General features: G+C 41.9%; 2 protein-coding genes and 1 long non-coding RNA gene across 5 annotated transcripts in view; 1 reads left to right on the top strand and 2 right to left on the bottom strand.

Annotated features, from left to right (window-relative positions):
• LOC120051233 (1-acyl-sn-glycerol-3-phosphate acyltransferase gamma-like) overlaps nucleotides 1-7,213 on the top strand; it is a 15,184-nt gene extending 7,971 nt beyond the window's left edge. For 2 of the 3 annotated variants that reach the window (XM_038997982.1, XM_038997981.1), the window contains exons 2-10: nucleotides 965-1,022; nucleotides 1,496-1,723; nucleotides 2,867-3,036; nucleotides 3,159-3,320; nucleotides 3,861-4,014; nucleotides 4,101-4,203; nucleotides 4,367-4,442; nucleotides 4,561-4,759; nucleotides 6,178-7,213. In XM_038997982.1, coding sequence (XP_038853910.1) covers nucleotides 1,546-1,723; nucleotides 2,867-3,036; nucleotides 3,159-3,320; nucleotides 3,861-4,014; nucleotides 4,101-4,203; nucleotides 4,367-4,442; nucleotides 4,561-4,759; nucleotides 6,178-6,269 — 1,134 coding nt within the window. In that variant the 5' untranslated portion in view covers nucleotides 965-1,022; nucleotides 1,496-1,545 and the 3' untranslated portion in view covers nucleotides 6,270-7,213. Of the gene's footprint in view, nucleotides 1-831; nucleotides 857-964; nucleotides 1,023-1,495; nucleotides 1,724-2,866; nucleotides 3,037-3,158; nucleotides 3,321-3,860; nucleotides 4,015-4,100; nucleotides 4,204-4,366; nucleotides 4,443-4,560; nucleotides 4,760-6,177 lie in introns of those variants that run through there. The other variant, XM_038997983.1, reaches the window with a different exon arrangement.
• Nucleotides 7,214-12,172: 4,959 nt separating this feature from the next.
• Nucleotides 12,173-13,296, bottom strand: LOC120050448. The gene is made up of 3 exons (XR_005477199.1): nucleotides 13,187-13,296; nucleotides 12,604-12,748; nucleotides 12,173-12,470 (listed from the first exon to the last, which is right to left on the bottom strand). It is a non-coding gene; the product is annotated as an uncharacterized LOC120050448 (long non-coding RNA).
• Nucleotides 13,297-33,373: 20,077 nt separating this feature from the next.
• On the bottom strand, nucleotides 33,374-68,141 carry LOC120050718 (parathyroid hormone 2 receptor-like). The gene is made up of 13 exons (XM_038997282.1): nucleotides 68,127-68,141; nucleotides 67,771-67,870; nucleotides 60,932-61,042; nucleotides 59,797-59,918; nucleotides 59,476-59,573; nucleotides 51,255-51,423; nucleotides 43,479-43,632; nucleotides 43,136-43,196; nucleotides 42,410-42,476; nucleotides 39,853-39,947; nucleotides 37,641-37,779; nucleotides 34,777-34,818; nucleotides 33,374-33,751 (listed from the first exon to the last, which is right to left on the bottom strand). The coding sequence occupies exons 1-13, from the start codon at nucleotides 68,139-68,141 to the stop codon at nucleotides 33,374-33,376; spliced, it is 1,551 nt and encodes a 516-aa protein (XP_038853210.1).
• Between the last annotated feature and the right edge of the window lie 3,948 nt (nucleotides 68,142-72,089).

Below are 72,089 nucleotides of genomic sequence, written 5' to 3'. Positions count from 1 at the left end.
AAAGAGCCTAGCAACAAATGCAGCTACTTATCAGGCTGCCTTGGAGAGTTTTGATAGCATTTGGTGACTTTTCCCACTCAATTCTGGGAGTATCTATCTGCAACAGAAGTCACAGCAAGAGCGCACAAACAGTTAACACTTTGTGACAACTGCTGATGTAAAAAGGGCTATATAAAATATATTTGATTGATAGATTGACAGGCACAGAAGCAAGGGGAGATCGGCGGATCGCAGCTGTGCTGCAGCAAGGCAAGTTTGTGCTGTGACGTTGGGGGAAAGAAGTTGGCAAAACACTGAATTGGGCTGTGTGTGTGTGTGAAAAAGAGAGCGAGAAAGGGAGTGAGTAAGCGAGTTGCTGGCCTTGTTCCAACGAGGTGAAAGGGCGTGCGTGCGTGTGTGGGTATGCGGACATGTACATATCAGTGAGAGGGAGGTTATGTGCACTGCCATTTGGGTGAAAGGGAGTTTATTTTTGTGGGCAAGCTGTGTTTTTAGCCTGATTAGTTTCCTATTTTATATTGGGAAATATAAATGGAAATGTATCACAGAAACTAACTGGATGTCTGCTGAACTCCTCAGAATTAACCTGCTCTTTCTTTTTTGTCACAGTTCTCTGAATAATTCAGTTGTATGTTGGTTGAAGTTTTCTTTGCTTGTTGCGGCCATTTGGTGAAAGTTAGATTCTGTTTTGGGAAAGAGTTAAGAATGTTCAGATCTTCCCGTCTTTAAACTGGGGCGGCAGGTAGCCTAGTGGTTAGAGTGTTGGGCTTTCGGTTACTGGACCGCATCCCCGAGCTGACAAGTAAAAAATCTGTCGTTCTGCCCCTGAACAAGGCAGTTAACCCACTGTTCCCTGGTAGGCCGTCATTGTAAATAAGAATTTGTTCTTAACTGACTTGACTAGTTAAATAAATAAAAAACTGATTGCGAATAGTTTGTAATGGGGTTCTTCTCTGTCCCACAGGTCTGTGGTATTGGCTGACGGGCCGTGCAAACGGGGCTTGTGAAGGGATTCCACCGTGGTAAGTTGCACTGGAATTTCAGAAAATTATCACTCTTCAACTATTAACCCAGCCTCATCGAAGTGGTCCGGAGTTTTCCCTGACCGTGTGACCTAACTAGGAAAACTTTGGGTCCTCGTCATAGCCAATAAGGCTCAGACTTATTCCTGGTCAGATCAGTTAGCCAGGGGAAACTCCTTGCCCTACTCATATTCATAAACATCCTCTTTTAAAGGGTAGGAAGGATTCGTTTTTACTCACCGAAGTAACAACAGTGTTGTCAAATACTTATTCACTTAGTTACTGTAGTCACGATCAAAGTATTTTTTTATATATATATATTTTTTACATATCTATTAACTTATTTTGGATATCTTCAGAACTACCCACAATGCACTATTTCTCAACATCATATGGAGAATCGGTGCTACCTTTTGGCATTTTCCACAGAATTAAATGGAAATGCATTGTTTCTTCATGGTGTTCTCCCCCAGGTCGGCCGTAGTGTGTTGGTAGCCCTGCTAGCCCTCAGACAGCCCTGGCCATGGGGCTGATAGCGTACATCAAGAGCCTGTTCATCCTCCAGCTGCTCGTTGGCTTTGTGTTTGTGGTCAGCGGCCTCATCATCAACTTCATCCAGCTCTGCACCTGCGTCCTATGGCCTATCGACAGGCAGCTCTACAGAAAGATCAACACCCGCCTCTCCTACTCCCTCTGGAGCCGTGAGTCACACTCATAATCCTGAGTCGTGTGTGTATTTGTTTGTGTGTCTGGGGGGGGGGGGGGGGGGCTGGGGCAAAGAGCAGCACATTCTGTCTGTTGTCCTAAAAGAAACCAGTCTTAAACGCAGTGCAAACTCCACCCACATGGTGTACTGGTTTTGGTGTTTCCCTCTATCCCTCTAGTTGCTGTGTTGTGTGCATTCCTCTCTCATGCGGTCTGTGTGTGGGGCGGCCGGTGAACAATGGCCACAATGGATTTTGGTCATTGTAGTTATTTACCACGTTTTCTGCACGGAACTAGGTTGAATATTTGTCTATTGAAAACTTAAACTCCCTACACCATCTCACAGTTCTTGATTTGATGTATTTCGTGCTTGATAGGATTTCTCTTTAGAGAAACGCGCTTTGATCTCACAAAAAAACAAAATGGAATTTGAGTAATTGAACCAACTTCGGTCAGTTTATTGTTTTAATAATCAGAAAACAAAAATAATTTGATTAGTCTTGATGGTGTACTTAATAATCATGAGCAGACAGATAGTACTTAATGATGCGCAGATAGTACTCTGTGGCTGGACCGCGGCATGCTTGGAGTGTGTGTGTGTGTGTGTGGTGGTTGCACTGTTGTTGTTGACTGAGTTTACACTCTGATTCTTACAGGAATTGAGACTGGTGTAATGTAGTTCATTGCAACGGTTCGTTGCGACTGGTTACATGCTGACCAGACCGCTCCCATCGCGTGCGCGAGCGTTGCAAAATAAATGTCCATGTTATTGTCATTACACCCACACTGCCCGCGCACGTCTGCGTAGCCAGGCGCTAAAATAGAACTCTATTTGTGACACTTGACGTGCTGCAAGTCCCGCCTCTCCCATCTCCTCACTGGTTTTTAGGAGCATATACCCACGTGGGTGATTGAAAGACTTACTGAGGTTCACAATCCAGTCCAGTTGGTGGTGGTAATGCACCTTAAAGTTGGTCACCAAATTAATATAGTTGGTTTTGATATTTCAACCTGCGTTTCCTGATTGCGTCTGGTGTGAGGGGGACAAAATGGACACCAGTTTGCGACTGGGCGGTTCATTGTGACGGAGTTTACACTGGTTCGTTGTTAACTCTCTGCTGGTCCTCTCTTTCCTGTAGAGCTGGTGATGCTGCTGGAGTGGTGGTCGGGTACAGAATGCACCATATTCACAGACCAGGCCACGGTGGACAAATTTGGCAAGGAGCACGTCATCATCATCCTCAACCACAACTATGAGATCGACTTCCTCTGCGGCTGGACCATGTGTGAACGCTACGGCGTGCTTGGAGTGAGTACGTGTGTGTGTGTGTGTGATAGAGGAAATGAGTTTAGCTGCCTATATCTACTGTTTATGAAAATATCATGTTTGGTAGGTTGGTTGAACGAAGTCGTTTCGCCTTGTCTTCTCAGGCTTCAAAGGTCTTGGCCAAGTACGAACTGCTGAAGGTGCCTCTGATTGGCTGGACCTGGTACTTCCTGGAGATTGTCTTCTGTAAGAGGAAGTGGGAGGAGGACAGAGACACCGTGTTCAAAGGCCTGACCCAGCTAAAGGATTACCCTGAGTTTATGTGGGTGAGTAGGACGACAAACCGACAACACAATGACGCTTGCCCCTCTCCCTTTGACCATCAGCCTGTCTCTGTATGGAGTTGTACCCTGGGGCGTGTTCATTAAGCATCAAACAGATGAAAAATGCCCATTTCTGTTTACCGTTGAATAATGTTTTCCACTGAGTGCCCAAATAAACACGTCCCAGATTCGTTGGCGGGTACGTGCACACAATTTAAGCCAGTAATCTCACAAACTCTCGGGGGAAAATGCAAGGAAAGAGAGCGTCTGAGGGGAGGAATCAAAGAAATACAACTGAGATTCTGTGTGTATGTTGTTTGTGCATGTGTACGTGTTACTGTGGACAGTGTTGCCAGAATGGCACATCAGGGTGTGTCTGAGGTAGTTCACCTCTGTTGGCGTTCCTACCTTCTGTTGTTTCCAGTGGGACACGTAGGGATTACAAGGTCATGAGCTTAGTGTGTTAAGTGTTTACCGCTCCAAAGACGTCAACTCCAAAGACCGCAACAGTGTGCGTGTGTGTCGACTTGTCTCTCTCTCCAGTTCCTATTGTACTGTGAAGGCACCCGTTTCACACCGAAGAAGCATGAGATCAGTATGGAGGTAGCAGAGAGTAAAGGTCTACCAAAACTCAAATACCATCTACTGCCCAGAACCAAAGGCTTCACCACAACACTGAGCTGTCTCAAAGGCACAGGTGGGACACAAGCACACACAAGCACGTGCGCACACACACACACATTTGCTGCATCACACTCATGGTCGCACTCTTTCCTTTCTCAGTATCTGCTGTGTACGACGTGACACTAAATTTCAGAGACAAGAAGGTCCCAACACTGCTGGGAATCGTCAGTGGAAAGAAGTACATGGCGGATATGAATATCACGTAGGTGGCGCCTATCCCTCTCCCACAAACAAAGCCTGTGCACTGGTCCTAAATGTGACCTATGGGTCCTTTGACCTGCTGACTTACTGTATCACCAGTACAGTGACTTGCTGCCCTTTAGTAGCGTTGTACTGAATTGACAGTTCCCCTCCTTCCTGTATAGGCGGTACCCAGTGGAAGAAATCCCAGAGGACGAGAAGGAGTGTGCAACCTGGCTTCACAAGCTCTACCAGCAGAAGGTGCCGGAAACTCAGCTTTCCCTCCCATTTCTTTACCCTTTCTAGCCATAAGTCAATGACTCTCTCTACTAATTAAATATTGACTACATTCTCTCTTTCTTCCCTTCTCTTTCTGTAGGATGCACTGCAGGAGCACTACGAGAAGGAGGGCAGTTTCCCCGGTCCCGCTATCAAGCCCCCCCGACGGCTGTGGACGCTGCTCAACTTCCTCTTCTGGGCCACCCTGCTTCTCACCCCCCTCCTCAACTTCGCCTGTGGGGTGTTTGTCAGCGGCTCTCCCCTCCTCATCGTCGTCTTCTTGATCTTCTGCATCATCGGTGCGGATGCCACCCATTTAGCCTGCGCTAAGCCTCCTGCTTTTTCCAAGTTCTTATGTTGTTAGGACCTGCCTATACTATATAATCTAATTTTGACTCGTTAATGGCTGGTTTCCCCGAACACAGAATAAGCCTAGTCCTAGACTAAAAAGCTATTTCAATAGAGATACTCCATTAAGCATGCATTAAATTATTCTGCTCTAAATGTATAGTTTTAGTTTTATAAAGCATTGCTCTACCTACTACCTTTTTCCACAGTTGATAGCACAAGATTTGGTCGCACCAATTTCTTCGCAACTGAGCGCCGGTTAATGACTTGACCTGTGGTTTTGCATTCCATACAGAACAAGGCTGATAATGACTAGCCATATTTTAAATTATGTAAGCGCCCCTGCGGAAATCAAGTGAGCATAAAAAAAATCCAATCAAAGTCTATCTCCCTGCTTAAGATAGTTATCTGTTGTTTTTGCTTGGGCTGCTCAATCCACCGCATCCTCTGATGTCTGCCTTCTGCATTTGGGGTGGAAGGTGGCAGAGCTACAGCTGTGTTTGTCAGACCGGGAGACATCCTGAAAATCAGTCTTCTCACGAAAACTTTTGTAGTGTCAGAACGGTTTGAGGTACAAACTAATATGAGCCCTCTATGGAAAGATAACTCTCACAAACACATACAGGATTCCCACAAGCCTCGTCTGAAGGTAGACAGACCGATATGAGTTTTTTTGCCAAACAAAGGGGTTAAATACAGGTAAAAATAATCATTTATAATTTGTCTCTTCGATATAGGACAGACACTTCAAAACATATCTCCTTTTGATGTATTTTTGGACTGTCTGTTGTGCCATTTATGAATATGTTATTCAATACGTTAATTAGGGCTAATAGCAGTAAGACCAAATTCAATTTTTCATCAAAAAATAAGTATATTTTTTTTATACTTACGGGGGTCCTAAAATTCTAACTCAAATTGCTAACCCAGCCCTGGGCCCTTTGACCTAAGGGAGTTTTAACTTGACTATCATATTCACATTGATTGTTTGTTGAGGGGGAAAAATCGATCCTTTGCGCAATCTCTAAAAAGGTGCTATTGTTAGTGATTTTGAACAGTGTAACTCTACAGTTGTAGGGCCCTATAAAATCAGTTTTATCTTTTCGTAAAATCTGTTTTCCAGATTCTATCTTTGCAGTCAACATTTTAATTGGGGAAGTTTTTTGGGAAATACTTTAGAAATGTTCATTCAAACAGCGTATGATGACTGAATGTGAGTGTTTTGGTCGCAGTGTTGAGCCCTGTATAGTATGTATATGTGATTACCTACTCCTGTATCTGCACTTTGTTAATCTGTATTACACCTCAGTTTTTTTGTCTTTCTTTCTACTATTATTGACAAATCTCTCTCGGTCTCCTTTCTCCACAGCCTCCATAGCAGTGCGCCGCCTGATCAGTGTATCTGAGGTGAACAAAACCGGCTCTACTTACGGCAAAATGGAGGGCAAAAAGGAAAACTAGAACTCTTTATGGCAGTCACGTTACGGTCCCTCTACTGTCAGCGCTCGGTGTCTGAGCGGTTGTTGTGGTCCCAGCACAGACAGACCCTGTGCAGCCACCCTCCTTCAAAAATAAGTTAAAACTCAGCCGGGGGGGGGGGTATATAACTGAATATACTTTTTAGACGTAAGTTCAAATATTAATTATGATGATTGTGACACAGAACACAATTTTTTATGGAATTGTTGCATTTGACTCCCTGTGAATGCATCCTTCCAGTGAGAGGGGGGTGACAGACAGCAGGACTGAATGGTAGATACCAGAGGGTGTATCTCTCTAGCACCAAACTCTCCCTGCACCCCAGCTCGAGGCCCCCTGTCGGTCTCCTCCGCATAGCCTTGTGGTTCACCTCAGCCACATGCTCCAGAACTTTCCTGTTTCAGCGGTACCACTTCCTCCAACATGCACCCCACTTCCTGCCACAGCAGTCCACGCTAAAGGAGTGCTCTCCACCTATCAAAGATTCACATTTTCTGCTTCAGTATCTCTGACTGGGCCAGCCCAACACCAGTCCTACGTCCCTCTGTAGTTTCAGCAAGGGGCTTTACTGTCTGGAGAAGACAGATTCCCAGCATGCTTTAGCTCCCCACCCTTACCCCCATGAAGGTTGGGTGTGGAGGTGAAGGAATCTTAACACCTCTGAGCACATCCTGTTATTTGTTTGTCCGTCTCCTCATGAAACTTGTGCTGAATCCTGACACAAATGAGATTGAGCGTGCTGCTGCTCCTCCCGTCCTTCCCAGAAAAGCACAGACATGATGGCCAACCTCGCACCAATAAAATGCAGTATTTAATGTTCATTTAAAGCCAGGTTTGGCCCTGAGCTGATTTCTGAATTGCTTGTAGATCCCATAAATACTGATTGTTATAAACAATAAAACAATTATCATTTGGTTTCCATTGAATATACAAAAGTGATTGAATGAATAGGATTACATTTATTTCCCTACATTACTCTGGAGTGAGTTGCTCAGATGGTTTTGAAGAGCATTTTTTGGGCAGTGGTGGATCAACATCTAACACAAAGTAATTGTAAAATAGTTAGCCCTACCATCCCACCACACCCCGGTCCCCCGTCCATTAAATCCCATTAGTTTATGCAATATAAAATCCGTAACCACAGTTTGAATGCCTTTAGGCCCATCATAAGGTGACAAAGCTAGTATATCAGTCGTCCAGTGACCAAGAGCTGAGGACAACACCATCACTAACACTGGCTGTCCCTACCATCCAACTCGGCTGCCAGCAGAATAGATTCATGCTTTTACAAAGAGCAGGTGAAGTGCCCCACAGGCCATTTGCAGAGTGGATTGTCCCATATCCATGATTGGATTTTACAGCATTTAAGAAAAATAAGCATAACACTTTATACATGGCCAGTTATTGGCATTTTAAAATGCTATGCCCCTCCACCCCCTAAAATGATCCCAATAACATATTATTAAAAAGTAGGCCTACATGGCCCATATTATCAGACAGGTGTGTTATTTTAGCAATAAGATTGATCACCTACAGTGTATAAAACTGATGAGGCATAGTGGCTATATATAGATGGCTAAAGCTTTGGGTTAACCATCTGCATTAATACCCCACTGGTCTAATAATTAGATCAGACTAGATTATCTTTTTGCTAGTTAGCCAGGTATGTACTGATGAGCCCAGTATGGGGCAGTTGGACAGTGGAGAAAGCAAAGCTGTTAGCAGCACACAGGTGCTGCTGATACTACTGATTAATCTGCTGTTGCTGTGTGGCTCCTACTGCTGTTGCTGCTTCTTCTGCTGCTGTTGCTGTGTGGCTTCTACTGCAGTTGCTGATGCTGCTCCTACTGCTGCTTCTTCTGCTGCTGTTCCTGCTGTTGCTTGGATCATCAGAACCAGCATATCCAACCGATGGAGCTGCTGGTCCATGATCAGCCACAGCAGACAGGACAGAAGCCCAGGGTGGAGTTGGGCTCTGGCTTGGGCAGGGGCATGGGAAGCCACATGGGTACGCTGGGTGGTGGGCAATGGTATTTTCCTCTGGGTTCATTGATCATGCCAGAGTGGTGGAAAGGGGCTCCGTCTGTTACGTGGATGACCAGGTAGGATTGGGGCACCAGGTGACAGAGGTTTGGCGCCAGGTAGGACTTGCTAGGCATGGGCGGCAGATGGGTTCCATGCCGACGCTGCATCCGAAAGCCTCTCACCACTTCTTCCAATTCTGACCACCTGGGGCAATGTCTAAACAGTATGTTTTGATTGGCTCAAACTACTAGAGCATGGTGTTAACAACACTAAAACTGTTGCCTACCTCTAGTTTTCACATGTTTGACAAGGGTCTCTAACTAAATCATATGATTAAAAGGCAAATTAACCACGGACATGTGTGTTTGTGAATTGTGAGTTTTCTACTCCATTAATGTTGGACGTATCTCTATTGGAGGAGACCATTTCCCTTTCCAACAAATCCTTAGCAGCACAGGCTTCATTCTAGAAATTAGAGGGATGCACCTTACACCCATATTAACAAATATTACAGTTTACTGTAGTATACTGTACAAAACTATACTACACAATAGTATCCCTCGATCATGTGTAGAACTTACTATAGAATGTTGTAGTATACTGCAGAATACTACAGGAAATACAGTATTACCCCCCCCCAAAAAAGTAAATACTACAGTAATGTCCACAAAAATACCAGTCCACAAAAACATGACTTTTTTTAAACTATAAACAAATACTACAGAATTGTATTTGCATATACCCTGCCCATTCACCTCCCCATAACACAATTTGTGCCACCCATAATGAGAGAAACCTACATCTCAAGTATAGACTATATTGTGTTCCCTACGGGTTATAGAAAAGAGCAGAGCTTCTAAACTATCCGTTCAGACCTACCTAGCTAGCTACCGCTTATGGAAAATTTGCTCTTTTAGTATTTATTCCACTAGGTTTCCTGAAGTAGAAAGCCTATATGTCTATCACAAAGATAATAAAATAAAAACACAGTTACATCTACAAAAAAACTACAGTAAATACTACAGTATACTAGTCTGCAACAACACTACAGTAAATACTACAGTATACTACCATCTGCAAAAACTCTACATTCATTACTATAGTATATACACCACAGTATGTGTACTATAGTTATATGTAAATACCACAGTAAATACTACACTATTCGCTGTAGTGTTTTTGCTGACTTACATACAAGGATGATTTCTGTATTTTGAAAGTTACATATGTTGAAAACTTGATTACTGACAAGCAAAACATATTGGCACTATGTCAACAATGGACTAATGAAACAAATACCAGAATATAGTTTTTAGGTGGAGTTTTCTTTTAGATTGCTAGGTGGGGCAACCACATATCACAGTCATAGTAAGTACATTTCTCCTCAATAAAGTAGCTATCAGCAAAGTCAGAGATAGTAAGGGGCAGAAAGTCAAGTGCGAGTGTTAGTTCATGAAAGTGAACTGTAGTATTCTTTCACGTGGGCAGCACTTAATTACCACACGCCTCTTCAATTGTTTCTCGAGGTTCTCAATCTGTCTGAAAAACAATGAACATTAAATAAAATTAAACACATTTCTGGTTAATTTGATCCCAGATATGATCAAACAGAGGTCCCAATGGGCACACACTGGTTGACTCAACGTTGTTTCAACATCATTTTGTCAATGTATTGTGATGTGGAATCAATGTGGAAAATGCATGCATGTAGGACCATAGCAACAGTCCATAGCATTTTATAAAAATAACCAGAAATGTCATCCTGCTAGCTCCTCTGAAAGGAACACCCATGTTCTGGAAAAGTCCCAAGCGGTGTAACCATAGCAACAGTACATATTTGGCCATACCACTTGTTACAGGAATAACCAGTCAAGTCCACTCCCCAGACAGGTGCATGTCTAATGGTGTCTAATGACCCAGAGCACATATAGAGTGCACTAGTCTTGCAGACTATCCTGAAATGTACAATGGCCACACATGTTCTGGAAAATTCTCAATAAATTTTTGCACGTTTGTAAGCTAGCTAGTTAAACAGAAAGAAATAGGCTACTTTAATTCACCACTTGACAAGCTGGCAAGCTAACTCAAGTTTTTTATTTTTTATTATGGGATATGCCAAATAGTGCTACAGACCGAGCATGACATTGGCAATTAGCTAATTGTTTCTTTTATTTCAGTATTTCACTGTGGAGTCAATTGGAGTGGACTAGCCTACATCCCTTGAGCAAGACCTTTAACTCCACAACATGTTCTGCATCCAGGGGTGATGCAGTTTGAACCTGTGCTCATCACAACTGTATGTGCGAGATCTGCTGTTTGGGGGGATTTAAAACGGACCAGAAGACACATTTTTGTTGTTCATTGTAATTAATGGACAAAGTATATTGTGTTGTATTGTAAAGAAGTCAGACAGAGTTGATTGTGGGCCATCATTCAAACTATGTTTGCATATAATGATAATAAATTCAAAAAACGATGCTGGTATTCTTTTGTCCATTATTTCATTGTTATATTCTTAGCTCAAAATATGACTATTTAATACTAGTAGCCATAATTCATAATTGGCACCATGCAGGGTTCTATATGGAATTATTTTGGTTCAGTGAAGAATAACCTCTTGGATTCTGATCAAAGAACCCTATAAAACAGTTCTATATAACACTTTTAGGGGTTCCATATTTGAAGCAAGCGATATAAACCTTTTTGGTTCTGTAAGGAACTTTATTTTCTAAGAGTGTAGGGCTACTCACACTCAAAATGAAAAACATTAAGTGGCCAGTGTTCAATGACTATGTACATAGGGCAGCAGTCTCTAAGGTGCAGAGTAGAGTACGGGGTGGTAGCCAGCTAGTAACAGTGACTACGTTCAGGGGCAGGGTACAGGGCGGGCTAGTGGTGACTATTTAACAGCCTGATGGCCTGGAGAAATAAGCTGTTTTTCAGTCTCTCGGCCCCAGCTTTGATGCACATGTATTGTCTCTGCCTTCTAGATGGTAGCAGGGTGAACAGGCCGTGTCTCAGGTGGCTGAGGCCCTTGATGATTTTCTTGGCCATCCTGTGACACAGGGTACTGTAGATGTCCTTGATGGCGGTCATCTCTAGGAGACAGAATGTGTTTCCTTCCTGAGCGGTATGACAGCTGCGTGGTCCCATGGTGTTTATACTTCTGTACTATTGTTTGTGCAGATGAACGTGGTACCTTCAGGTGTTTAGAAATTGCTCCCAAGGATGAACCAGACTTGTGGAGGTCTACAATTTATTTTCTGAGGTCTTGGCTGATTTCTTTTGATTTTCCCATGGTGTCAAGCAAAGAGGCACTGAGTTTGAAGGTAGGGCTTGAAATTCACAGCCTGGGATCGAACCCAGGTCTGGAGTGACGCCTCAAGCACTGCGTTGCAGTGGCTTAGACCGCTGTGCCACTCGGGAAGCCTACCAGGGCTGGCATAGTTAAATGTGGTCTGTTGTGATGGCGGTTGGACAAACTGCCAAATTCTCTAAAACGACGTTGAAGGCGGCTTATGGTAGAGAAATGAACATTACATTCTCTGGCAACAGCTCTCGTGGACATTCCTACAGTCAGCATGCCAATTGCACACTCCCTCAAAACTTGAGACATCTGTGACATTCTGTTGTGTGACATATCTGCACATTTTAAAGTGGCCTTTTATTGTCCCTAGAACACGGTGCACCATGCTGTTTAATTAGCTTCTTGATAAGCCACATCTGTCAGGTGAATGGTTTATCTTGGCAAAGGAGGGATGTAAACACATTTGCGAACAACATTTGAGAGAAAAATATTTCTGTGCACATGGAACATTTCTAGGATCTTTTATTTCAGCTCATGTAACATGAGACCAACACTTTACATGTTGCATTTAAATTGTTGTTCGGTGTACTTGTTGAATTACTCAATGAAATTGGAAACCAACAACAACTTAAAAACATAAATACTTCTGATACAACAGTTTGTGTGATGATGCGTTACTTTCATTCACAGTTGTAAACAGTTACAGTAAACAGTTAAAGTTAAGGATGGTTTAACTTGAACACAGGTTAACACAGACACAGTAGAAACGATCTACAGTAGTATACAGCAACATACTGCAGACCTGGATACAGCAACATAGACCTAGGCCTCTTCCTCTTCTAGTCTTTCACCTGACGAGCAAATGTACATTTCAGAGATATTGTTCTTTAGTGAATTGAGCATGTTTGAGAGACAAACCTAGCTAACAATATTATTGAAACACCACAGTTAAATTAAATGTAGAAGGACAGACCCAGGTCTTACCTTTTAGGGCTTCAATTTGTGCATCAGCACATTGCAACAAATATTCTTCTGTAAACTTAATGGAGTTCACACCCAAGGCCATGGGTGGCCAGGTTGAAGTTGGTGGCCAGGTAGATTTTTTTTAAGACGTTGGAGTTGATCAGCTCTTTGATAAGAATAAAACATTGTGTTGCGTTTAAAATGTAACTCATTAAAGCATAAACATGCACGGGTATAATAGTGGGGCTATTATTTGATTAAAATACAAATACATTTCCTATCGCTTTCATGGACATCTTTGTGATTGTGTCGACTTTTGTAGATGTATAATGTATAATCATCAATACATGACATTAGCTGTACTTGAGGCAACTCAAAGTGGCAGGAAACCTGTATATACTCAACAGGATTTTGTGTGAAATTTGTTTACCTGTTTACTCACACAGTATCCCAGTGAAACTTCAGTCCTGCACAGTGCCAAGTGTGTGTGTGCGCAAGCACTTGTTGTAAATGTGTGATGGTTGGCACCTTAGAAAGTTGAGTGGAACTACCACATGATGTGAATGACATTTCAGTTGTTTTTCTTCTTCTTAAAAAGACTTACTTAAATTCAACGAGTTTGCATAAGCCTCTTGGGAGGACGCTGTGTCCACCACATGAATGTTCTTCAAATCAACAATGCTGGCTGCCAGCCTCCCAACACTTGTGGACAGTTCTTGCGCCTCTCCTAGAAAAAAGAAAGACAAACAGAAGAAAAAAGAGAGACATAGAAAGATATTTTAATAATTTAGTTGGTCTTATTTGGTGATTGAATCTATGATAACAATGTACAGTATGAAATTAAAATAATCATAAATACACAAAAAATGATTCCTTTTTAGCTGGTTCTAATTCCCAAGCCCAGTATTTGTATACAATTGCTGCAGTGAACTGAGATGGTGTAAGCGGAACTGTACTGTACCCGTGATAGTGCGGCGCACAATTGGTCCAGCGTCGTTAGGGTTTGGCCGGGGTAGGCCGTCATTGTAAATAACAATTTGTTCTTAACTGACTTGCCAAGCAAAATAAAATAAAAATGCAGAGATGGATTATTGTGAGCAAAAATGAATCACTTGTACAGGATGTGAGATGACTGACGTTTTGATGTCAAGCTGTCTTCCTCAGAGTGACCTGACCATTGCACTTAGATCCTATTTATAGCCTAGTGGCCCATTGAGAGACAACAATGTAAACAAATATAATGATAATATGTTTCAAAGGTAAATGGCAAATTATAGCACAAAATAATAAGATAGGCTAAACAGGGTGTCTCGTTTATCATTAAGCCATGTCAAAATATATATGCAGTATGTGATATTTGGGTGTGAATCAGGAGAAACAGAGACCCAAAAAATATATGCAACAATGCTATAGAAACGAGGACAGTGAAAAATCATTGTTTAGCGTCTTTGGATCCACAGTGTCTAAGCAGTACTGCCAGAATGACTCTCTTTGTTTTAGTTTAAGTACGATGTGACCGCTTGGTGAAATGTGGATATTTTCTATGGCTACATAGAGCAGGGAGGAAGTGTATGGGGCATTTTGTCCTGGTTTCTATTAGTGCCACAGATCCCTACGGGGGTGGCAGCATCATGCTGTGGGATGTTTTTCAGCAGCAGGGACTAGGAGACTAGTCAGGATCGAGGGAAAGATGAACGGAGCAAAGTACAGAGAGATCCTTGATGAAAACCTGCTCCAGAGAGCTCAGAACCTCAGACTGGGCAAAGGTTCAACTTCCAACAGGACAAAGACCCTAATCACACAGCCAAGACAATGCAGGAATGGCTTTGGGACAGGTCTCTGAATGTCCTTGAGTGGCCCAGCCAGAGCCCAGACTTGAACCCAATCGAACATCTCTGGAGACCTGAAAATAGCTGTGCAGCAATGCTCGCCATCCAACCTCACAAAGCTTGAGAGGATATGCAAAGAAGAATGGGAGAAACTCCCCCAAATACAGGTGTGCCAAGCTTGCAGCATCATACCCAAGAAGACTTGAGGCAGTAATCGCTGCCAAAGGTCCTTCAACAAAGTACTGAGTAAAAGGTCTAAATACTTATGTAAATGTGATATTTCCGTTTTTTATTTTGAATAGATTTGCAAAAATATATATAAACGTGTTTTTGCTTTGTCATTACGGGTGTGTAGACTGGTGAGGAAAAAAAGCAATTTAATCAATTTTAGAATTAGGCTGTGACATACAAAATGTGGAAAAGTCGAAGGGTCTAAATACTTTCCGAATGCACTGTAAATGTCAATCGGTGTAATTTGGAAATAGTCTTGCCATTTCAGTGTTTTAGAGGGTTAGCCAGTATAATATGAAAATAGTCTTGCCATTTATTTTTTTTGTGTTTTTTAATGCAATGTGCTTACCTTTTTGATGTGCTAACGTTGGCTAGCTGTGAAGGTCACTACGGTGGAAAATAGTTGTTCTTTCTCAATGGCACGTTTGCTATTTGAATTTGATTGGCTGATGGGAAATAATGGGTGGAGTTGCTTAAACACCAGCCTGTGAGGAAGCAGCTCCTCCCAGGCTTCCTAGAAGGCACCTAAATCACTTGTGCTGGGTTGTAGCTCCCCAGCTAGCAATGAGGAATCGGCCCAGAGGTGGCTCTCTTCCGGGGGGGCGGAACTGATTGAATCGCCCCGGAATCTGGTGTCAGACTCGGCCCGGAATCAAAATGAATGACCGCCCAGAATCGGCCCAAGTACATCGGGCGATTTCTGTCTATCGGAATTCAGCTGACTTTGCCATCATCTTACCAGAAGCGGCCTGATGCAAATTTAAATACATTTATACAAAATTACACGATTTAGTCATTTTAAACATTACTATTATACAATTTATACATACAAATCCACAAAAAAACATTTTGTGTTGGAGGAAACACCATACACCTGGTGACCGTGCATGCGCCTGGCCCGCCACGGGAGTCACTACAGAGCGACTGGAGAAGGATATCCCGGCCGGCCAAACCCTGCCCCAACTCGGACAACGCTAGGCCAATTGTGCGTCGTCTCATGGGTCTCCCGGTCGCGATCAAGCACGGGTCTCAAACTAGCATCTGTCGCAAAGCAGTTTGCACTGCGATGCCCAAACCGGCTGCGCGCGTGCGCCATCGTGCGCTATCGTGCATAAATTTATTTTGCCCCAGCCACACCAAACGCGATCACGACACGCAGGTTAAAATATCAAAACAAACTCTGAACCAATTACATTAATTTGGGGACAGGTCGAAAAGCATTAAACATGTATGGTAATTTAGCTAGTTAGCTTGCACTTGCTAGCTAACGTTAATTTGTCCTATTTAGCTAGCTTGCTGTTGCTAGCTAATTTGTCCTGGGATATAAACATTGAGTTGTTATTTTACCTGAAATGCACAAGGAGCTCTACTCCCACAATTAATCCACACATAAAATGGCCAACCGAATCGTTTCTAGTCATCTCTCCTCCTTCCAGGCTTTTTCATCGTTTAAATTATATGGTGATCGCATCTAAACTTTCATTGTATTACCACAACTACCGGCAAAACAGTTCGTCTTTCTATCACCCACGTGGGTATAACCAATGAGGAGATGGCACGTGGGTACCTGCTTCTATAAACCAATGAGGAGATGGGAGAGGCAGGACTTGGAGCGATCTGCGTCAGAGATAGGAACGACATCTATTTTAGCCCTTGGTGTCGCAGACGCTCGTTGGCGCGTGCAAGCAGTGTGGGTGCAATAATTGAATAACATGGATTTCTAAATTTATTTTGCGACGCTCGCGCACGTGACATGTCCGGTCTGGTCAGCATGTGAGACCGCTGCGCCACTCGGGAGGCTCCATCCATAAAGTTTTTAATGCTTATCAATTGCCTTGCACAAAGTATCAAAATACTAAAATACTACACAGGACTCTTAAAGAATTTAATTTAATGTTAATTGTATTTTTTGATCACAGAAACAATGAGAAAATATGGAAAAATAAATAATGAAATGTTAATTATATAAAGCAGCCCTTGTAATCGTCTGTCAGAGAGTAGCCCCAATCTGCCTGAGAACTTCACCACCCCGAATACTTCGCCCTCATTCACTTCCATTTCTCCTCCTGTCTTCAGCTCACTCTTCTTACACCTTCTACCATTCTTCTTTAACAAACCTTTTTTCCAACATTTTTAACCGACTCAAGCTCACCATCTTCCTCCCTCTCTCTCTCTTAGACCCCCTCTGCCTCTCTTTTTCCCTCCCTTCCTCCTCCATATTCCAAGTATACGTATCCTTATGATAATACTGCACTTCTCCTGACATATATCTTGTTCTTGCTTTCTCAAGGGATGCCATTTAAACGGCTGTCACAATCTCCATACAATCAGCACGAACCCCTCGGGATGTAATGCATTCCATTTATAATGCAGCTGCTTCGTCTTGATGTTATTCTTTATCAAAAGCTACCGCGACACTTTTCAATTTAAAACAAGCCTTTTCCGTTTTCCTTCTCCGATGTGCTCCTTCAATGTCCCCCCGCCTTCTCTTCTTGCTGGATGTGGCCCACCGTCATTTCTCTCTTGCTAGAAGGCAATTAAAGAGGAATTACACTCAAAATTCTAAATGTAAAAATCTACATCAATTTTTTGTTGTTTTTCTGTGAATAATTGTAATATTGAGAGTAAAAACACTTTTTAAAATCCTATACTCGGAAAAAGAAAACAAAGAAAACTGAATTCGGGAAAAAAACGAAATAATATTTTATGGGGTCTGTCATGATAAATACTGTTTATTATCTATTATTTTACCAGGTATATTGACAGAAAATAAATATCTTGTACCCCAAGGACACGGGGAAGAGTTGCAGGGTAGAGGAGAATGCCTACTTGAAAGCTATAAAAAATAATGAGTAGCTCACGACATGCACAGCGAATATCATCCGGTCAGTGGACTCAGTTAGGTGGACCTGACATTGTATGTTTGTTTTTTTTTACCAACCTTCACATTGTTTCAAACATTACTGCATAATAACTCCTGCTGTCCACAAAGTGTTGATGTTTCTTTGTGTGGAATATTTTTGTCCTCTTTAAATTAGGGCCTTCCCCAACAGGACAACCATTTGGAGTATTTATGCTTCTTGCTTCAATTATGTTACCCGCTGAAGGAATTCTTCCCATTGGACGGAGGAGGCAACCTTTCTTTTGTCTGAAGCTAACTCCAGCTCACCAGTTGCTTCCCTCCCAACCAAAATAAAAATTTAAGGTAATGTCATGCACTAACCTGACACTAGCAAGATGCTAATGTTTTAGATGAAGGGAACCACAGGTTGGGGATATAATTACTGGTTTCATATGGTAGCAATCGCTAACAATGCAGTCAAGGTAGTTTAGAACCACAAAGTGATGATGACAAAGTGGTGATGATGCACTGCTAGATTTTGGTTTGGCCCATATGTCACCCTCAGACCTTGTATGATGTAGAAATGTATATAAAACTTCACAGACACTGGTACACAAAACACCAAAAGACAACGCCAAGGTAAGCACATTCATTGGATTTTAGATAGTGAGAGAATGGGATAAATAACCCTGTATGTCCGAGAGTAATGGCTTGTTTGAATGTTGTAGATCTGTATAGTGTATATCTGTATAGTGGAAATGTGTTGGTCTTATCTCACATATGTATAATGGTAGTTTTAGTGGTTGTCAATTTGTGTCTACCAGTGTTGATTTTAGCATGTACATTTTGGTGGGGCAAACTCAACATTTTTTTTTTGATGCATGCAAGCAATGCCACCACACAACACATACAGTTGAAGTCGGAAGTTTATATACACTTAGGTCAAAACACTGTCATGACCCATATATTTACACCTGTTGTGAAATATATTGCATTATTTTATGGCTGGTCAAAACCCACATTCATTCAAAATAATTTTTTCTCTGCCAAGAAGTTTCCTTTCGTTTGAAAGTCTGTTTCTTAAATCCTTTGTTGTTGTTTTAATTCATTCTTAAAAGTAATGTTTTTTCATCATATTTTAAATAACTGGTAGAAAATACACTTTATGACACTGTCAAGAAGCATTATGACCATCATAATCATGTAAGCCAGATAGGCCTATCACGTATGCTAATGTTTTAGATGAAGGGAACCACAGTCATCAGCCAAAAAAAGGGTGTCTTGTCCTGCTCCTAAAATCTGCTCCTGCATTCATCCCAGTCATCAGAAACAGAGCATTGGGGTAGGTGCATGTCTGACATCAATGTGTGCGCAAATACAATTATAATTGAATATGGTAAATGAAAAAAATATATAACAAACATACTGTTGACACGTAGGCTATGGTGTAATGGAATGTTTTGCCTCGTGTGGTAGGTTTTGTGGGTTTTGACACTTGTATAGGTGTCATAACCAGCCATAAAATAAACACAATATACAGTTGAAGTCGGAAGTTTACATACACTTAGGTTGGAGTCATTAATACTCGTTTTTCAACCACTCCACAAATTTCTTGTTAACAAACTACAGTTTTGGCAAGTTGGTTAGGACATTACTTTGTGCATGACACAAGTAATTTGTCCAACAATTGTTTACAGACAGATTATTTCACTTATAATTCACTGTATCACAATTCCAGTGGGTCAGAAGTTTACATACACTAAGTTGACTGTGCCTTCAAACAGCTTGGAAAAGTCCAGAAAATTATGTCATGGCTTTAGAAGCTTCTGATAGGCTAATTGACATCATTTGAGTCAATTGGTGGTGTACCTGTGGATGTATTTCAAGGCCTACCTTCAAACTCAGTGCCTCTTTGCTTGACATCATGGGAAACTCAAAAGAAATCAGCCAAGACCTCAGAAAAAAAATTGTAGACCTCCACAAGTCTGGTTCATCCTTGGGAGCAATTTCCAAACGCCTGAAGGTACCACGTTCATCTGTACAAACAATACTATGCAACTATAAACACCATGGGACCACGCAGCCGTCATACCGCTCAGGAAGGAGACGCGTTCTGTCTCCTGGAGATGAACGTACGATGGTGCGAAAAGTGCAAATCAATCCCAGAACAACAGCAAAGGACCTTGTGAAGATGCTGGAGGAAACAGGTACAAAAGTATCTATATCCACAGTAAAACGAGTCCTATATCGACATAACCTGAAAGGCCGCTTAGCAAGGAAGAAGCCACTGCTTCAAAACCGCCATAAAAAAGCCAGACTACTGTTTGCAACTGCAGATGGGGACACAGATTGTACTTTTTGGAGAAATGTCCTCTGGTCTGATGAAACAAAAATAGAACTGTTTGGCCATAATGACCATCATTATGTTTGGAGGAAAACGGGGGACGCTTGCAAGCTGAAGAACACCATCCCAACCCTGAAGCACGGGGGTGGCAGCATCATGTTGTGGGAGTGCTTTGCTGCAGTTCACCAAATAGATGGCATCATGAAGTAGGAAAATTATGTGGCTATATTGAAACAACATCTCAAGACATCAGTCAGGAAGTTAAAGCTTGGTCGCAAATGGGTCTTCCAAATGGACAATGAAACCCAAGCATACTTCCAACGTTGTAGCAAAATGGCTTAAGGACAACAAAGTCAAGGTATTGGAGTGGCCATCACAAAGCCCTGACCTCAATCCTATAGAAAATTTGTGGGCAGAACTGAAAAAGCGTGTGCGAGCAAGGAGGCCTGCAAACCTGACTCAGTTACACCAGCTCTGTCAGGAGGAATGGGCCAAAACTTATTGTGGGAAGCTTGTGGAAGGCTACCCGAAATGTTTGACCCAAGTTAAACAATTTAAAGGCACTGCTACCAAATACTAATTGAGTGTATGTAAACTTCTGATCCACTGGGAATGTGATGAAAGAAATAAAACTGAAATAAATCATTCTCTCTTCTATTATTCTGACATTTCACATTCTTAAAATAAAGTGGTGATCCTAACTGACCTAAGACAGGGAATATTTACTAGGATTAAATGTCAGGAATTGTGAAAACTGAGTTTAAATGTATTTGGTTAAGGTGTATGTAAACTTCCGACTTCAACTGTACATTAATTGCACTATAACGGTGACAAACAGTGCCAACAAACTGTGCAGGCCTAAATAAAGCTGTGCCAACAGCAGAGCTTTCTTTTCAACACCATGGAGTGAATCCTTAACACCGCTACATCTGGCTATCAGCGGAACCTTGTCTGGCAGAGAAACAATTCATTCAGCCTCGTTTACTGCATTTAAAAAAAGCATAGCTGTTATGGCTGACTTGCTTAAACAAATGTGGTTACTGACTCCTTGTGGATTTGTGTAAGTCAATAAGAATTGCATTCTCTTTCAATAATAACGAATGCCAAAATGAGTTTTGACTTTTGAACCATACACAAACATTATTACATTTATGTTCAGTAAATTCTTAATGTTTATTCTTATATCATTAACACTTAGCTCTAAGTATAACCAAGTGCAAGCAAACGAGCTACGATGAGGAAGGCCTATTCGTTCAGCACTTTCAAAATGGATACCGACAGAAATACAGATAGATGTCAGTTCAGATAGATTCAGCAAGATGTTGAGGCCTTAACTTTACTCTTCTTTAAGTCACCACAGAGAGAGAGAGAGAGAGAGAGAGAGAGAGAGAGAGAGAGAGAGAGAGAGAGAGAGAGAGAGAGAGAGAGAGAGAGAGAGAGAGAGAGAGAGAGAGAGAGAGAGAGAGAGAGAGAGAGAGAGAGAGAGAGAGAGAGAGAGAGAGAGAGAGAGAGAGAGAGAGAGAGAGAGAGAGAGAGAGAGAGAGAGAGAGAGAGAGTGAGAGACTCGGTTAGTCTACCATTGAAGTATTTTATTAGGCCTATGTGGGCTTAAAAGGAAGGAAAATACAATCATGAGGATATACTTTTATATACAAGATACCGACGCACAGACAGCGCATTGCGCAAACAAAACAACCATCCTTGCAATATGAACTGGAATTACATGGGTCTATTACTGAACTTTTTGATGAAAACAAATATTTGAATGGGAAGACTGTCACTGACAAACATGGTTACAGACCAACAACATTATATAGTATCTCCTCCTCGTCAAGAAAAGCACATGAGCTAATTATAATAAACAAAGTAAGCAAAACAATGAAATCATTCCAACGTTGCCTAAAATGATGAATAAGATACTGATGAGCTATACCTATAAAAGCAATATGTCTACAACCATTGAGATGTACAAACTATGACATAAGGGAACGATGAGCAGATAAGAGGCAATCCGTAATTTCGATTAAGATATTAATGAGCGAGCTAAGATGGACGTAGTCAATATAACGCTTTGTTAAGAACTTTTGATATGTACAGCGACATAATTCAGAACATGGGCTGTTCTTACACCAAGTCAGAACCGTAGGATAAATAAAGGGCCTCCCGGGTGGCGCAGTGGTCTAGGGCACTGCATCGCAGTGCTAGCTGCGCCACCAGAGTCTCTGGGTTCGCGCCCAGGCTGGGCTGGGTTCGCGCCCAGGCTCTGTCGCAGCCGGCCGCAACCGGGAGGTCTGTGGGGCGACGCACAATTGGCATAGCGTCGTCCGGGTTAGGGAGGGTTTGGCCGGTAGGGATATCCTTGTCTCAGTATGTAAAAATGTAATAAAATGTATGCACTCTACTGTAAGTCGCTCTGGATAAGAGCGTCTGCTAAATGACTTAAAAAAAAAAAAAAAAAAGGGGGCATATAAGCAGACAAAGAAAGCTCTTATAATATTCAATGATGACAGTTCTCTAAAACAGGCTATAGGTTACAGTACATGTGCACCACCAAATCAGAACAGTAGGCTATGTTCTGAGGGGGAAATATAAATTATTAGGGTGAGGCACATGGGCTACTACACAACATACACTTAGTATTACTTCCTTAGCTACAGTATACATATCTTCCTGGCATATTACATCATTTATGCAGTATTATACAAGACATTTTTGGACTCACCGTTGTTGTGCTGTGCTCACTTGAACAGGAAGGTGGCGCGGCGGTCCTTCCCCCTTTTGCCCTCAGACCATCCTCAATTCATCGGAGCATGGACTCTACAAGGTGTTGAAGCGTTCCACAGGAATGCTGGCCCATGTTGAATCCAATGCTTCCCACAGTTGTGTCAAGTTGGCTGCATGTTCTTTGGGTGGTGGACAATTATTGATACACACGGGAAACTGTTGAGAGTGAACAACCCAGTAGCGTTGCAGTTCTTGACACAAACCGGTGTGCCTGGCATCTACTACGATACCCAGTTCAAAGGCAAAAATCCTTCTTTAACCTGCCTCCTCCCCTTCATCTACACTGATTGAAGTGGATTTCAAAAGTGACATCAATAAGTGAGCATAGCTTTCACCTGGATTCACCTGGTCAGTTTATGTCAAGAAAAGAACAGGTGTTCTTAATGATTTGTACACTCAGTGTACACATATTTTCAAAGGCTTGTATCTATCTATAATACCTGGAGTAGGAGCACACATTTCATAGTTTGGTTCCAGATCTGTTTGTGCTGGATAGCCAACTCGTATGGTCTTTATCATGCAGCACAAACAGATCTGGGACCAGGCTATCTGCAGACAGTTTTAACTGAGGCTGAGTCTGAGGCTCAGTGGTGGAGGGAGGTGGTGTAGATGACCTGGAAGCTCTTGCACTCATCTGTCCCGTCCTCCATAATGACCTCCAGAAAGCCCACAGCCCTAAGGGCTTTTAATGTGATGCTTAGCCCTTCAGCTATCTTATACTTGCCAAAGGATGGCATTGTTGGATAAACCCAGAAATTCTGAAGAATAGATCCAAGTTCCCTTGATTGAACCAGTACAGCCAGTACTTTCTACCATTGATAACATCTCATCACTGTTCTTCAGGATTAGTCACCCTGAATCAGTGCAGCCAGAGACTGTACATTACATTTTTTATGAGTACTAGATATATTTCAGCCTCTAATGCTTAATTCATTCATGTATATCATACTAAATTGTGAAGAACAAAATTGTGAAGAAAAAATGTGTGATTCTTATCCTTGATAGCGAAAGTCAGGAAAATCTTTATTAATAATATTTCTCACTCTGAGATGAGAGGGATTAATGAAAATTATAAACTGGGTGGTTCAAGCACTGAATGCTGATTGGCTGACGCCGTGGTATATCAGACCGCATACCACTTTGCGTCGTGCATAAATTGACCATATACCACACCTCGGGCCTAATTGCTTAAATGAACCATGTCTGCATCCCAAATTAAAGTGCACTACTTTTGACCAGGACCCATTGGGCTCTAGTTAAAAGTAGTGCACTATATATGGAATAGGGTGCCATTTGGGATGGAGTTTGTTTCACTAAATGTCATGTTAACTCAAAGAGTATTAGATCAATGGCCAACAGCAAATCTTCTCACTATCTCTGTGTTGCCCACATGCTTGCACAGCACAACACGGGAGTTCAAACAACACTCACACATTTCACAATAAAACACTACAGAGGCTAATAATGATAACTACAGATAAGGGGTGTATGCTACTGAAGATTATTGCTCATTATTTCTGTGTGTGTGTGTGTGTGTTGTCACTTATCAGAGATGGAGACATTGCTATCTTCAATTGAGCGCAGTTTCTCCAGAATAGTGTTTTCCTCAATGTTCCCTCGATGCGTTATTGCACTATTTGTTCCCGACAACAATGCCCCTCAGATGATTGGGATCAGTGTATAGATGTTGGGCCACTGTGTGCCCCATCGGTCTCCACCTCCATTACTCACATTCCTGTCGTTATATCCCCCCCAAAAAGGTACAGCCGTCTTTTCACACTCCCTTTGTGTCATTGTTTCACTTTGTATCTGCATTGTTATAAATGGAAAATAACACCACCTATTCCTCTCATTATTGCACACAGTGTGATCAGAGGGGTAGGTTCCAGGATGATCTTATCATTAAAATGTCTGGCAGTTTCATGGGATTCTATGGCTGTGTTCCAAGTTGCACCCTATTCCCTATAGCTTTAGCACATCATAAGACAAAATATTGTGTAACATGTATTTTAATACCTGCTGTTTGTGGATGGTCTAATAGACCATGCAGTGCTAGATTGGAACAGCTGAGATCAACACAGGTTATTCCTAAATTGCATGTGTGTGTGTGTGTGTGTGTGTGTGTGTGTGTGTGTGTGTGTGTGTGTGTGTGTGTGTGTGTGTGTGTGTGTGTGTGTGTGTGTGTGTGTGTGTGTGTGTGTGTGTGTGTGTTGGAGTTTTAACAGAATCACAATTTGTGCTTTGTTGCAAGTAATGTGGCTCGATGAGGCCTAAGTATGGAAGTAAGTGCAGTTACTAGTTTGCTACTGAATCTAATGTGCCACAGCACAGGAATTCTGTACTCACCATTTACAGGACATTCATCGACACCCCTTCTGGGTGTTCTTCGTTTGGACGGACAGAGAAAAGCGATAACCATAACAATTAACTTGTACTGATTAATTATCTTGATGCAATGTTCAAGTTCATAACAATTTGCCCCATTTTTTTAAATCAGCTTTTCTATAGCAGATAGATTGTAGCTTCCATCATTGTAATTGTCTGCATCATTTCCAATCCCCCATATATATATATATATATAGTACAAGTCAAAAGTTTGGACACACCTACTCATTCAAGGGTTTTTCTTTATTTTTTACTATTTTCTACATTGTAGAATAATAGTGAAGACATCAAAACTATGAAATAACACATGGAATAATGTAGTAACCAAAAAAGTGTTAAACAAATCAAAATGTATTTTATATTTGAGATTCTTCAAAGTAGCCACCCTTTGCCTTAATAACAGCTTTGCACACTCTTAGCATTCTCTCAACCAGCTTCACCTGGAATGATTTTCCAACAGTGTTGAAGGAGTTCCCACATATGCTGAGCACTTGTTGGCTGCTTTTCCTCCACTCTGCGGTCCAACTCATCCCAAACCATCTCAATTGGTTTGAGGTTGGGTGATTGTGGGGGTCATCTGATACAGCACTCCATCACTCTCCTTCTTGTTCAAATAGCCCTTACACAGCCTGGAGGTGTGTTGGGTCATTGACTTGTTGAAAAACAAATTATGCTCCTTCTAATCGCAAACCAGATGGGATGGTGTATCGCTGCAGAATGCTGTGGTAGCCATGCTGGTTAAGTGTGCCTTGAATTCTAAACAAATCACTAAGAGTGTCACCAGCAAAGCACCCCCACACCATCACACCTCCTCCTCCATGCTTCACGGTTTTAACCATGCATGCGGAGATCATCCGTTCACCTACTCCGCATCTCACAAAGACACGGCGGTTGGAACCAAAAATCTCAAATTTGGACTCATCAGACCAAAGGACAGATTTCCACCGGTCTTATGTCCATTGTTCGTGTTTCTTGGCCCAAGCAAGTCTCTTATTATTGGTGTCCTTTAGTAATGGTTTCTTTGCAGTAATTCGACCATGAAGGCCTTATTCATGCAGTCTCCTCTGAACAGTTGATGTTGAGATGTCTGTTACTTAATTTGGGCTGCAATCTGAGGTGCAGTTAACTCTAATTAACTTTTCCAGCAGAGGTAACTCTGGGTCTTCCTTTCCTGTGGCGGTCATCATGAGAGCCAGTTTCATCATAGAGCTTGATGGTTTTTGCGACTGCACTTGAAGAAAGTTCTTAAAATGTTCCAGATTGACTGACCTTCATGTCTTAAAGTAATGATGAATTGTCATTTCTCTTTGCTTATTTAAGCTGTTTTTGCCATAATATGGACTTGGTCTTTACCAAATAGGGCTATCTTCTGTATACTACCCCTACCTTGTCACAACATAACCGATTGGCTCAAACGCATTAAGAAGGAAAGAAATTCCACAAACAAACTTTTAGCAAGGCACACCTGTTAATTGAAATGCATTACAGGTGACTACCTCGTGAAGGTGGTTGTGAGAATTCCAAGAGTGTGCAAAGCTGTCATCAAGACAAAGGGTGGCTACATTGAAGAATCTCAAATATAACATATATTTTAATTTGTTTGACACTTCTTTGGTTATACATGATTTCATGTGTTATTTCATAGTTTTGATGTCTTCACTATTATTCTACAATGTAGAAAATAGTAAAAATAAAGAAAAACCCTTGAATGAGTAGGTGTGTCCGCACTTATGACTGGTACTATCTGTAAATAAGGTATTTCTGTATTTACATTGTATTTAATACATTTTAGAACAAGGCTGTAACGTAAAACATTTTAGAAAAAGTCAAGGGGTCTGAATACTTTCCGAATGCACTGTATATATGTATATTATTAATATTTAAAATATATTATCTTATATATTTTCCTTTATTGTTTTCCCTAAACCTACCACCCCTCCCCTAATTGGAGTAAACTAATGGACAACAACACTTCTACTTCCAGCTTACTATATATATTTTACGGACACAATGTATTTTACAATAGTTTGCCTCTCCCGTCTATCTCTGAAGACCATCCAGTTTGATTTCTATTTGCCATATATTTTTAACTGTGCTGTTTCACAAAAGTTCTGAGCCTGTATACATTTTACGGACACATTATATTTTACATGAGTTATCTTGTTGTTTTTAGTCCCACCCTTCACCTCCACTCAACCCCTCCAATCTTTCTTTTAACACTATCCATTTTTCAGTTATATTTGCCATATATTTTTCAACTGTGCTGTGATGGTTTCACAAATGTTCTGAATCTTTCTATTCTCATAGTTTCTACAGATTGTAACATTTTTGCTAGAAGTATTATTATATTATTGATTGACAATGACTTTTAAAATCACCTAGCAGTGCTATTTGCAGAGTTAGCTCCATTTCTTGTTACCATACAGGTACTTCAATGATTTCGTAATTGTGTGGAGTACTATTATCAGGAAGGTATAGGATGAAGAGCCCCGCCCACTGTGCAAACACTCGTTGAATCAACGTTGTTTCCACGCCATTTCAATTAAATAAACGTTGGAATAATATAGACATTGAACTGATTTCTGTGCCCAGTGGTCTGAGTGTTTCTCAGTTATGAGCTAATCATGCAGAGGCACACACAGTGTAACTACTCCAATAACACTGTGCATATAGTGGAATCATACAATACCCTAATGATGAAATGGAAACAGATAATTTCGGTATAATTTAATAAATGCCGACAGATCATTTGTTTGTTCAACATCGTGGGATCTTTTTGTGTCTGTAAAATTAATTATGAGAGAAATGGTGGGGGAAACGCCTTTATGCACAAATATTGATATAAGAACCATCATATTGAAGTTAACTTGGATTCACGCGATGAAGTGGTGTGTGGTCCTCCCACTGACTCAGGAAACCATGCAGGTTATTAGGCTAGAGATTAAATAAATTACAGGGTGCCTGAAGAACTTTGCAGGGTGGTGAAAGTGCCCGGTGAACAGGTTGATACTGCTTTCCAATAAATATAGAGGTTCTTATTCTGGTACATGATGATCGATGTTTGACTGCTGTTTGACAAATAAAAATATCCTCCCTGTCTCATCCATAATAATCTCATCATGTAGACTAGCCTACCCACACAGTTTACCCGCACTGTATCTGAGAGCTGTTGGCTAAACTGCACTGCCAACACCAGAGTAGGGACACTTGCTAATAATAACAACAGTTTTGTGACAAAACTGACAGTAGAGTTGAAAATGTGATGGAAACACATTGAACTTTAAAAAAAGTGAGTTTGGTGGAAACACACCACTGGTGGGAAAATGTGCATATTTTCTTCATGCGGAATTTATAACAGTCGCATGGAAATCTGATGGATACCTAGCTACTGGTGTGAAAACGTGGCTGCCATTTTCTTTCTCTCTGGCTGCTCATTATCCCAGTGTGAGATAAAGACATACATTTTGCTAATGGTAAACATGAATTTAGCTAATGGCTAATTTCTCCATTATTTTGCAAAAGTTAGTCGATTTTCCACAGTAGGCTACAGCCATTTATTCTGCATTGTTCTTAGTCAGCGATTTAATTTCTTAGACGTCTTGTCATACTGTGTGCTACTCCTGTTTAAGGTTAATACTTTGTGAAAGAAGTGAGAGGACGGTTATTTATCAGAATTACTGCGTAGAGTTTCAAGTCAATATACCAATTGCTTTCACAGCCCAAGAGTTCAACTAATAGCACGTGTCCGAAATTCAATAAAAAGACTTGAGGAGAAAATAGGAAATCATTTAACAGGCCGCCAAGCCAGTTTTAGTTTTAAGATCCCAAAGAATGACATTGATCCATGGTTCTACATGTTCAATCAACAAGTTTATGCAGCAGCTCTTTTTCCCATGTTCAAATAAAATCACAGATTGGTCTTGTGTACTGTATACAAACCTACAACGACAACCAGATACTCTCTCACAGCTATGCTTTCACTTTTCAGGAAGTGTGTGAGACACTGTATAAACATCACTAGCAAGTTTGATTGAATTCCAGCTATATCCCGAATTAACTCAAGAATATATCGTTATCATACCAGTCTTCCATTAATCATTATTACCTCATATCAGTGTCATTCCGACGTCGTTGGCCTCGTAAATCTGATAAATGATGATTCAGTGATACACAAATTGGCTTAATTATTTATTTGCTAACTAACTAAACAATAACACAGAAATACAGAAATACATATAGCCTACCTGGTTAAATAAAGGTGAAATATATATATTTTTTTAAACATAAACACACACAGTATAGGTTGATGTTCATGGGAATGTGAATACTTTGCATATGAACGACCGCTCATTCGAAAATAATTGCAATGTATATATTTACGCTTGTATGTCTTTGTCGTCTCTCTCTGTTGAAATCGACCGGTCTGTCTATGGGGAGTCGTCCGATGCAAGTCTCTGGTTGTCCACCAGAGGTCACAATGTCCTTAGTAGTAGTAGCCTTCTTTGTCTCTGAGTGTCCGTTAGAATGGATCCTTCAGATGTACCACAATGGTGATCATAGGGAAATGTTCTTCTTTCGTCTTCAGTCGAGTTTCCTAGACTATTTTACATAAACAGCTGCAGACTGTGGATGTCCAGTCTTCACCTTCACTCATCGAGAGTGTGAGGGTCTTACCATTTTCTGGTCTCAATGGTTGATTATTCAGGGTACAGCTAGGACCACACACCGGCAGCAACCCGACATGTTTTGGTCTCTAGAGATTTTCTTCTTCTCTCGTGTTGAGAGTTTCTAACCATTTCGTAACATTCAGCTCACTCAGCTCCTTTTATGCACTCTGGGAAAAGGGGCGTTCCATCATGTGGACACGAACTCTGACCTCATTCGGTCGTGGACACTAACTGCCACAAGTTTTGCAAGAAAGCAATACTCATTTAGAAGGCTAAAATCCTATTGCTATCTTTTCACAACTAGTTTCATATTTAATCATATACGTTTTACAACATTTAGATGCAAATCTGATATCTATATTGTGAAAGCTCTTAAAGATATAGTTATCTTGCCATACCATCCTTAATGACATCACAAAATGCTAAATGATATGACATGATTATTGTTTCGATCCCCACCAACCATTTCCCACATTCTTTATGTTAGAAATATTGTTTCAATGTCCAATCTTTTGATGTTAAAGTACTGCAATGTCTCTCTCTGTTGTAACACTCAGACATTCCATTCTCAATACTGCAAAGGCAAGAGAGAGAAAGTTTACGACCGGTCATTAAAGTCATAAAACCGTCCCACTCCCCCCCTTCCTCTCTGGTAGGAGGGGGGGCTCTCTTTGATCCTCACCCAGGAGGGGAAGTCATGACATCGTCATAACCTGTTATAATATGGTAATAACAATGTCTTGGCACATATATTTAGACTTGTTGTGACATACAGTTGAAGTCAAAAGTTTACATGCACCTTAGCCAAATACATTTAAACTCAGTTTTTCACAATTCCTGAAATGTAATCCTAGTAAAAATTCCCTGTCTTAGGTCAGTTAGGATCACCACTATATTTTAAGAATGTGAAATGTCAGAATAATAGTAGAGAGAATGATTTATTTCAGCTTTTATTTATTTCATCACATTCCCAGTGGGTCAGACGTTTACATACACTCAAGTAGTATTTGGTAGCATTGCCTTTAAATTGTTTAACTTGGGTCAAACGTGTCGGGTAGCCTTCCACAAGCTTCCCACAATAAGCTGGGCGAATTGTGGCCCATTCCTCCTGACAGAGCTGGTGTAACTGAGTCAGGTTTGTAGGCCTCCTTGCTCGCACACGCTTTTTCAGTTCTGCCCACAAATGTTCTATAGGAAAATGATGTGGATATATTGAAGCAACATCTCAAGACATCAGTTAGGAAGTTAAAGCTTGGTCGCAAATGGGTCTTCCAAATGGACAATGACCCCAAGCATACTTCCAAAGTTGTGGCAAAATGGCTTAAGGACAACAAAGTCAAGGTATTGGAGTGGCCATCAGGGCTTTGTGATGGCCACTCCAATACCTTTGGAGAATAGATTTTTCTGTAGCTGAGCGAGATGTCCAGGTTAAAGTAAAATGTCAGACGTACTACCACTAGCTGTGCCGGGTGAAATTCCACATGCTTATTTGATGAGTTTCCTCTGAGAAGCAACCAGGTATATACTGCATATACTTTAGTTGTCAGTTGTCACCCAGGTGTTCCATTTAAAACCAAATTGTTATTTGCAGGGATTGTGCATGTTCTGTCAAATCTCACACTTCTTTGTTGAATCCACTCTGTATTCTGATTCAGAGTCATTAACTATTACTCATACAAGAAACCAAAGCGACTGGCTGGAATTGGCTGAGCAGTAATGAATGCATTTTCTCGATAAAGGTCATTAATTGATCCATATAGTATGCGTCCAAAATGGCACCCTATTCCCAATATAGTGTACTACGTTTGACCAGAGTTCTATTGGGGCCCTGGTCAAAGTAGTGCACTATGAAGGGAATAGGGTGCCATGTGGGTCTCAGATGTAGTGTACTGAAGAAATGACAGGGCAGAAGTACAACCAATGGGGTTCTATTAATACAGACATAGAACATGGATATGGTCGGTACTACACACATATGGGTTTGAAGTAGGGTCTTTAACCTGGTAAGGGGATAAATCTATAATAGCCTAGCTTACATCATAGCCTGATCTTAAGTTGATCATATGCTATATTATCACTGAATGTGATTGATTTGGTTAATGTGCATTATGCAATCAAGTGTTTTATTTATTATGTATAATTCATTTTTGGCTCTGCTATCCTGTAAACTGTAACTAGGCCACTCAGGAACATTCAATGTTCTCATGGTAAGTAATTACAGTGTATATTTGGCCATGTGTTTTAGGTTATTGTCCTGCTGAAAGGTGGATTGGTCTCCCAGTGTCTGTTGGAAAGCAGACTGAACCAGGTTTTCCTCTAGGACTTTGCCTGTGCTTAGCTCTATTCCTTTTCTTTTTATCCAAGAAAATTCCCTAGCCCTTGCCAATGATAAGCATGCCCATAACATGACGCAGCCACCACCATGCTTGAAAATATGAAGAGTGGTACTCAGTAATGTGTTATGTTGGATTTGCCCCAAACATAATGCTTTGTGTTCAGGACAAAAAGTAAATTTCTTTGCAGTATTACTTGCCTTATTATAAATATGATGCATGTTTTGGAATATTTGTATTCTGCACAGGCTTCCTTCTTTTAGCTCATCATTTAGGTTACTATTGTGGAGTAACTACAATGTTGATGATACATCCTCAGTTCTCTTATCACAGCCATTTAACTCTAACTGGTTTAAAATCACCATTGGCTTCATGGTGAAATGCCGGAGCTGTTTCCTTCCTCTCCGTCAATTGAGTTAGGAAGGACGCCTGTGTCTTTGTAGTGACTGGGTGTATTGATACACCATCCAAAGTGTAATTAATAACATCAGCATGCTCAAAGGGATATTCAGTGTCTGCTTTTTTTCTTCTACCCATCTACCAATAGGTGCCCTTCTTTGCAAGGCATTGGAAAACCTACCTGGTCTTTGTTGTTGAATCTGTGCTTGAAATTCACTGCTCAACTGAGGGACCATACAGATAATTGTTTTTGTGGGGTACAGAAATGGGGTAGTCATCCAACTTATTATTTTACTCCTGAAGTTATTTAGGCTTGCCATGACAAAGGGGTTGAATACTTATTGACTCAAGAAATTTCAGCTTTATTTTTTATTATTTTGTAAAAATGTCTAAAAACATAATTCCACTGACATTATGGGGTATTGTGTGTAGATCAGTGACAATCTAAAGTTAATCAATTTTAAATTCAGGTTGTAATACAACAAAATGTGGAAAAAGTCAAGGGGTGTGAATACTTTCTGAAGGAACTATAACTGTCTTCAGCATTACGAATGACTCAGACACAAACTAGTCTGTAGCTGCAGCACTTCCAGTCCATATTTAGCCACAGACCTTTCTGATTGTCTAGCCACCACTCGAAGTGACAAATAACAGTCCGTGAAAATAATAACCAATGACCATATAGAAAAAAAACAGCAAATCTTAAGCTATATCTGGCGTAAGACAAAGATATGGTGATATACAGTAGCCGCAAAACATCAAAGATATCTTCCGGAGTCGTAAGGCTGCCAACTCCGAACCACATATTGCCTTGGCGATGTGGATTTGAGTCTTGAGTTCAGTCTCAGCCACTTTCTGTTTGTGGCCCTCATTCTTGTGTATCTCCTGCTCTACCTTCCCGCTGTCCTGTCATTCAAAAAAAAAAAAACACAATTGTTGTCAGCTGTACATTCCCACTTTCCCCCTACTCTCTCTCTCTACAGTGTCTCCTCCAAGTCCTCTCCTATGCTGGTGGTATTTACCACAGGTAAGGACTCTCGGAGGGAGATGTCGTCCACCTGCTTGGCTCTCTCGTCTGGCTCCTCTGGGATGGATGGGGGCAGGCTATCCACCTCAGAGTTGCTGAACACGTAGCCGGGCAAGGTGGTGTGGGTGCCGACGCTGTGCCTGGCTTGGCTGCTGCGGTACACGTGGCTGGAGAATAGGGAGGAGGTGCCCGAGATCACGGCCGGCGGCTGCGGCTGACTGGTAGAGGTCTGGTTGAGACCGTACCGGTAGTTGGCACATGCCGCCGGTCCCTTCCCGTCAAACACCAGGTTCCAGCGGGTCCAGGTCTTCTTGATCTCTGCCTGGACCTGAAGAGAACAAGTGGATTGTGTGGGTCAGGTTATAGTACAGTATAGGTTGTGGTATTGTGTGGGTCATGGTATGTATGGTAGCCTATAGTACGGGTCATGGCAGAAAGTGGAGAGTTCTGACAACTTTTAGAACGGGCGCAATGTTAGAGCCTTTATCCTGAAACCTTTAATGATGTAACAATACAAGAACGCCTCCGACCATTCTCAATGAAATTACTTGCTGCAAACAAGAAAAACAGAGTAGTGAATTCAAATGTCGTTTTTACCGACTGGCATTCACAATGAAATTAGTTGACAACACAAAACTATGGAGACTTGAATACATATTATTGCCAATGCCAAAGTTTCTATTGTTTTGTGGTGCCAACAAATTTCATATTCGCTTTCACTGGACTTTTTCAGAGGTTTTAAAAGCTATCAGAAATAAAACAGCCCAAACCAGAAGCGTCAATTATCACTTAGCAACGAACATGGACAAGAGTAGGGGTGCTCTCAGAACATTCAGATCGAAATGACCAAACTCCCTAAATATTGTATATGGCTTCAGAGAGGACTAATAAATTAGGAAATTATAGACTTGGTTGTTCACCAGTTTGGGGGAAATGTAGTACTTTATTTTACAGTAGCTACTGTTTTTACAATGGTATTTACCTGGTATTGACCAGCAAGTTATGAGGTAGTAACAATGGGTATTTTCTGGTAGCCTATTTTCTTACAGTACTTCAAACCCTGAAGGTGGGGATCACTGATGGGTACAATGCGTACGCACAGCATGCACTTGTGCACAGTATGAGTGTTCTATTGTTCTAATAAATGACATCACTAAGTTCCATTAGTTCTAATAACATATCTCTCGCTCTCTCATCATGGTCAGTTCATAGAACTTCCTTCTATACTTATAAATGGGCAAGTGACTTAGGTTGAATTGGAGAGTCCAGCACGATAGATTCTCGAACGCGGAGAAGACCTTAAAGTGGAGAAGACCTTAAACCTTCTGGCCGGGTCTGGTCAATAGTACTCACCTCTCCATTGCAGTAGCAGTAGATAATGGACACAAAGAAACCCTGCGAAAAGGTGAAAGCGAGTTAGGTCAGAGGCATGTGTTGAAAGGTCCAATTCCGTCTGACAGTATAAATGATGTGACCTTCTCTACGAATGAGAGGTGTCCATGACCTTTGGAGAATAATATCGACATGATGTGCTCAGGAAAGAGAGCTCTTAGAGAAAAACAAATACAAGATGGATGGGGTTTGTTTTTGCTGTATCTACTTTTCATCTTCTTTTTATTATACACAATTCCTTTAAAAAAAAACATTCCATGTTTCCCTGGATCTCTACAAATCAGACCTCAAAAGTAGTGTAATGTTAAGATTGACACACATCCTAATTTATTCATAGCTAGATTGTCATGAGGTGTGGTTTGATCTTGACATTAGACTACATTAGAGGTCTGAAAACATCTGAAATAATTGAAAGTGTAATGTCCCTTTTAGCAATGATGCTCAAATGTTCACATTTAAAATCGTATCAATATTGCTTTCTAGTGCTGAGCGATTAACCAAAATGTATGTTATTTTTCGTTTTTTTACACAACTAATTGACCGACGTTATTTCAATTATTTGAATTCTATTTCGTTTTTTTCTGTGAGCTCATTTCGCATTTCCTCACTGTAGTTTCTCGAATAGAGATAAATCAGAACAAGCCCATACGGTGTAATGTAGTAGGTACAGTTGAAGTCGGAAGTTTAGCCAAACACATTTAAACTCAGTTTTTCACAATTCCTGACACTTAATCCAAGTAAAAATTCCCTGTTTTAGGTCAGTTAGGATCACCACTTTATTTTAAGAATGTGAAATGTCAGAATAATAGTAGACAGAATGATTTATTTCAGCTTTTATTTCTTTCATCACATTCCCAGTGGGTCAGAAGTTTACATACACTCAATTAGTATTTGGTAGCATTGCCTTTAAATTATTTAACTTGGGTCAAACATTTCGGGTAGCCTTCCACAAGCTTCCCACAATACGTTGGGTGAATTTTGGCCTATTCCTACTGACAGAGCTGGTGTAACTGAGTCAGGTGGGTAGGCCTCCTTGCTCGCACACGCTTTTTCAGTTCTGCCCACACATTTTCTATAGGATTGAGATCAGGGCTTTGTGAAGGCCACTCCAATACCTTGACTTTGTTGTCCTTAAGCCATTTTGCCACAACTTTGGAAGTATGCTTGGGGTCATTGTCCATTTGGAAGACCCATTTGCGACCAAGCTTGAACTTCCTGACTGATGTCTTGAGATGTGATGCCATCTATTTTGGGAAGTGCACCAGTCCCTCCTGCAGCAAAGCCCCCCCACAACATGATGCTGCCACCCCCGTGCATCACGGTTGGGAAGGTGTTCTACGGCTTGCAAGCCTCCCCCTTTTTCCTCCAAACATAACGATGGTCAATATGGCCAAACAGTTCTATTTTTGTTTCATCAGACCAGAGGACATTTCTCCAAAAAGTATGAACTTTGTCCGCATGTGCAGTTGCGAACCGTAGTCTGGCTTTTTTATGGCATTTTTTGGAGCCGTGGCTTCTTCCTTGCTGAGCGCCCTTTCAGGTTATGTCGATATAGGACTCGTTTTACTGTGGATATAGATACTTTTGTACCTGTTTCTTCCAGCATCTTCACAAGCTCCTTTGCTGTTGTTCTGGGATTGATTTGCACTTTTCGCACCATAGTACGGTCATCTCTAGGAGACAGATCCTTCCTGAGCGGTATGACGACTGCGTGATCTCATGGTGTTTATATTTGCGTACTATTGTTTGTACAGATGAATGTGGTACCTTCAGGCATTTGGAAATTGCTCCCAAGGATGAACCAGACTTGTGGCGCTCTACAATTATTTTTCTGAGGTCTTGGCTGATTTCTTTTGATTTCCCCATGATGTCAAGCAGAGGCACTGAGTTTGAAGGTAAGCCTTGAAATACATCCACAGGTACACCTCCAATTGACTCAAATGATGTCAATTAGCCTATCAGAAGCTTCTAAAGCCTTAACGTCATTTTATGGAATTACTTGTGTCATACACAAAGTAGATGTCCTAACCGACTTGCCAAAACTATAGTTTGTTAACAATAAATTTGTGGAGTGGTTGAAAAACAAGTTTTAATGACTCCAGCCTAAGTGTATGTAAACTTCCGACTTCAACTGTAGTAGTAGTTTACAACAGGCCAATATTCAACATTGTTTAGTGCAGTAAACGTGCTAATTAACTACAATTACCATAATCCAATGGATGCCTACTTGTCCGGAGACAAGAGAGAAGAACGCATGATCAAGAGGGATGGAGCAGTTGCATTGCGAGGTATCTTTAACTGAAAATACATGATCTAAGTGATTGATAGTTGGTATTCAGCATTCATAAAAGTATGCTGTATTGACTTTGAATAAATACTAAAATAGTGATTTTGTCAGACAGCATAGGCAGCAGCTCTATAGAGATGAGATGATGACTTGGAATTAAATAACAAAGTATTCAAATAAAACAACTGTAATATTCCCAACAACAAATATTTTATTAAAGTAAAGTCATGTGAATAAATGATGGTTAATAAGTGATAAGAAGTAATGGGCAGTCACTACCATTATGGGGATTTTATTCATATTCTGTGTTAATGCATAGTGCATTTCATGTAAAACATACATGTAAAAAAAAAAATACATTGAAAAACCGTGATTCTTTTTTTTATATTTAAACCGAAAATGAGCCGACCTCAAAAAGCACTAATCGCTCAGCACTATTGCTTTCTACAGTTCAAAAGCTATTAGCAATGTGCAATATACGACAGATCAGTTACATGCAATACAAAATAGGATCCCCAATTGGGGTGAAAGCGAGCACCTGGAAAGAGTTGAAAAAGAGCTCGCAGTACATTCGGACCTCCCATCCGACCCCTTTGAACGAGTGTGGCATGCCCACAAACACTATGTAGTGGACCCCGAACACCAGCACCAGCACTAGAGTGGACTTAGCCAGTTTCCTGTGAAAGAGTCAGTAGAAAACTGTATAATCCTCTATTGAAGGAATCCTTTGTGCAGCCTCATACAACAATCAATGTACATATAACAAACCACCAATGAAACATATCTTAAAAAACAGACCTGCAACACGGTTAGAGATTATTGCAATACAATACATTAGGCCAGGGTTGGCTAAATCAATCTCTGGAGGGCAGAGTTTCTGCTGATTGTTGTTATTTCCTTTTGATGTGTGTCCAATTAAGACCTATACAACTGGCTGAGGGGAGTTCCTACCTAATCAATGCCCTTAATTGATCAATCAAGTACAAGGGAGGAGAGAAAACTCGCAGACACTCTGACCTCCAGGAATTGAGTTTGACACCCCTGCAGTAGGCTATATGAGAAAAGTCTGGTAAAGTGCATGGGATATGTGTCTAGAAAAGTGCATGTGATATGTGTCTGGTAAAATATGTGATATGTGTCTGGAAAAGGGCATGTGATATGTGTCTGGAAAAGTGCATGTGATATGTGTCTAGAAAAGTGCATGTGATATGTGTCTGGTAAAATATGTGATATGTGTCTGGAAAAGTGCATTTGACATGTGTCTGTAAAAGTGCATGTGGTGGTGATGGAGTTTGAGAGGGACAGGATGGAAAATACCACATGCAGCTGGCATCGAGCTAAAATAATAGAATTTCTTGGCAGCCATCTTTATCTGACAGTCCCTTGCAGTGCTTGACTTGGACTGAAATATATGCTGGTACTCATTTTGGGTGCCGGTACTGTTTACATTTAGCTACATGTTCCGCAATAAGTTTGAGGTAATATAAGAGGAACAGGAGCTCAAGCAGTAGAACATTCGAGGTGCCGGTACTCCGCTCCGGTGAGCTCCGGCCCAAGTCAAGCACTGCTCCCTTGTGCATTTGTGCACTTTCCAAAAACAATCCCCTCAACAGATTTGTGATACAAATGTCAATAGCCAAGGAAGATTACACATTACAATTTGCAACGTTAGTATCAATATCGAGCCAACGTTTGCATCTAAATTGTTTGAAGACGCTCAGTAGTTTTTTTTATGGAATAAATCACGGCTAGAGAAAGAGAGTTAGAGGGAGCAAGAGGAAAAACAAAGTCTGCATCCCAAATGGCACCATATTCCCTATATTGTGCACTACTTTTGACCAGAGCCTTATCAGTGTTAATCCTATCTACACCTGTGAGAATGGAGCGGCTCAAGACACAACGTGGATCTGAAGTATTGTCCGTTGTTGTGTCTATTTACTAATGACTGACAGGAGTGTTACCGCCTCAGCCTTCAGCCTTGGCACAGAGCTGCCAACCAACACATTACCCCAGACATAAGTGGGAATTAAACAAAGACTCAGGCAGCCCTATAGGGATGGCTTCACAGCATGTCAAAATGTGTCTTGCACTTAGATATGAGAAGAGCATGTACAAACACTGCAGCTGGGACAATGAGCTGGCAACCTCTGCAATGAACAGAGTAGTCAGGAAGTCCAGCACCATCATCAAGGACCCACTCACCCCAGCCATGCATGGACTGTTCACTCCCGAAACGGTTACTGACCCAACGGTCTTAACCGCTAGGATACCTGATGCCCACAACTGGGTTTAATATGCTCAAGATTAGATTAGACCGGTGGAGGCTGCTGAGGGGAGGACGGCTCATAATGGCTGGAATGGATTCAATGGAATGGCGTCAAAAACCTGGTTTCCATGTGATTGAAAAGATGCATTACTGTATCTCATGGCTACGATGCAATACATTTAATAAATAACATTTCGACAGCTACGCTGCCTTCATCAGAGTTTCAAACACAGATTAACCTGCTCTAAATTCATAACCTGTATCCTAAGCCTGAGTAAATGACGTGAAAGGTTTGCAAACACATGGATCATGAATATAAAAGAAAAATGATTAAACTCATCAAAGGCACATTTAGAATAAGCTATTTCTATAAACTGCAAATTTAATGAAAAATGGTATTTACACTATCTAATGTTTTTCCCCACAAAATCACATAAATAAGATTGACTAAAGCAACATGGCATTAAAGAAACACCAACCCTACCTGCATTGCTTCCGAGTGTCATATCTCCCAGCATTCGTCGCTCTGATTTTTGTGGCCAGCACTCGCACAATATTCACAAACAAAATAAAGTTGAGCTGAAAAACAAAAAAAAGCAAGCATGATTCACTGCTCATTATAGTAGGCCTACCATTCTGTAGGTGACACGGTCCGATTGTCTCATTGTAGTAGGCCTACCGTTCTGTAGGTGACATGGTCAGATTGTGTCACTGCATCAATGTTCTTAAGGTCCAAATACTGTAAATCCAAATGTATTGTCATGGACCAGAACTGACACATGTGTAACGGATGTGAAATGGCTAGCTAGTTAGCGGGTACGCGCTACTAGCGTTTCAATCAGTTACGTCACTTGCTCTGAAATCTACAAGTAGTGTTGCCCCTTGCTCTGCAAGGGCCGCGGCCTTTGTGGAGCGATGGGTAACGATGCTTCGAGGGCGACTGTTGTTGATGTGTGCAGAAGGTCCCTGGTTCGCGCCCGTGTCGGGGCGAGGGGACGTACTAAAGTTATACTGTTACATTGGTGCCGTGACCCGGATCACTGGTTGCTGCGGAAAAGGAGGAGGTTGAAAGGGGGGTGAGTGTAACGGATGTGAAATAGTTAGCGGGTACGCGCTAGTAGCGTTTCAATCAGTTACGTCACTAGCTCTGAAACCTATTAGTAGTGTTGCCCCTTGCTCTGCAAGGGCCGTGGCTTTTGTGGAGCGATGGGTAACGACGCTTCGTGGGTGTCAGTTGTTGATGTGTGCAGAGGGTCCCTGGTTCGCGCCTGTGTCGGGGCGAGGGGACGGTTTAAAGTTATACTGTTACATTGATGCTGTGACCCGGATCACTGGTTGCTGCGGAAAAGGAGGAGGTTGAAAGGGGGGTGAGTGTAACGGATGTGAAATGGCTAGCTAGTTAGCGGGTACGCGCTACTAGCGTTTCAATCAGTTACGTCACTTGCTCTGAAATCTACAAGTAGTGTTGCCCCTTGCTCTGCAAGGGCCGCGGCCTTTGTGGAGCGATGGGTAACGATGCTTCGAGGGCGACTGTTGTTGATGTGTGCAGAAGGTCCCTGGTTCGCGCCCGTGTCGGGGCGAGGGGACGTACTAAAGTTATACTGTTACACATGCAGGAATCAAATAACATGAAATCCAACCAGGATTTCTAGAAAACCAAATCAAATATATTATTCTTATGTAGCACTTCCTCACAGATAAAATATGAAAGAGACAGCGGGAACTGAAGGCTTAGCCTGCAGCTGCACTCTGATTCACTCTGGTCCACACCGTCTGACTGTCTGGATCTACACTAGGGCCCCGAGGAGTAGATGTCAGCCGGGTCAGTCAGTCCTCTGAAACTCCTCCTACTGAACTAAACCCACTAATAATACTATAAGGAGAGGCTCTATCAGCACATCATTTCAAAGGTCTGACCCACTGCTTTGGCATTCTCACTCAGGAGTCTGGATAGAAAAACTAATTGTGCAGTGCCTGTGGCCTAGCTCCCGGCTTAGACACATATTCCTCTCCCCACCGGATACCGGGTTTCAATCCCCACTCTAACCCTTTACTCTGTGAATCCCACCTGCCTGTCTCCCCCTCTGTCATTTTGGTCTCAATAAAAAAACAAGATTCTGGGCATCGATACACAGCATATCAAATGAAAACCCTCACCGTTATCTCTAATCATGACATTTCTACCATGGTATCATTGAACTTGTACCATCAAAGGTTTGGATGAGATTACATTTGAATTGAAAGACAAGGCCTGTAGTCCACTTTGATTTCATTAGGAGAACCTAAGTCCTTGGTCCACCTCATGTGGCAGGTTAAGAGCAATAGTATTGAAGGAGATGCAAATGTATGTATCTCTGCTGAGACTGAGTCAGTGGTGTCAGTTTGAGAGTCTTGGTGGCTGACTAAGAGCAGACAGGGGAAGGTATACACTTGGCTTAGGTACTCAGGTAGGGGACAGGTATACTGTACACTAGGGAGTCACTAGGCCACTAGGGAGCAGGGACAGGTATACACCAGGGAGCAAGGTGTCACTCCACTCTTCCAAGGGGCAGAGAGAAAGCTTCTGGCCCGGAGAAAAGCAGATGAAATCCTCTCTTCGGATTTGAGTTCTTCAAGAGTATTATACATAACAAGAGTTACAGTCTGGGAGCTACAGTAAATAGCTTATGCATGATAAAAAGCCACCAGGACCATCACTTGTCAGCACTTGTATGCCAGCAGTTTTTGGCATCAGGCTTTCAACTTCTCTCTTATTTGTCTTGATTTAATTTCTTTACTTTATCTCCCGAAATAAGGACTTCGCCCAGAGACTCCAGGTGTGAAGTTGTGCAGAGAAAACTAAGCTACAAGCTTGACCAAAGTTGCTAAAACTTGAACATGAATCATGAATAGAGAATAAAACACTTAAAAAATATATATATATCAAGATAAGAGTCAGCAATGCAACCTTCTAGTAATGGGTGCAAACTACCGGATTCTCGCCTCATTGGCTATGATTGATGAATTGGGGAGAGGTTTTTACTGCAATTGAAGTCACTTACACCAATGGCTGTAAGGATGGGAACTTGATAGATCCATTTAATGTTACCCGCACTTAACTCCCAGCATCTGTTAAGAGAGAAAGATAGAGAGAGAGAGCGAGCGAGAGAAAGAGCGAGCGAGAGAAAGAGCGAGCGAGAGAAAGAGCGAGCGAGAGAGCGAGAGAGCGAAAGAGCGAGAGAGAGAGAGAGAGAGAGAGAGAGAGAGAGAGAGAGAGAGATTAGAGTACATTTGTACTGCAGGAGTTCCTTACTGCTCTCAAAACAGTATGTCGTCGTGCAACAAAAGTGTAGTCTCTCTTGCCAGTCTCAGGGCGCTCCGCACACACAATGGCTGTGAGAAGAGGCTAAAAAAAGTGTAATGGTGTCATGTCAAAGGTGTGCAGCTGCAACATTAAGGCAAGTAGGCCGCTGACTGTGAATGAGAACAAGAGTACTGAGGTGGCAGGTAGCCTGGTGGTTAGAATGTTGGGCCAGTAACCGAAAGGTTGCTGGATCGAATCCCTGAGCTGACAAGGTAAAAATCTGTTGTTCTGCCGCTGAACAAAAACACCTTGGGAGATCCTATTTCCAAACCAGATGATTGTGGGCAGCCTAGACAGCTGATGCACAGAGTTGCTCAACAGGCTCCTGCATGCTATGCTGGGCTCCTCCACTTAAAGTGTGTTGCTGGAGGTGTCTGTGGAAGATGGTAGGTGAAGGAGGAAGTTGAGCGTCACTCTCACCCACCGTGCGTCTGACAGCGTTGCCCGGACAACAGCCCAGGCGGCGACGAAGAGAGCAGGGACACCTGAAATTAGAGAGGACAATGATTGCTTACTGCTGTCTCAAGATCTTACAAGATTCAGTACACTTATTTAAGAAATTAAATTGATACTGGCAAGGGCAGAGGATTTTTTCTTCTTCTTTTAAGATATAAAACTATTCCCACGCACCTGCAACAAGCAAACTCGTCTGTCTGAGTGCTTTTCCTATTTTGAATAACAGCTGTAGTAACATGTGGCCGTCAACAACATGAGCGCTGTTGTGAATTGGTGACTGCATGCGTATCTAAGACGGCAGAGCAGCTCACCCCATCCAATCAGGGTAAAGCCCCACAGGTATTTGGTGTCCGAGTAGAAGGCCATGAAAATGAGGCTGTGGAGGTACAGCCCTTCTACCAGGATCCAGTAGTAATTGGTTGCCAGGAAGTAAATGAAGAGCAACACAGTGATCTTGCATCCAACCTGGTAAAAACAACAGCTTGTTAAAAACACCCTGTAGTGCAGAGCTGTGGTCCAGTGGTAACACTTTCAGGTCCATACGCATACCGGCATGCTCCCTTCTCACTGTGTCTCCTCCTCGTCACTTCTCTCCCACTCTAATCTATCTATCAATAAAGCACAAATGAAAGGTAGTGATTGTTAGCCTAGCCCCACAAGATGAACCCCACAGAATGCGTTGTGACCGCAAAACATATCCCGACTGATTGAATTATTAGTCGTAGCATGGATATCAGATGTGTTGGTGCCTACAGCTTTAGCTGCAAACAGATGTTTTTTCATCTATACACAAATAGTCACATCTGTATTATTTTTGTCATGATTTACCTGCTGAGTAAATCATATTTTTCTAGTAATACAAACTAGATAGTTAATTAAATAGTATTTTTTTCTAGTAATACAAATTAAGTTCTGGGAAAAGAAAAACCATTGAATATTATTCTCTTTCCCTGATGTTGGTCTGTCGTGATGGAGATATTTGTATAGAGGAAATTGCCGCCTGCCTGGGGATATCCTGACATCCAGGAAAAGAGCAACCGAGGTCTTCACGTACATGACATTCTCAACCGTTGATCCTCTTTTCCCAGTAATTTCCCACCGCGGCTAAGCTTAGACTCACAGTATGACAAACGGTACGAAGAGACTGTTGATAAAGTTCAGTTCAAGCGGAGGATTATGAGGACGACACAGAAGATGACTGATGCAGTGTTGTTTTTCATTGAAGTCAGATGGCGTTGCCACCGCAAGGTCGTCAACATTATCGAAGACGTTGGTTACGTGTAGCAGCGTGGAGCAGGGGTGGTGCTGCAATCGACCATGCACGCATAGGAGTGACATGGGTTTCAATCCCCGCCCCAGCCACTTTCTCCCCTCCACAAACTATACATCCACAGTACATCTACATTCTGAACTGTCGAAATAAAGATAAAAAATATGGGAAAAATTCTCTGGGCCTGTCTGAATACCCCTACCTGCATTCTAAATAGTACTCTGATTGGGTATACAAAAACAGAAAGATTTATAGTACGTGACATTTCTAAAAATGTATGCTGTAAAAGCTAGGATTTCATTTCATACGCTAGGATGAAGTCACTGCACACTGAAGAGAATTGTCTTTCCGGACTCACGTGTTTGACTACAGCTGATAATCAGAGTACCAAAATAAACGAATCACGGGAAACAACACAATTGACTATCGCCCTGTAGCAGTCGCTTCTGCCATTATGAAGTGCAGTCTAGTGAAGGAACACATATCACCTCCACATTACCCGACACCCTAGACCCACTGCAATTTGCATACAGCAACAATAGATCCACGGATGACGCAATCGCCTGCACGCTGCCCTCTACCAGCTGGACAAGAGGAATACCTATGTAAGAATGCTGTTCATTGACTACAGCTCAGCCTTCAACACCATAGTACCCTCTAAGCTCATCATTAAGATTGGGGCCCTGGGTCTGAACCCTGTGTAACTGGGTCCTGGACTTCCTAACGGTAGGCAACAACACCTCCACTACGCTGATCCTCATCACAGGGGCTCCACAAGGGTGCTTGCTCAGATCCCTCCTGTACTCCCTGTTCACCCATGACTGCGTGGCTAAGCACATCTCCAACTTAATCATCAAGTTTGCTTACGACACAACAGTGGTAGGCCTGATTACCAACAACGACGAGGAGGTGAGGGCCCTGGCGGAGTGGTGCCTAGAACATAATAATCAAAGTCAACAAAACGAAGGAGCTGATCGTGGACTTCAGGAGACAGCAGAGGGAGCACACCCCCATTCACATCGATGGTGCCGCAGTGGAGAAGGTGAAAAGTTCCTCGCTGTACACATCACTGACAATCTGAAATGGTCCACCCACAGAGACAGACAGTTCTTCAGGAGGCTGAAGAAATTTGTCTTAGCCCCTAAAAGCCTCGCAAACTTTTACAGATGCACTATTGAGAGCATCCAGTTGGGCTGTATCACCGCCTGGTACGGCAACTGCACCGTCCGCAACCACAGGGCTTTCCAGAGGGTGCTGCGGTCGGCCCAGCGCATCACTGGGAGCACACTGCCTGCCCTCCAGGACATCTACAGCACCCGGTGTCACAGGAAGGCCAAGAAGATCATCAAGGACCTCAGCCACCCGAGCCACAGCCTGTTCACCCCGCTACCATCCAGAAGGCGAGGTCAATACAGGTGCATCCAAGCTGGGACCGAGAGACTGAAAAACAGCTTCTATCTCAAGGCTATCAGACTGTTAAATAGTCACCACTAACCGGCCTCCGCCCAGTAACCTACCCTGAACTTTAGTCACTGTCACTAACCGGCTACCACCCGGTTACTCAACCCTGCACCTTAGAGGCTGATGCCCTATGTACAGTACATATAAATTGAACACCGGTCACTTGAATAATGTTTACATACTGTTTTACCCACTTCATATGTATACTGTATTCTAGTCAAGGCCTATCCTATTTAACTATTGCTGTACAAATACTATTCTATCCATAATGTCTATACATGTCATCATATACATATATACACACCCACTGAACCAAAATATAAATGCAACATACAATCATTTTACTGAGTTACTGTTCATATATGGAAATCAGTCAACTGAAATAAATTCATTAGGGCCCTAATCTATGGATTTCACATGACTGGTAATTCAGATATGCATCTGTTGGTCACAGATACCTTTAAAAAAAAAGTTAGGGGCGTGGATCAGAAATCAATCAGTATCTGGTGTGACCACCATTTGCCTCGTGCAGTGAGACACATCTGCTTCGCATAGAGTTGGCTCAGGCTGTTGATTGTGGCCTGTGGAATGTTCTCCCATTCCTCTTCAATTGCTGTGCGAAGGAGAACTAGAAGACGCTGTCGTACACATCGATCCTGAGCATCCCAAACATGATCAATGGGTGACATGCCTGGTGAGTATGCAGGCCATGGAAGAACTGGGTCATTTTCAGCTTTCAGGAATGATGTACAGATCCTTGCGACATGGGGGCGTGCATTACCATGCTGAAACATGAGGTAATACCAGCGGATGAATGGCACGACAATGGGCCTCAGTATCTCGTCACGATATGTCTGCGCATTAAAATTGCCATCGATAAAATGCAATTATGTTCGTTATCTGTAGCTTATTCCTGCCCGTACAATAACCCCACCACCATGGAGCACTCTGTTCACAACGTTGACATCAGCAAACCGCTCACCCACACAAAGCCATACACGCTGTCTGCCATCTGCCCAGTACAGTTGAAACAGGGATTAATCCGTGAAGAGCACACTTCTCCAGCATGCCAGTGTCCATTGAAGGTGAGTATTTGCCCACTGAAGTTGGTTACGATGCCAAACTGCAGTCAGGTCAAGACCCTGGTGAGGACGACGAGCACGCAGATGAGCTTCCCTGAGATGGTTTCTGACAGTTTGTCCAGAAATTCTTCGGTTGTGCAAACCCACAGTTTCATCAGCTGTCTGGGTGGCTGGTCTCAGACAATCCAGCAGGTGAAGAAACCTGAGGTAGAGGTCCTGGGCTGGCGTGGTTACACGTGGTCTGCGGTTGTTAGACTGGTAGGACATACTGCCAAATTCTCTAAAATTACATTGGAGGCGGCATATGGTAGAGAAATTAACATTGAATTCTCTGGCAACAGCTCTGGTGGACACTCCTGCAGTCAGCATGCCAATTGCACACTCCCTCAAAACTTGAGACATCTGTGGCAGTGTGTTGTGTGACAAAACTGCACATTTTAGAGTGGCCTTTTATTGTCCCCTGCACAAAGTGCACCTGTGTAATGATCATACTATTTAATCAGCTTCTTGATATGCCACAAGTGGATGGATTATCTTGGCAAATGAGAAATGCTCACTAACAGAGATGTAAACAAATTTGTGCACAACATTTGGGAGAAATAAGATTTTTGTGCGTATGGAAAACTTCTGAGATCTTTTATTTCAGCTCATGAAACATGGGACCAACACTTTACATGTTGTGTTTATATTTATGTTCAGTATATATATACACACACACACACACACACACACACACACACACACACACACACACACACACACACACACATACACACACACACACACACACACACACACACACACACACACACACAGCCTTCGGAAAGTATTCAGACCCCTTGACTTTTTCCACATTTTGTTAGGTTAAACCCTTATTCTAAAATTGATTAAATCGTTTTTTTCTACACACAATACCCCATAAATCGGAACGCAAAAACAAGTTTAGAAATGTTTACCATTTTATAAAACATAAAAAATGGAAATATCAAATTCACATACACTACTGTTCAAAGTTTGGGGTCACTTAGAAATGTCCTTGTTTTTGAAAGAAAAGCACATTTTTTGTCCATTAAAGTAACATAAAATTGATGTTAGAGTATAAAAGTAGTTCAAAAATTAATGTTGTAAATGACTATTGTAGCTGGAAACGGCTGATCTTTTATGGAATATATACATAAGCGTATTTTCATTTTCAGCAACCATCACTCCTGTGTTCCAATGGCACGTTGTGTTAGCTAATCCAAGTTTATCATTTGAAAAAGCTAATTGATCATTAGAAAACCCTTTTGCAATGATGTTAGCACAGCTGAAAACTGTTGTGCTGATTTAGAAGCAACACAACTGGCCTTCTTTAGACTAGTTGAGTATCTGGAGGATCAGCATTTGTGGGTTCGATTACAGGCTCAAAATGGCCAGTAACAAATAACTTTCTTCTGAAACTCGTCAATCTATTCTTGTTTAGAGAAATGAAGGCTATTCCATGTGAGAAATTGCCAAGAAACTGAAGATCCCGTACACCGCTGTGTACTACTCCCTTCACAGAACAGTGCAACTGGCTCTAGCCAGAATAGAAAGAGTGGGAGACCCCGGTGCACAACTGAGCAAGAGGACAATTACATTCAACTGTCTAGTTTGAGAAACAGATGCCTCACAAGTCCTCAACTGGCAGCCTCATTAAATAGTACCCGCAAAGGCCTCCCGAGTGGCGCAGTGGTCTAAGGCACTGCATTGCAGTGCTAGCTGTGCCACTAGAGATTCTGGGTTTGAGTTCAGGTTCTGTCGCAGCCGGCCGCGACCGGGAGACCCATGGGGCGGCGCACAACTGGCCCAGCGTCGTCTGGGTTAGGGGAAGGTTTGGCCGGCAGGGATGTCCTTGTCCCATCGCGTACTAGTGACTCCTGTGGCGCAGTGCATGCTGACACGGTTGCCAGGTGTACGGTGTTTCCTCTGACATATTAGTGCGGCTGGCTTCCGGGTTAATTGGGTATTGTGTCAAGAAGCAGTGCGACTTGGTTGGGTTGTGTTTCGGAGGACGCACGGCTCTCGACCTTCGCCTCTCCCGAGTCTGTACGGGAGTTGCAGTGATTGAGACAAGACTAACTACCAATTGGATATCACGAAATTGGGGTAAAAAACTTTTTTTTTATAATAATAATATTACCAGCAAAACACCAGTCTCAACATCAACAGTGAAGAGGTGACTCTGGGATGCTGGTCTTCTAGGCAGAGTTGCAAAGAAAAAGCCATTTCTCAGACTGGCCAATAAAAATAAAATATTAAGATGGGCAAAAGAACACAGACACTGGAAGATTGGAAAGAAGTGTTATGGACAGACGAATCTAAGTTTGAGGTGTTCGGATCACAAAGAAGAACATTCGTGAGAAGCAGAAAACATGAAAAGATGCTTGAGGAGTGCTTGACGCCATCTGTCAAGCATGGTGGAGGCAATGTGATGGTCTGGGTGTGTTTTGGTGGTGGTAAAATGAGGGATTTGTACAGAGTAAAAGGGATCTTGAAGAAGGAAGGCTATCCCTCCATTTTGCAACACCATGCCATACCCTCAACTCATTTCATGTATGTTTTCATGGAAAACAAGGAGATTTCTAAGTGACCCCAAACTTTTGAACAGTAGTGTAAGTATTCAGACCCTTTACAGCCTCAAGTCACACCTGTATTTGGGGAATTTCTCCCATTCTTCTCTGCAGATCCTCTCAAGCTCTGTCAGGTTGGATGGGGAGCGTTGCTGCACAGTTATTTTCAGGTCTCTTCAGAGGTGTTCGATCGGGTTCAAGCCCGAGCTCTGGCTGGGCCACTCAAGGACATTCAGAGACTTGTCCCGAAACAACTCTTGCGTTGTCTTGGCTGTGTGCTTAGGGTCATTGACCTGTTGGAAGGGGAACCTTCGGAAGGTGAACCTGAAGCAGGTTTTCATCGAGAATCTGTCTGTACTTTGCTACGTTCATCTTTGCCTCGATCCTGACTACTCTCCCAGTCCCTGCCGCTGAAAAACACCCCCAAAACACCCCCACAGCATAATGCAGCCACCACCATGCTTCACCATAGGGATGGTGCCAGGTTTCCCCCAGACTTTGTCGCTTGGCATTCAGGCCAAAGAGTTCAATCTTGGTTTTGTCAGACCAGAGAATCTTTTCTCATGGCTTGAGAGTCTTTAGGTGCCTTTTGGCAAACTCCAAGCGGGCTGTCATGTGCCTTTTACTCAGGAGTGGCTTCCTTCTGGCCACTCTACAATAAAGGCCTGATTGGTGGAGTGCTGCAGAGATGGTTGTCCCTCTGGAAGGTTCTCCCATCTCCACAGAGGAACTCTAGAGCACTGTCAGAGTAACCATCGGGTTCTTGGTCACCTCCCTGACGAGGCCCTTCTCCCCGGATTGCTCAGCTCTAGGAAGAGTCTTGGTGGTTACAAACTTCTTCCATTTAAGAATTATGGAGGCCACTGTGATCTTGTGGACCTTCAATGCTGCAGGCTTTTTTTGCTACCCTTCCCCAGATCTGTGCCTCGACACAATCCTGTCTTGGAGTTCTACGGACAATTCCTTGGACCTCATGGCTTGGTTTCTTGCTCTGACATGCACTGTCAACTGTGGGACCTTATATAGACAGGTGTATGTCTTTCCAAATCATGTCCAATCAATTGAATCTACCGCAGGGGGACTCCAATCAAGTTGTAGAAACATCTTAAGGATGATCAATGGATGCACCTGAGCTCAATTTCAAGTCTCACATCAAAGGGTCAGAATACTTATGTAAATGTGATATTTCAGTTTTTAATTCTGTATAAAAATGTGCAAAAATGTCTATTATGGGGTATTGTGTGCAGATTGCTGATGCATTTAAAAAAAAAAATTGAATAAGGTTGTAACGTAACAAAATGTGGAAAAGGTCAAGGGGTATGAATACCTGCCGAAGGCACTGTATATTTATACTCCAGACTCATTGATCACCCTAATATTTCTATATTTCTTAATTCCGTTCTTTCCCTTTTAAATGTGTGTGTATTGTTGTGTATTGTTAGATTTTACTACACTATTGGAGCTAGGAACACAAGCATTTCGCTACACCCACAATAACATCTGGCTAAATATGTGTATGCCACCAATAACATTTGATGTGATTTAGATTTTTGATGTCTTGTATTCAATGTGTATTTTTCGACCCCCCTATGTTGCTGACACTTGAGAGCAAGCTTTTAAGCGCATGTCATACAACAAACAAATTGACCTTGAAGTTGAAGGGAAGAACATCACTGTACTCACAAACTGGGAGTTGTCAAGGGGCATAGCAGAGATGGTCTTGTAGTTGTCCATGAGCGCTGTGTCAAACTCCTGCAGACCTCCCTTGTCTTTGACAAAGATGCTGACGGCACGCAGCATGAAGGACATGAACAGGTGCATGTGGATGTAGTTCCTAGTGCAGTGGAGGCGTCTGCATGGCAGGCAGACAGGGGTAAAACACTCAAGGCTCAACAATCAATATATTCAATCAATGAAATACATTTTATAAAACCCTTTTACATCAGCAGTTGTCACAAAGTGCTTTACCCAGCCTAAACCTCAAAGAGTAAGCAAAGCAGTAGCAAAAGGACAGTGGCTAAGAAAAACTACCTAGAAGGAAGAAACCTAGGTAGAAACCTAGAGATAAATTCTAGGCATCGACACATTTGTTTTTGGCATTCAAACATAGTTTATTGTGTTGAGAGGATTTTGGAAATGTACTGTTAATACATATACAGTTGAAGTCGGAAGTTTACATACACCTTAGCCAAATACATTTAAACTCAGTTTTAAACTATTCCTGACATTTAATCTGAGTAAAATTCCCTGTCGTAGGTCAGTTAGGATCACCACTTTATTTTAAGAATGTGAAATGTCAGAATAATAGTAGAGAGAATAATTTATTTCAGCTTTTATTTCTTTCATCACATTCCCAGTGGGTCAGAAGTTTACATCCACTCAATTAGTATTTGGTAGCATTGCCTTTATATTGTTTAACTTGGGTCAAACGTTTCGGGTAGCCTTCCACAAGCTTCCCACAATAAGTTAAGTGAATGTTGGCCCATTCCTCCTGACAGAGCTGGTGTAAGTGAGTCAGGTTTGTAGGCCTCCTTGCTCGCACACACTTTTTCAGTTCTGCATACAAATTTTCTATAGGATTGAGGAAAGTCCTTAAGCCATTTTGCCACAACTTTGGAAGTATGCTTGGGGTCATTGTCCATTTGGAAGACCCATTTGCGACCAAGACTCCAAGAACACAGGATGAGATGTTACTATCCTTTGTGCAAGCACTTCCAAGAGTTCATGAACAGTGAGACTGGTGAAATTTGGGGAGCGCATCGTCAGTAGTGTACCTTTGGTTCCTAGGGTGTTTCGGCCTTTCACACTATACACCCTCCCCAAAGGCGGCCAGCGACAGGGTGATCAATCCTACGCTTGCGTCCCATTCCCAATTAGTCATAGGAGTTGCCTTGTTGCCTTGTTGTTGATAGCCAACATCCCATGGGACTCCCTGAGTCAAGCATTGTTGACCGCATACCTCCTGGCCCTCTCACTTCGGGGCCCAGCTGGGGTCTTTCCTCTTCATCCAGAGCCATTGACTGCTGCCTTCTGCCGCCTCTGATACAGCTTTGATTGCCGAACGCTGGCTCTGGCCCTTAATTCCCAGGTCTCTAAGCAGTCTGGTTGTAGATGTTGCCACAAAACCTCTGCAGCCCACCTCCACTGGTCGGACTTCTGTGTTCCAGCCATGATGCCGTGCTTCGGCAGCTAGATCGGCATAGCGCAGATGTTTTCGCTCATAAGCCTCATCTACTGAGTCCTCCCAGGGTACTGTGAGCTCAATGATGAAGACCTTCTTGAGCGAACGGGACCAGAGCACCATGTCAGGTCTTAGGATGGTGGTTGCGATCTCCGGAGGAAACACAAGTTGCCGGCCAATGTCAGCTAGCATTTTCCAGTCGCGGGCCAAGCGCAGCTGGTCTCGCTCTAATGGTGTAGAGCCGCTCTTCGGTGGTTTAGCCCCTTCGCGGACAAAGGTCGTCCGTAAGGGGTGTGATGCTGCTGTGGGTGGTAGGGAGTTGGTGGCAGCTCGCTTGTCCTCCAGGGCGGACGCAAGGTTTTTAAGGACTTGGTTGTGACGCCAAGTGTAGCGTCCTTGGGTGAGGCTTGTTTTACACCCTGTGAGAATGTGCCTGAGGTTGGCTGGCATGGAACAGAGGGCACAGTCCGGATCTTCACCATACCATTGGTGAAGATTAACTGGTGTTGGAAGGACGTCATATGTTGCTCTGATGGAAAAGCTCAACCGCCTCGCTTCCATGGCCCACAGATCCTTCCAGCTGATCTTCCTCTTCTCCACACTGTCCCATCGAGTCCACTGTCCCTGTTTGGCAAGAGAGACTGCCTTGGCCCACCTTGCAGCCTCCTCCTGATGGCGTACTTCCTGCACTACCATCTTCCGCCGCTCTAGTGCAGTGGCCTTACTCCAAGCAGCACGGCTAGTTAGCGCAAGGCCTCCTCTCCCTTGCTGAACATGACCCACAATGTCAGCATGTCTGAGGGCTGCTGTTGCCTCCTGGACTGCTTTTCCTGGCCTCCATTTGCGCCCAGTTGCCAAGGTCGGCGCGTTGTTGCTCACCACTGGGTCTCGAGATTCATTCAGTGTCATCTGGAGCCTGGTTTTTGCACACTTGAATTCCTCTGTTAGACTGGTGAGGGGCAGCTTGAGGACACCATCTCCATAGAGGCCTATGGTGGTAAGGCATCGTGGAACTCCGAGCCACTTCTTTAAGTAGCCTGTGACTCCTCTTTCCATCTTCTCCACTGTTGAGATTGGAACCTCATACACTGCTAGGGGCCACAACACCCGGGGTAGGAGACCAAACTGCAGACACCAGGCCTTTAACTTTCCAGGTAGCTGGGTGTTGTCGATGGACTGTAGGCTACTACTGATGTCTTTGCGCAGCTGTTGCACCTGGTCTTTGTCCTTCAGGCTTGCATCATACCACCTTCCAAGGCTTTTTACCGGCTGCTCAGACACTGTTGGGATTTGGTCATCTCCGATGAAGAATTTCAGGTCAGAGAGTACTCCCTTCACAATCGAGATGCTGCGTGACTTGGATGGTTTAATCTTCATACGGGCCCAGCTGATGTTCTCCTCGAGTTTTCTGAGCAGTCTCCTGGTGCATGGGACAGTGGTGGTCAATGTTGTAATGTCGTCCATGTAGGCTCTGAGTGGAGGGAGGCGGAAACCAGAGTCAACTCGCTGTCCACCAGCAACCCATTTTGAGGATCTGATGATAACCTCCATTGCCATTATGAATGCCAACGGAGAAATGGTACATCCCGCCATTATACCTACATTCAGGCACTGCCATGAGGTGGTGAACTCTGAGGTGGTGAAGCAGAACTGCAGATCCTGGAAGTACGACTTCACCAGGGTTGTGATGGTGTCCGGTATGTGGAAAAATCTGAAGGCAGACCACAGGAGTTCATGGGGCACAGAGCCAAATGCATTGGCGAGGTCGAGGAAGACTACATGGAGGTCCCTTTTCTCCACCTTGGCCATTTGGATCTGGTGCCAGATCATGCTGGAATGTTCCAAGCAGCCAGAGAACCCTGATATTCCTGCCTTCTGTACAGATGTATCGACGTACGCATTCCTTTGCAGGTACTCGGCCATCCTCTGGGCAATGACCCTAAAGAAGATTTTACCATCGACATTCAGTAAGGAGATTGGGCGGAATTGGCTGATGTTCACTGCATCCTTCTCCTTAGGGATCAGGACCCCGCCTGCCCTACGCCACACTTTGGGTATTATCTTCTTTTGCCAAGCTGTTCTCATAAGCCTCCAGAGGACCCTCAGGACGTCTGGTGCGTTCTTATACACTTTGTACGGGACTCCATTTGGCCCCGGGGCTGATGCTGTTCTTGCCCGTCGAACTGTGTTTTCCACCTCTTTCCATGTCGGAGGGCTGGTCTCAATATGATGTTCTGGGGGTTCAATGGGTGGGATATCTGATGGGATGGCCAGATGTTCATGTCGTTTTGAGTCAAAGTTTGTTGTTATCAGGTGCTCCTCTAGGTCTTTCTTTGTTGTTTTTAGAGCTCCACTTTTTTCCTTCGTGAAGAGACTTTTAAGGAACTTGAAGGGATCTTTATAGAATCGAGTTCTAGTTTGTTCTTTCTTCCTTCTGCGTTTCCGTAGGTTCTCTGCTCTACGGAGGGATGCCAACCGGGTTTTAATGTCAGCCTGAAGTGCCTCTATGCCCTCCTTTTCCACTTCCGAGGCCTTCTTCCACTGTTTCTTAAGCTGTCTCCTTTCTTGAACGAGGCGCTTGATTTCTTGTTGCCTCCTGGAAACTGGTGGGGTTGGAACCTTTCTCCCGCCTTTTGCCTCTTGCACTCCAAAGCTTTCTGCCCCGTACTCATAGATGATGTCCCCCATCCTCTCCAACTTCTTTTCCACTGTGCCTCGAAGTTTCTCGAGGGTCAAGGTAAGGTCAGTATTCACTGCTTCCCACAACTTCTTGTCACTGGCGCCAGGCCACTTCACATACGGTCTGTGCCCTGGTAGTCTCCTCTCGACTGCAGGTCTGGGAGGCTGGGTGAGTTCCACTCCTGTTGTTGGTTCCACCTCAGTTGTTACTTCGGTGCTTGAGTTTACGTCCTCCATGACAGTGGTATTGATGCACTGCAAACTATGGTTTGCGTCCAGTTGCTGTGCTTCATTCAACTGATTTGATCGCTTTCGCAGAAAGTGATCAATGCGAGGCCTCTGTCTCTCTTTACCCAAACACCCCTTCTTCCCCTGGTGGATCCTCAACCCATGGTGTGATGTAACTTTCCTCCAACCACAGACACATACCTGCATCTGTTTGTGGCCCGCTGTTGCAGCGGAACTTGTGACAGTTGCTGTGGTGTTCTCTTGTGCTGTGCTCTCATTACTCGTAGTCGTTTCCGGTCCAGTCGTTACCATGTTGTCAGCCGATGGTGTCCTCAAGCTTTAACTTCCTGACTGATGTCTTGAGATATTGCTTCAATATATCCACATCATTTTTGTTCCTCATAACGCCATCAATTTTGTGAAGTGCACCAGTCCCTCCTGCAGCAAACCCACCCTACAACATGATGCTGCCACCCCCGTGCTTCACAGTTGGGATGGTGTTTTACGGCTTGCAAGCCTCCCCCTTTTCCCTCCAAAACATAACGATGGTCAATATGGCCAAACAGTTCTCCAAAAGTACAATCTTCGTCCCCATGTGCAGTTGCAAACCGTAGTCTGGATTTTTATGGCGGTTTTGGAGCAGTGGCTTCTTCCTTGCTGAGCGGCCTTTCAGGTTATATTGATATAGGACTCGTTTTACTGTGGATATAGATACTTTTGCACCCGTTTCCTCCAGCATCTTCACAAGGTCCTTTGTTGTTGTTCTGGGATTGATTTGCACTTTTCGCACCAAAGTACGTTCATCTCTCGGAGACAGAACACGTCTCCTTCCTGAGCGGTATGACGGCTGCGTGGTCCCATGGTGTTTATACTTGCGTACTATTGTTTGTGCAGATGAACGTGGTACCTTCATGCGTTTGGAAATTGCTCCCAAGGATGAACCAGACTTGTGGAGGTCTACAATGTTTTTTCTGAGGTCTTGGCTGATTTCTTTAGATTTTCCCATGATGTCAAGCAAAGAGGCACTGAGGTAGGCCTTGAAATACATCCACAGGTACACCTCCAATTGACTGAAATCAGAAGCTTCTAAACCCATGACATAATTTTCTGGAATTTTCCAAGCTGTTTAAAGGCACAGTCAACTTAGTGTATGTAAACTTCTGACCCACTGAAATTGTGATACAGTGTATTCTAAGTGAAATAATCTGTCTGTAAACAATTCTTGGAAAAATGACTTGTGTCATACACACAGTAGATGTCCTAGCCGACTTGCCAAAACTATAGTTTGTTAACAAGAAATTTGTGGAGTGGTTGAAAAACTAGTTTTAATGACTCCAACCTAAGTGTATGTAAACTTCCGACTTCAACTGTACAATATAAAACCTAATTGCATTGAGTAACCTGAATTGAATAAAATAACCTGAATTGAGTAAAATACACTAAATTCCACGGTTTATAAAATCAAAATGGTTCCCCACAATCAGTTTCCTCAGACCATTTTAGTTAGTTTTACAGTGTACTGTGTTTTTTAATTTAAACTTTATTTAACTAGGCAAGAACAAATTCTTATTTACAATGATGGCCTACACCGGTCAAACATGGACAACGCTGGACCAATTGTGCACCGCCCTATGACTCCCAATCACAGCTGGTTGTGATACATCCTGGATTCAAACCAGGGTGTCTGTAGTGACGCCTCTAGCACTGAAATGCAGTGCCTTAGACCACTGCGCCACTTGGGAAATACTGAGGGAAGATGCTTGAGTAATACTTCCTTCTCTAATTGCATTCATGATATTGACAACTCATAATGAAAGGCTTTGATATGTTGGATTCACGTCTCCAACTCAACCAAGAATCAAAGTTAAAGAATAGGCCAAAATCTAGTCTAATTAAAGTTTAATTTAATTTAGTCGTATTCTTTAACTTGTACAAAGCGTGTTTTGCTCTATTATTAGGGAATTATGGCAGTCCTATTCTTTAACTTTGATTCTTGGTTGAGTTGGAGACATGAATCCAACAAATCAGTATTTAAGTAGTAGACAAACTGGAATTAAGGCCAGACTAAGTCAGTGGCACAAAAGATACATCTCATTAAATGTTGATATTTGGTTGTTTTGACAACCAAACACAATTCAGTTTTGGTGTGCAGTAACTAGCCTGTTAACTTTTCGACAAGTTAACAAATAATATGTAGGATTCACGTCTCCAACTAAACCAACAAAAATTAAGAATATGATTAAGCCAGTGGCTCAGATGAAACTATCCAAGCATTAGATATCTTTTAAAATGTTGATATTTGGCTGAGTTGTCAACCAAACACAATACAATAATAAATATGTAATACAGCAAACAGCCTAAAGTTAAGGCTATCTTACAAACTAATGTAACAGTGTTTATTCAACCTTGAAATAAGTCACACATCCATGGCCAAATGTTGAGGTTAGCCTACTGTAACTATAAATGTCTTCTTATGTAATCAAAGAAAGTGTGCATGTTCAAGATAGCATGCAAAGGTCGCAGGTCTGTGGAGACCTTTACAATTTATATAATAACCTGTGAAGAATCTTGAACAGCATTGATCACTTGCACTATGTACTTTTCATGTAATCTCATATAAAATCCAGGTCATTTGGTTGCGCTATTTGATGAATCTTTTTGTGTTTATTTTTATTTCACCTTTATTTAACCAGGTAGGCCAGTTGACAACAAGTTCTCATTTACAACTGCGACCCGGCCAAGATAAAGCAAAGCAGTGCGACAAAAACAACAACACAGAGTTACACATAAAAAAAAGTACAGTCAATAACACAATAGAATAATCTATGTACAGTGTGTGCAAATGTAGAAGATTAGGGAGGTAAAGGCAATAAATAGGCCATAGAGGCAAAATAATTACAATTTAGCATTAACACTGGAGTGATAGATCGATGTGCAGATGATGATGTGCAAGTAGAGATACTGGGGTGCAAAAGAGCAAGAAGATAAATAACAATATTTGGATGAGGTAGTTGGGTGTGCTATTTACAGATTGGCTGTGTACAGGTACAGTGATTGGTAAACTGCTCTGACAGCTGATGCTTAAAGTTAGAGGGATATATATCTCCAGCTTCAGTGATTTTTGCAATTCGTTCCATGAAGCACAGTAATAACACATTAAGTTGTTGTATAAATAGAAAATATGACATTGTATTCCCATTTGAATTTTGTTGTGCTTTTAAATGGTTGAAAGTTCAGTGATAACACATTTAGATGACAACTAAACCAAATATCGAACATTGTTTTTCCATTGGAATTTGGTTGTGCTTATAGATGGTTGAAAGCATAGTGAAAACACATTGGGAATTCAACAAACCTCTGGCAGTTTTTTTGAGTGGGTGAATAAAGATTGAAATCTCATTGATCAACGTCTCAACCTAATATTACCCAAATTTCCACATTGAAATGGCATGCTGTGCCCAGTGGGTCTTCAGGTAATGCATTTTTTTTTCATCTTTGGGATGGCATTTCACAGAGAAATTGGAGATGAGTCAAGAAGATTGGCCAGGATATTTATTTTTACTTATCATTTACTGTGAGGCTGTTTTTGGAAAATGGTGATGAACAAATGAGGCCTAGTGCTATATGACCTCAGTGGAATTTACACAGGTGGATAGAGCAGCAAAGACTTTTCATTGAAGGGAACCCTGATACTAGGGAACATGTCTATTCTGCAATGGTCTATGACTGAAAGGAAATGACTGGGTATAAGAATTTAAAAAACAATTATACACTTCTGGAGAAAGGACCAATTGTTGGGATACAAGGCTGTCTTACCTGAAGTAGCCTATGATGACAATGGCCCCTAGAAGAGAGATGAAGGACAGTGCATATCCAATGGTGTACATGACGTACAGCCGGTCAAAGAAGTCCTGCTAGAGAGAAATGGATATCTTACAGGCCTGCTACACTGTTTACGCCGGCAAAAAGTTAGGCGTCTAGCATAGAAGCTAAAAACCTACCGTTTTCCCAACGCCCCAGTGTAGCTACGCTGTTAGCGTGAGTCAGAGCAACTCAAGTATTGTCATGAGTCAAGTGTGCAACCCCAACAATGTTAATTGGAATCTTTGGTGTGACTGAAGTGGTGATTGGGATTACCTTTTCCTCCTCTTGACCAGGTAAAAGGAATCTCAAGCAGTCAGAATAATTGGACCACGTTCGGTTCAACCCCTCCACAGAAACCCAGGAACCGTTGACATCACACTTCCTGTATGCATGACCTGGACACACAAGGTCTGGTCATTTACATTGCAACATACAGATAACTGCCAAAACAAAGGAAACACCAACATAAAGCGTCTTAGTAGGGCGTTGGGCCACCACGAGCCAGAACAGCTTCAAAGCAAACTTGGAATGGATTCTACAAGTGTCTGGAACTCTATTGGAGGGATGCGACACCATTCTTCAAAAATAAATTATATAATTTGGTGTTTTGTTTGTGGTCTGAAAACGCAGCCTCAGGTGCGTAAAGTTGAACACTTATGGGAGATTGGGCTGAGATCTCGTGACTGAGACGGCCATGGGGTATGGTTTACATCGTTTTCATGCTCATCAAACAATTCAATAGGTTAAATCCATTACATGTACATTGCTTGGGATGCTGGCCCATGTTGACTCCAATGCTTCCCACAGTTGTGTCAAGTTGGCTGGATGTCCTTTGAGTAGTGGACTATTTTTGACACACACGGGAAACTGTTGAGCGTAAATAACCCAGCAGCGTTGCAGTTCTTCACACAAACCGGTGCGCCTGGCACCTACTACCATACCCCGTTCAAAGGCACTTATAGTTTTTGGCTTGACCGTTCACCCTTTGAATGGCACACATACACAATCTAGGTCTCAATTGTCTCAATGCTTAAAAATCCTTCTTTAACTGTTCTCCTCCCCTTCATCTACACTGACTGAAGTGGATTTAACAAGTTACATCAATAAGGGATCATAGCTTTCACCTGGATTCACCTGGTCATGTCTTAGAAATAGCAGGTGTTCCTAATGCTTTGTATACTCAGTGTATATTCTTCAAGAATCAATGGGTGTATACCATTAATGTTTAAGTCCAAAAATGGATATAGCAACTAAATATTCTAGCTTTAAGGTAAAGTGTAAACAAAGACTTCTTTGGGGGTTTTATACCTTTCAACAAAAAAAAGCCAAACTTTGCACCTAGCGCAAACTCTTAGTAAATCTGTCTCCATGAGTATAGCAAGTGTGTTGCCTATCTATACCCCAATACCTTGATGGTTGAAGTCGTAGATGTAGCTGGGGCAGGGGACCTTGGTTAGCGCTCCGGGGGATCCCTGGGGCCAACAGATCAGACCGTCCCAGCCAGGGGGACAAAGGTAATCTGGACACGTAGTGGAAAAGGGGAGTAAGGTAATGTTAGTAGTGGGCATCAATACTGATAATTTTATATGATATTGGTTTATTTGCATTTGATATCGATATATGGACGGCATATTATGACATTGGTTTAACCTTCCTGTTAACTTACACCATTATGTAAAAACCCATACTGTACGTGACTGTTCCTGCATGCACAAACCCCTCTCATAGACCTTCTCACAGGCTCTCAACTTAGTGACTTAATTGCCTGCTGATTTGCCAAATCGTGGTGAATGGACTTATTAAACTGTAGATTTAGCTTTCACATAGGTTCCAATGAGCAATCAGAAAGCACTTGTCTGGACTTCACAGAGCTGTGGAGGTGAACAGAAAAGTAAAAACAATGTTTTTATAAAACCAATATATATCGATATCATATCAAAAAAATTCAAGTGATATATTAGTATGGATTTTCCATATTAGTGCCCATCACTAGATAATATACTATGGTAATATGCCAAATATGTAACATTTACTGACATATTGCCATTATAAGTCAAATCTTCACAATCACAAACGTCAATATGTGTGATGTACATATTTGACGCTTTTACGTTCATAAGTGACATTATTTGGACATTGTGTTGAAGGGTATCGTCATCAAGGGAACGGAGGCTCCCAGGCCTCCCATGGACACTCCTTCAGATAAATCTGAATTTAAAAGAAATCACTGCTATGGAACTCAAGGCATTATCATTGAAAGGTTTCATTGACTTGTTGCTTTTGTGCCTGTCCATGGTATGTGCTGGTAATCCTGCGGTCACTCGATTTTGATCCACTCAATTTAAGAAAGGGCAAATATCCAGCAGTGTGCACTCAGTCCACATCAATGTCATCAATGAAACAAGTTCAAGAAGGATCAATATACTACAACTCGGCTCCAAAGAGAAAAAATATTTCTTCCACTATGTCTATTTAAACCTCCTTGATTAAACACATTTCTAATATTAATCTATATTCCACGATGAGAGGGTGAGATGGAAAGACAAAGCTTATGAGTCACTCATTAGCGACAAGTGCAAGAACAGTGCTCATAGTCATTACAGCTATATATACTATCTGTCCACCAGATGAGTAGGCTAGTGGGAGAGCACTATGAGTAATAGGTTGTCGTCTTTTGTCAGCTAGCCCTCCTGATGGTTCAGTGAAACAAGTGACTAGGGTGGGGTGTGTCCCAAATGGCACCCTGTTTGTTCCCTTTATAGTGCACTACCTTTAGTGCCATTTGGGACGTGACCTGAGACTGAGTAATAAAGACCTAAGTGGGAGAGGAAATAAGATGCAAATAGATTAAAATAAATCCATATATTTTATGATTGCAATCCAGGTCTAAAGAGAAGTGGATATTTGTAGGTTTCAGTGTCTCAGCTGCAGTAGCCTTCCTATGCGTATATTGTCACGATCGTCTATGGGTGAGAGAGAGGACCAAGGCGCAGCGTGTGCAAAATACATTCTCTTTATTTCGAGAAGGGAAAAACACGCAACGAACACTATAACAAAACGAAACAAAACAAAAAACGATCGTGAAGCTATAAACGTAAGTGCACACACAAGCTACAAACGTACAACATAGACAATTACCCACATTAACCTAGTGCCTATGGCTGCCTTAAATATGGCTCCCAATCAGAGACAATTAATGACATCTGTCTCTGATTGAGAACCCTTCAGGCAACCATAGACACAGCTAGACATCTATCCTAAACATAAACCCAACTACTCTAATAAACCCCCTAACCTTACAACCACCCTAGACACTACAAAAACACATACATTCACCATGTCACACCCTGACCTAACTAAAATAATAATGAAAACAAAAATAACTAAGGCCAGGGTGTGACAGCTGGCGTATTTATTTATGTAGCTAACTATTTATTTAGCAAGTTAAAAACATATTATAAACTGGTTACCAACATAATTAGAGCAGTAAAAATCTATGTTTTGTCAGACCCATAGTATACGGTTGGATATACCCCAGTTAGCTAGTTAGCTAGCTGCTAGGAGGATGTCATGTCATTGGAGGAGTGAGTGAGTGACCAACTTTTTTTCTCATGTCGTTTTTCGGTGACTACATCTAGAGATGCAGGTGTCATTTGGTTAGATAGCAGGAAATGTGAATCGCTTTGCTAGCTAGCTAGTTATGCTGCACTTGAATGACTGTTATCCACAGTTAGCATATCTCTTTGTCAATAAAATGTAATGTATCTGTTATAGTCCCAAAAAGTACAACTACACTCTTAGGGGAAGAAGAGCTATCTACAACCTAAAAGGGCTCTTCGGCTGTTCCCATAGCAGGATGCTTTGAATAACCCATTTTGATTCCATGTAGACACAGAGGGTTCTGCATGGAACCCAAAAGAGTTCTACCTGGAACCAAAAAAGGTTATTCTGTGCCTATTGGGACAGCCAAAGAACCATTTCGGAATCTTTTTTTCTAAGAGTGCACACTAAATCAAGCACAACTCGAACATTGTCATGCATTTTAGAGAATATATTTGACCAGGGTCTGGATACAACACCTCATACAACAAAGATTATGTTTACATAATCCCATGACATTAAGTGAACATGTTTGGCCAATTGTAAAGAAGAAGCTGAGCTCCACACACTACAGCATATTAGCACTTGTTTTCTTAAAACAATGCGGGAGATTACATAAACCTGCGTGCTAAAATAATCATGATTCAAAAAAAAAAAAAAGATTTACGAGTAGATTAGTTGACGTCTCGTTGTTACCGTGTTTGACAGCTGCTTCTGGTTCTCTATTTCCACCCCAATTAAATAATGACCTATAAGAGCATTGACAATCATAAGGCTTGTAGCCTAATGAATGAATGTCAAATACTTACTGTAATAATGGAGTCTATATCATACAACTGTTTCATGTCAACATAATTACAATATCATTTGTGCAATTTTATATATTTTTATTAGACTATAACGCCATTTGAATAAAAAAAATATTAACACAATCATGATAGGCTTGATTTAAATTACAATTTTAAACATGGACAATGTTCAGAAATATTGTACTTTCCTCTCTTGAAATTTCCATAGCCCTACTGTATTAAACCAAGTCATAATTAATGTATTACATAAATTAGAAACATTTTTTTTTTTTTTTACTCATGTACACCAACATGAATTTTCAGTACATAAAATGTGTAGGGAAAAATGCCACTGTAGATTTGTCGTGGTAAATGAGAAAATACTTTATTTCAGATGTATAGAATGATTCTCAAATACTGTAGATACAGCCGTCCTTAGTCTACTCAATTAGCATCTTTGAAGTTAAGCACCGCAGGAGTGGTAATATGATGGCTAATAATGGTTGCAACTGAGATCAGGTGTGTGGGTGATCTTAGCTCGTATTGATGGTTTAACGAGAGAACACCTGGCAGTAATACGGTGGCCAATAATGGTTAGAATTGGACCATTGCCTTTAAAGGGACAATCTCGGAATCAAACAACAACAGAGCTATATAATTGCTATATATCATCAATTTAAAGGCCCAAATGGATGAACCAATCACAGACTGCCCCGTCATCTAAAATTGAAAAGGGAACACAAGATTATTTAGATCTGGTTTAAGTTATCTGGAAAAACCAAATACAATAGACAAATACACCACTGATTGAGGGGAAGTGGGGTTATACAATTTTGTAAATGTTTATTTATTTTACTCTAATGAAAGGCAGCATATCATTTAGCCAATAAGTTGTTTCATTGATGTCATTTTGGTAACACTTTATTTTATTAAGGGTCCATAATAAACTATTTATATGGCATTTATAAAAATTGTGTGATTAGTAAAGTCATTTTTCAGTCCCTAATCTAAAGTGAGCACTATTTATACTTAAATACCTTATAAATGTTTTCAGAGATCAGTGTAATTTCCTACAAAAAGATGCATGCCATTGGTAAACATTCCAGCAGTACCTGGTGTTGGATTCGAATTTTTTGAACATTGAGATATTAAATAAATGATAGAGAAGAAGCATAGAATATTAGGAGTGAAAGAGACTGGGTTTTATGTCTGAAGTTAATGGTTCTCTGTAGAAAGCCAGATGGCGTTGGAATGTGTTGGGGGACGGGAGGAGAGCACTGCGTTGATACAGGAAAGACAGATGGACATCTGTGGATTAGGTGAAGGAGGGGTTGAGGTCAGGAGGTGAGGTCAGATCCCCTGAAGGGAGTAATAAGGGTTTAATATCCTGTTACTCTTTTCCTGTAGAACCATAAGATTAAATGATTGGAGAGAAGGAGGAGTGTCTTAAGTGGGATATATATATATCTGTGATGTGAGAAATGTTGGGTTGTTTGAATTAAAGCTGAACAGAACCTTTGGACAGAATTAAACTTTGTTAGCTTCTCTAGTGTCCGTGTGTTATTTACTCTGATAAATAAGAACCTAACACTGGTAAAAGAATAAGCATGAAACACAGAATGTTTACAAACGTATGTGGACACCCCATCAAATTAGTGGATTCGGCTATTTCAGTTGCCCGGGTCAACTGTAAGTGCTCTTATTGTGAAGTGGAAATGTCTAAGAGCAACAATAGCTCAGCCACGAAGTGGTAGGCCACACAAGCTCACCGAACGGGACCGCCGAGTGCTGAAGCGCGTAGCGCGGAAAAATCCTCTGTCCTCGATTGCAACACTCACTACCGAGATCCAAACTGCCTCTGGAAGCAACGTCAGCACAAGAACTGTTTGTGCAAACGCACCCAAGCCTAAGATCACGACGCACAATGCCAAGCGTCAGCTGGAGTGATGTAAAGCTCACCGCCATTGGACTCTGGAGCAGTTGAAACTCATTCTCTGGAATGATGAATCGCGCTTCCCCATCTGGCAGTCCGACGGACGAATCTGGCTTTGGCGGATGCCAGGAGAACGCTACCTGTCCGAATGCATAGTGACAACTGTAAAGTTTGGTGGAGTAGGAATAATGGTCTGGGGCTGTTTTTCATGGTTCGGGCTAGTTCCAGTGAAGGGAAATCTTAATGCTTCAACATACAATGACATTCCATACGATTCTGTGCTTCCAACTTTGTGGCATTTTAGGGAAGACCCTTTCCTGTTTCAGCATGACAATGCCCCCGTGCACAAAGTGAGGTCCATACAGAAATTATTTGTTGAGATCGGTATGGAAGAACTTGACTGGCCTGCACAGAGCCCTGACCCCAACCCCATCGAACACCTTTGGGATGAATTGGAACGCCGACTGCAAGTCAGGCCTAATTGCCCAACATCAGTGTCCGACCTCACTAATGCTCTTGGAAGCAAGTCCACATACTTTTGGTCATGTGTATATATATACACTTGTGAATAACTAGCTAACTAACATTTACAAATGTGGGAATAATTATTAATACATGGTGGGCAAACGGCCTTATAAATGTTTTATAATGGACCCTTAAAATAAAGTGTTAGTCATTTCTGCATCTCTCAGAAGATATAGCAAACTGTATTTTCATGTTGCCTCCCAGTGAAAACCGTAATACTTCCGTCATGACAAAATTTGGATGGGTATCAGATGCTGGTCTGTTTATATTTAAACAGTCACCAAACAATACATACACTCTAATTAGCCATTATACTCCAATATCTGTTTATGTTCTGATATTTCTATTCTCCCACCTGGTTTTAATGGCTGGTAGATTTTGGATCAAACACACAAAGAGGTTTGTTTTTATCCATCTCTCACACTGCTCTCCACTACAGAATGTGGGCGGACACATGGAGGATAATAATATGGAGAGCAGCAGCCAGAAAGAGAAACAACTGTGGGTTTGGGACTGGTAAATTGGCAGATTCAAATGAATGGAATAAATCCACATTTCAGCACCCACAGATTCTGTGGCTAGGGAGACACCACAGCATGATATCTGTGATCTTAAGTCATCTTTGCCTAATCAAACTGCAGTGGTCTTCCAAGGAAATAAAGGCTTTTCAAGAAGTTCCTCCCTCCGTTCTTCAAGAGTGCCTATATGGGAAAACGAAGAAGAATTTTTAGAAATGTTTTTGTTTACTAAGTGGTGGCCATCATCCCAGTTCTTTTCCCCCCTCCCTAAGACCACTTATGTAGTTGTAGTTTTCATCCATGCTGTATCAAAAGTTGTCTCAAGTTACCCCAATTAAAAATATATAATAATAATTTGGAGGTGGATAATAAATCCTTTGGATAAATATCAGAATACAATTTTTTTGCTAAAAGCATTACTCAATTCAGTAAATCTCATGTTGAACATTGACTGACAATGTGAGAAATGCAAGGAGTGCAGTGTGTCAAAGTGTACATGCAGCAGCACCACATCCAGTCTCTTTTACCAACTCCAATCTCTGACTGAGTGAAGCCTGGGAGAACGTGGGCAGACGTGGAGCAGGCTAGTGTTTGCCCGTCACTCAAAACACAACCCCTTTTCCAATGCGCAGGAGGCAAAAACAGGTAAAGTTATGGGATTTGGTCTCTCCAGACAGGATGAAGTATGGTCGGCCGCTACGGTTACCATAAAGGTCTGTCTGGATCCACCTGGAAACACGCTGGCCAATGGGGCTCCGGTAAAGCTAGGTAGACCAATCATCTGCTTAGTGGGTACCAATTACAGAAACACAAACAAAAAAGTTGGTACATTTCCTATGCTGCCCAAAGATAAAACGATTTACGTAAGTCAGTGTTTTCCCACCTGCAGGGTTGTGTGTGGAGATGTTCTGATGGCACTCAACTTTGACATCATACAGCAGGTACATCTGCTCCTGTGCTGTGAGGCCGACCTCTGGATGAACCTACAGAGTAGATTGCAGCATTGATTCAAAAAGTTGCCCCTTCGATGATGATCTTGGGTCAGATTAGCATTTCCCCCACTAATGGTTAAGGTTAGGATTGGAGAGGGGAAGCTGATCCTAGATATGTACCTAGGGGAATCTTCACCCCAGAGATAATTTGGATCTCAAACATGACAAGAGCAGAAATGGTAAAGTGGCTTTGATATAAAAACTTTGATCAAATCTAATGTCATAATTACAGTGACATACAGTATACCGTATCATAACACATACTTCATAAATTAAACATAAGTCATATACATCACAGTAAGCAATCGCTACACACACACGCTGATGCACTGTGCTCATAATTACGCCTCATTTAAATGCATTCAAGGAGAAAGTGGATGTTGAGTACCAGTCAACAATTTATATGCAAACACTGACTGATGAGTATGGAAGCGGGCATGGCTGAAAAACAATACATAACCGATCACATTTCCATATGAAATAGCACCAAAGGAAGAAACATAATATGTGGGGAAAAGAAATTGGATTATGGCCACCATTTTGTAAATGATAATATTTAGAAACATCCATCTTAGTTTCCCCATTATTTACAGGATAAATATTTTAAAAGATAGACAGAGAGAAAATGGTAAAGGAGTAGAGGAATAGGGAATTGTGGATGCAAGTAAAAAAGCAACCAAATTCATTATGCCAAGATCTTTGTCAACTAGACTTGCAATAGCCTGCCTAAACATAGGCTAATGCTGTTTCGTCGAGGCATGGACTCTACAAGGTGTCAAAAGCGCTCCACAGGGATGCTTCCCACAGTTGTGTCAAGTTGGCTGGATGTCCTTTTGGTGTTGGACCATTTTTGATACACAGGGTAAACTGTTGAGTGTGAAAAATCCAACAACGTTGCAGTTCTTGAAACACTCAAATGGGCACATACTACCATACCCAGTTCAAAGGCACTTCAATATTTGGTCTTGCCCATTCACCTTCTGAATGGCACACATACACAATCCATGTCTAAATTGTTTCAAGGCTTAAAAATCCTTCATTAACCTGTCCCCCCCCCCTTCATCTATACTGATTGACATCAATAAGGGATCATAGCTTTCACCTTGATTCACCTGGTCAGTCTGTCGTGGAAAGAGAAGGTGTTCCTAATGTTTTGTACACTCAGTGTATATAATCTTGCATCATGTTGCTGGTAGCCTATGTAAAATGGTCATGCAAATTCCGTATGTGTATGGTTTATTATATGCACAGATGTATGCACAGATGTAAACCCTATGGATTAATTCCTCCACAAAAAATACATAAACAATATTACTCGATTGGCTAGCCTACTTACCTGTGCGTAAACGTGTAGGTAAACTACATTCCAGCATAAAAGAAACTTCGCAAAGTAACTCAGAAGTATCGTATTCATTTTGAAGATAATTGGTGGACAGCGTTGCATACAGAGGTTTCGATAAACTCAAAAATCAGCTGTGTTTTTGAAGCACGCAGTAGTTCAGGTGTTGTGTCAAACCCGTGCTAGTCCGACTGTGTGTAGCCTAACCTACTCTGTGTATTTCCATCCAACGCTCTTGGAAGTCTGTTGAAAGAGGATTTCAGGAGAAAGGGCGCAGAAATAGCGTAGCATTGGTCAGAGTTTTGATGTCTTCCGTCTGAAATAAGGATGTACCATAAACTTGTTCAAAAAGTTTACTGATCACTTGTGTACCTTAAAATATATAGGCTATATGACTGGCCATTCAGGCTACTTGTGTCCTGTTGTAGTTTTTTCTCTGAAACACCATTTTAGTAGGCTAAGTTTGCTTTACAGAGACAATTTGGGCATGTTGTCTCGTTAATTGCCATTAAAAAATATATATGTTAAACACGAATACTCATTACGGTCAAAAAGTCGCAAGAAAATTCCAACCAGAATTATCCATAGGCTAGACGTGTAAAATCGAGTTTGCTGCTTACACCTGACAACCCAAATAACTATTAATCTCTACTGTAGCCTAGCCAACCTACCTACCTACAACTGCATTTCTCGGCTGAACGTGAGTAGTGGTGCTATCTATCTGTGGTGCTGAAATTTTGCGATGTGGGAAGAGATGTCGGCAGCGGTCTGCACGATTCAGTGTGTGTGTGTGTGTGTGTGTTCGCGTTCGCTCATGAGTGTCTTAAAAACGAATTTACATAAATTAAAAATGAATTCATTTTGGGAAAGTCATGAGTGTCTTAAAAACTAAATGACACAAATTAAAAATGAATGTTTTTTGAGAAAAAATTGTTTGCAAACAATAATGTTCATGTTGAATCTTGGTATGACTCAGAGTTTGTCAGATTTTGTCAAATTCTCTGTGTCTGTGATTGGAAGTGCATCACTTTTTTTAAATTTTAAATTCATGATAAAGCCATTGATTCTTGACAAATATAACATAGAAATGCCTCATGAGTTTAAATCAACGGTTTTACCCCATCAGAACCCAAATTGTAAGCTTGTTTTACAAAAGTTTTGTAAATAATGTATTAAACACTGTATAGCTTCAAAACATGGTTGAAACTATCATTTTGATCTCATGGATGGTCAGTCCTCGCATCCCTATGTAACGGATTTCCTCTTCGTCTGAGGAGGAGTAGCAAGGATCGGACCAATGTGCAGCGTGGTAAGTGTCCATAATGAGATATTTAATAAATCCACAGAACACTGAACAAAATAACAAAAGTACAAACAAACAACCGAAACAGTCCCGTATGGTGCAAACACTAACACAGGAAACAACCACCCACAAAACACAATAGAAAACAGGCTACCTAAATATGGCTCCCAATCAGAGACAACGACTGACACATGCCTCTGATTGAGAACCATACTAGGCCAAACACATAGAAATATAACAACAGAACAAAACATAGAAAAACAACATAGAATTCCCACCCCAACTCACGCCCTGACCAACTAAAATAAATTTGCTGATCGCCCCAACAGATCCATGAACGACGCAATCGCCATTGCACTAAACACTCCCCTATCCCAGCTGGACAAGAGAAATTCCTATGTAAGAATGCTGTTCATTGACTACAGCTCAGTCTTCAACACCACAGTGCCCTCTGAGCTCATCACTAAGATCAGGGCCCTGGGTCTGAACCCCTCCCTGTGCAACTGGGTCCTGGACTTCCTGATGGGCCGACCCCGAGTGGTAAAGGTAGACAACAACACCCCCGCCACGCTGATCCTCAACACGGGGGCCCCACAAGGGTGCGTGCTCAGCCCCTCCTGTACTGCCTATTCCCCCATGACTGCCGACCCCGGCCGTCTCCAACTCAGTCATCAAGTTTGCTGACGACACAACCGTGGTATCCTGATTACCAACAACAATGAGAGCCTACAGGGAGGAGGTGAGGGCCCCAGCTGAGTGATGCCAGGAAAATATGTGTTTTTTTGTCTGACAAGATATATCTTCTTACCAGTCAGTTTTTATGTTAGAGCATTTCACTTGTTTCAAGCTTTTTAGTCCTTAATTATCTTAATAAGATAATATAACTTGTTACTAAGATTTTATTACTGGTTCTGAGTAACTTAATGCTTGAAACTAGAATGACCAGAATTATAAAGCTGTTTGATCAACACTGACAAGTGCAAAACTGCTTTGTCGAAGTCAGAATTTCTTCTTTCAAGCATCCTATCCTTTTCGTCTCTTCACATATTAAGAACAGATAATGACCAAATGTAATTCACTGTTTTATTGTCAATCTTACACACAGCACAGCAATCATGTAGACAAAATACAGTACAGAACAAAGACAGTACACTTTTCATATCTGGGGAAAACACTATGAGTCATTTGAACTGTTGTACAATTCTATTACATCCCCAAGATGGTATTTGACTTGTACATAAGCTTGGCTATTGTTGCTAATTGTGTAATAAGAGGTAAACTCAACCAGCTTTTCAGCATCCACTAACTCAGTGGCCTGTGCAAAGTGTGGGAGCTCAACTTGATAAGCCATGACATTTCTATCAAAGCGTATAGTTTGAAATGGTAGATATTTCAAACAATAAAGCCTAGAATCGACAAAAAAGAAGTCTGTCATATTACCATTCAGTACTTTGGCAAAGATCATGGACTTCTGAGTTATGTATTTATTACAATTTATCACAAGCCATTTGACTGATACAGCAATTTATCATTGAAACCTAGGAAGTCCCTCAATTTTCCATGTAAAT

This window comes from Salvelinus namaycush, chromosome 7, assembly GCF_016432855.1.
Source record: "Salvelinus namaycush isolate Seneca chromosome 7, SaNama_1.0, whole genome shotgun sequence".
Lineage (NCBI taxonomy): Eukaryota > Metazoa > Chordata > Actinopteri > Salmoniformes > Salmonidae > Salvelinus > Salvelinus namaycush.
The sequence above is the reverse complement of the archived record's forward strand: the minus strand, read 5'-3'. Positions and strand labels throughout refer to the sequence as shown.

Bases quoted from the DNA above. Each gene is read 5' to 3' on its own strand.
- LOC120050718 (XM_038997282.1), bottom strand. The intron at 59,574-59,796 runs GTAATCCCAATC...ATTTCTCTCTAG, and splicing joins CTGGTCAAGAGGAGGAAAAG to CAGGACTTCTTTGACCGGCT. The intron at 39,948-42,409 runs GTAAGTGACTTC...TTTGTTTTTCAG, and splicing joins CCATCCTTACAGCCATTGGT to CTCAACTTTATTTTGTTTGT.